Genomic DNA, 72,089 nt, shown 5'->3' on the forward strand with positions numbered 1-72,089 from the left:
CTGTATATTGCATGTAGTAGTTTGGAATAGAATTGAGAAAAGCTTTGGCAAGAGTGGTACGACCAGCTATGCTAATAAATCTCATCTTCCAAAAGGCAAGTCTAGACCTCATTTTGTCTATTATGAATTGGTAATCTGCCGGCCTTGGGTGTTTATTAAGAATTGGGAAACCTAAGTATATACCAAAGTGATTACTATTTTTGATCCCTAATGTGTGAGTTATTTCCTTGGTGATGGCAGGGTTGCAATTTTGGGAGAAGAGGATTTTTGACATAGAGAGGTTAATGCTTTGGCCAGATAGGGAGCAAAACATCTCTATAGTTGATTTAATAGCTAGGCATGACTTTGTATATGCCTTAGCCATAAGAGTGAGATCATCAGCAAAAAACAAATGAGAAAAGTTAGGGCTTTTTCTACCAATTGTGATAATATCCCATTTGCAAATGTCAATTTAATTTTCAATGTATCTAGATAGCAATTTTAGACAAAGAATGAAAATATAAGGGGATAGAGGGTCACCTTGCTGGATGCCCCTTGGTTCAAAAAAGGTAGTGGTGGATCCATTTACTAGAACTGCAATAGAGCTTGTTGTGATGCAATTCATAAGTAGGTTTGCAAACTTTGGAGGAAAATTAAAGAATCTAAGGGCACGATATACAAAAGACCATTCAATTTTATCAAAAGCTTTTTCCAAGTCAATTTTCAATAACATATGACCTTGTCTACCTTTTAACTTCCTTAGGTTAGAGATTAATTCTTGGATTATTAAAGCATTGTGTGAAGGTTTCCTATTTTGCATAAAGCAGGTTTGGAAAGGGCTAATGATTTTATCCAGGAATATCACGACCCGGATTTTCCACCCTCGGGAGTCGTGATGGCGCCTACTAGTGAAAGCTAGGCAAGCCAATCAACTAAACTATTTACCTTGTTTCCATTTTCTTAATTCGTAACAGTTAAGCGCTAACAATTAGATAACGATAGAACTGAATAAGCGGAAGGTTATATTGTAACGTTTTAATAATGCTACTAATATCAATCCATAACAAATCTACCCAAGACTAGTGTCACAACTTCACAGACTGTCTAGGAGTACTACAAATAAAGGTATGAAAGAAATAAATACAACATTGTCTTTGGAAATACATGAAAGAAACAATAATAGTAGATAGGAGGAGACGCCAACGCCTGCAGACGCATGCAGGACTACCTCGGGTTGCCTGATGAAAAAGAAACAACAATCTCACTGCGGCCTGAAGTCTACAGCACTGGGATCTGCACAAAAGAGTACAGAGTGTAGTATCAGCACAACCGACCCCATGTACTGGTAAGTACCTGGCCTAACCCCGGCGAAGTAGTGACGAGGCTAGGACCAGCCTACCAACTAAACCTATGCAGTTGCATTATATACAGTAGAAAATAAAACAAAAATAAACAATTAAATATGGGAGGGGGACATGTGTAGGGGAATATCATTTATCAAAAGTAATTTGAGAGAAAAACATAAAGACAATTTAGAATTCACAACAAAAGAATAAGGAAACCATAACCAAACAATAAACACTTCTATTATCTACTGTTGCAATGCGCAATCCGATCCAAATCATAAAAATACTGTTGTGGCATGCAACCCGATCCATATCATTTATCATTGTTGCAGCGTGCAACCCGATCCAATTATATTGTTGTTGCGGCGTGCAATCCGATCCAATCATATGTTAGTTTAAATTGTTAAAAAGGCTAAATAAAAGAGTTAGAGATTCTATATTATGTGGCTTGCCTAGCTTTATCTAGTAGGCGCCATCACGACTCCTAAGGGTGGAAAATTCGGGTCGTGACAAGTTATATTTGGTCTAACCTTAGCTTGAGGGATTAGGAGTTGTGTCCTATTTGCTATGTGTTATTTGTTGAGTATGAAGTATAGGCATGGTGACGAGTATCTATATGTTGGTGTCAAGCATGCCCGTGAGTCTTATACTATGATTAATGTGATTTCGTTTGTATTGTTCATGCCTTTTGTGATGATTTCTATTGTTGAGCAAGGCTTGTGGAAGTAATATTGGTATTTGAATATTGAAGAACGTTGGCTCAAGTTGTAAAATGAATTGTGGAAGTATAATTGGCAATTGAACCTTATAGATCATTGACTCAAGTTGTGAAGTGAGTTGTGAAGTAAATATGAAAAGGAAAAGAGAAGAGGATTTTTGATATTGTTCCCTCACCAAGATTTGATTGTTGTACTGTTGTTCCCTTGCCAGGATTTTATTGTGATTTTTATTTATTTCCTTGCCCTTATTTTTTATGATTATTATTTTGGTAAGAGAGTGTTAAAGCACGAAGGGTGATGTCATGCACTTGTCCTTGATTTTTCATGAATATTGTTGATAATTGAGTTATGTTGTCCTTTACGTTTTCTGTTTTTACTTGATTTTATTAGGATGTTATTGATTCCCTTATCGGGATATTGTTGTTCCCTTGTCGGGGCTCCTTTGTGATTGGTGTTGAATTGTGGCTATTATCGCCGGTTTGTGGAGGGGTTTTCGTCCATTGCAACCCCAATGACTAGGTTGACCCAGAAGGGTACCTAGTTCAGGTGGTCAGATGAGTGTGAGGCGAGCTTTTAGAAGCTCAAGACAGCTTTGACTACGGCACTGGTGTTGATTTTGCCCACAAGTTTAGGGCCATATATAGTTTATTGTGATGCATCTCGTAATTAACTTGGTGCGGTGTTGATGTAGGATGGCAAGTTCATTGCCTATGCTTTACGGTAGTTGAAGATTCATGAGAAGAACTATCTGGTTCATGATTTGGAGTTAGTAGCCATTGTTCATACGTTGAAGATATGGAGGCATTATCTGTATGGTATGGCATGCGAGGAGTTCACGGATCACAAGAGTCTGTAGTACTTGTTCGAGCAGAAGGATCTAAATTTGAGGCAGAAAAGGTGGTTGGAGCTATTAAAGGATTATGATATTACCATCTTATATCATCCGGGTCGTGACAAGTTGGTATCAGAGATGTAGGTTACATAGGTTTCACAATTCACGGACAAGCTTAGTAGAGTCTGAGGGATCGGTACAGAGACGTCTGTATTTATCCCCTAGAGGTTACAGAGTTAGGAAAAGTTTCACTTCTATTCTTCTCTGTCGTGCAATTTTATTCTCTCAATACTAAATTAAAACCTCTACTCTTGTCCTTTCGCTAATGGTGAGGTCACGTACCGCTTCTTCAGCCGAGCAGCAGCACAGGTCGGTGATGGAGCAGCTATGTTTGTCGATGCTTTGTGGATATTGGATAGGTTCACCAAGCTCTTCACTACTACCTTCAGCGGTGCATCTTCTGAGGATCCCCAGGATTATCTAGACGGCTATCATGAGGTTCTCAGGAACATGGGGATAGTGGAGACCAATGGGGTAAACTTTGCTACTTTTTGCTTGTCTGGATCTGCCAATACTTGTTGGAGAGATTATTGTTTTGCTAGACCAGTTGGGTCACCAGTTTTGACTTGGGATCAGTTTTCTCAGCTATTTCTGGAGAAGTTTCTTACTGTCACTCAGAGAGAGATCTATCCGAGGCAGTTTGAGCGCCTCCAATAGAGTTCTATGATTGTTACTCAGTACGAGACCAGGTTTATTGATTTGACCCATCATGCTCTTCTTATACTTCCCATTAAGAGACAGGTACTAGAGGTAACTAGTAGGTGGAGGTAGAGGTATTAGAGGTGGAGGTATAGGTACTGTTCTAGTTTGTAGTAGAGATGCTTCAGTTTTATTTGATCCAGGATCTACATAATCCTATGTGTCATCTTATTTTACACCGTATCTGGTCATGCCTAGTGATTCTTTGGATACTCCTAGTTATGTGTCTACACCGGTAGGTGAATTCTATTATGGTAGATTGTGTCTATCGTTCATGTATAGTTATGATTGGGGGTCTTGAGACTCGTGTAGATTTGTTCCTTCTGGACATGGTTGATTTTGATATCATATAGGGGATGGACTGGCTATCACCTTACCATGCTATCTTGGACTGTCATGCCAATACTGTGACCTTAGCCTTGCCAGGTTACCTCGTTCAAAGTGGAGAGGGACTCCTAGTCATTCTACCCGCAGTGTTATCTCATATATGAAGGCTCGACGTATGGTCGAGAAGGGGTGTTTGTCCTATTTGGCCTATGTCCGTGATTCTAGCGCTGAGGTTCCTTCTATTGATTTTGTGCCTTTTGTTCGTGAGTTTCCTGAGGTATTCCCTTCAGACCTGCCAGGTATGCCACCCGAAAGGGATATTGACTTCTGCATTGATTTGGCTCCGGGCACCCAGCCCATTTCTATTCTGCCGTATCGTATGGCCCCGCCTGATTTGAAAGAGTTAAAGGAGCAGTTGCAAAACATGCTTGAAAAGGGTTTCATTAGACCTAGTGCTTTGCCTTGTGGTGTGCCGGTATTGTTTGTTAAGAAGAAGGGCGGATCAATGAGAATGTGTACCGGTAGTTGAACAAGGTTACAATCAAGAATAAGTATCAATTGTCAAGGATTGATGATTTGTTTGATCAGCTTTAGGGTGTCAAGGTATTTTCGAAGAATTACGTGAGATCTGGCTATCATCAGTTGAGGATTAGGGCATCTGATGTCCCTAAGACAGCTTTCCGCACTCGGTACGGGCATTATGAGTTCTTGGTGATGCCATTCAGGTTGACAAATGCCCCAACAACTTTTATGGATTTGATGAACTGAGTGTTTAGGCCTTACTTGGATTCGTTTGTGATAGTCTTCATTGATGATATTTTGATCTATTCCCGCAGCCGGGAAGAGCACGAGCAGCATCTTAGAATGGTTCTTCAAACTTTGAGGGATAGTTAGTTGTATGCTAAGTTCTCGAAGTGTGAGTTCTGGTTGAGTTCAATTGCATTGCTGGGTCATGTTGTATTAGTAGAGGGTATTCAGGTTGATTTGAAGAAGATTGAGGCAGTCAAGAACTGGCCTAGACCAGCATCAGCTACAGAGATCTGGAGTTTCTTGGGATTGGTAGGCTATTATCGCCAGTTTGTGGAGGGGTTTTCATCCATTGCAGCCCCGATGACTAGGTTGACCGAGAAGGGTGCCCAGGTCAGGTGGTCAGACGAGTGTGAGGCGAGCTTTCAGAAGCTCAAGACAGCTTTGACTATGGCACTGGTGCTGGTTTTGCCCACAGGTTCAGGACCGTATATAGTTTATTGTGATGCATCTCGTATTGGACTTGGTGCGGTGTTGATGCAGGATGGAAAGGTCATTGCCTATGCTTCATGGTAGTTGAAGATTCATGAGAAGAACTATCTGGTTCATGATTTGGAGTTAGCAGCCATTGTTCATGCGTTGAAGATTTGGAGGCATTATCTGTATAGCGTGGCATGCAAGGTGTTCACGGATCACAAGAGTCTGCAGTACTTGTTCAAACAGAAGGAGCTAAATTTGAGGCAGAGAAGGTGGTTGGAGCTATTAAAGGATTATGATATCACCATCTTATATCATACAGGTCGTGAAAAGGAAAGGCTTTATACGATTTGCCATAATTTTAGTAATGACTTTATAGATAGTATTATAAAGTCCAATAGGACGGAAATTCCTAATGTTGTTAGCATTTGGGATTTTTGGTATCAAACAAAGGAAAGTTCTATTGATTTCTCTAGGAATTTTTTGAGTGTTGAAGATATCATGGCATATCTTAGTAATTGAATGCCCCAAGATGCTCCAATATTTCTGGTAAAAAAATGGGTAAAGTCCATCTGGGACCGGGGCTTTAAAAGGTTTAAAAGAAAATATTTTTTTGTTAATTTTTATGTCTAGAAGGGGTACATCAAGAGGAGTAAGGTCCGGTAAAGTATTACTATTACTAGTCATTTCTTTCCAATTTGAGCATTTGTGAGATGTGCTAAAAATATTTGTAAAATAATTTAAAACATGGGAGGCAATTGAAATATGGTCATTTATCCAATTTTCGGCTTCATCCTTGAAATAAATGATTTTATTCCTCTTTCGTCTATTAGTGGCTGATATATGGAAAAATTTTGTATTCGTGTCACCGTCATTTAACCACATGACTCTAGACCTGAGTTTCCAATAATCCTCCTCAATCTTCAGTAAATCATTATAATCTCTCTTAAGGGTAGTTTCAAGGTATTGGAGGAAAATACTACTAGTATAATTCCTAGAATTCTGAATGCCTTGGAGCCTTGCAAGGATTTTCCTCTTTTTCCCCATAATATCCCCAAAGGTCTTATGCTTCCAGGTTTTAACATTTTATACAAAAGAGTTACTGGGTTTTAGATAATTCGAATTTGTCCAGTTTTCTTTAACAACATTAATAAAATCCGGGTGCTTGCACCATAAGATTTCTAAGCGGAAGGGCTGAGTATGATGGCATCTGTTTTTTGGAATTAATTCAATTAACAAAGGAGTGTTATCCGAGTGAGTCTTGGGTAAATGAATTATAGAATGATTTGGAAAAAGATCACACCATAGTTCATTCCCTAGGGCTTTGTCTAATCTTTCCATAATTAAGCCTCTATTTCTATGTCTATTATTCGTCCAAGTATATTTACAACCTTTATACCCCAGATCCTTAAGGTTGCACTTATTTAGTTTTGAGAGAAGGAATTTTGCCCTATTGAAATTTATAGGCCTTCCCCCATATTTCTTGTTTTACTAACTATATCATTGAAGTCCCCTCCTATTAACCAAGGCCTATTATAGTTATTTGATATGCATTCTATATTATCCCATAAAATTTTTCTACACTAATAATTTGTACTAGCGTAAATTGAAGAAAAAATCCAAGGTTTGCGAATGGGTAATACCTCAGTAGTTGCATGGATTTCTTGATTCCTACGAGTGAAGTTCTGTACTGAAACCACCTCATGTTTCCACATGACAACCATCCCTCCTGACTGCCCCTCAGCTGGAACTTCAATGAGTTCAAAAAAGCCAAAATAATCTAGCCAATTCTCGTGGTTAACCAACCTAGTTTCCAAAAGAGCTATCATGCATGGACGATAGGTATCTAGCATTTCTTCTAAAATTATCGTTGTTCCCTCCCCTTATATTCCAAATAATAATATTAGTTGGGTGATTCATTGGATAAATTGGGTGTTGATTCAATGCCTCCCCATTCTCCCTCACTCCCCCTGGAAAAATAGGGTTCCTCCTTAGTGCAAGCACTAGAATCATAGCTATGTTCCCCATAGATGGATCCTGTGGTGGCCTTATGTCTATCGAGCACTTGTAGAGTGCTAGGGGACAGTTGAGAACGTGTCTCTTCTCCTGCATCTCCCTGAATAGAAACACCTTTACCCCTTCTAAGTTTGAGAATTCTAGGACTTGCTCTAAGGCTATATTGAGGGATTCCTCTACTTCTTCCTCCATTTCTGCCTCTACATGGCCCTGTTCTTGCATTGCATGAGGTGGGTGGGGGACTTCCTGAGGTATTTCCTGGTTGAGAGGTTGGTCCTGAGGTTGGGGATAGATTTCCCAAGGCATGAATATTGGATTTAGATGGGCTAGCATCTCTGAGGGAAAGAATGGGAGATCAGTATGTTTTGAGGTTGTATGAGGTTGAAGTGTGGAGGCATGTTCCACTATTGGATCATCGTTTGTACTAGATTGGGGTTCATCGAGGGAGCAAGGGGGTGTAGGATGTTGTTGAGCCAGATTTGGTTTAGGTAGTTGCTCCTTGCTAGATCCATCCTCTCCGATATCAATTGTGCAAGGTATTGTGTGTTGTGAAGGATCACTATCGCTTCCTGACCATTTACTTAGATGTTGAATGACACTGCATGACCCATTAACCCCATCTCCATCCATGAGAGTGGTTGATAATCCTGGGCTTGGGGAGGTTGGACACAAATTATTTGGGGTTGTACTGGCTGAGGGGGATTTTGTTGTTGATTTTCCATCGTTGGGTTATTTAGTTGTCTTATTATCTGAATTAGCCTTATTCTCCTTCGTAGAGGGGATGAGAGTCTTGGCATTGTTTGTGGAGGGTTTATTGTTTAAAAGTCCTTCAACCGGCATGGGGGTTTGGCTATCACTATGGCAAACGGGATTGGTGGTAGGGGTAATGATTGGTAGGTTTCCTGCATGGAGTCTGTTAGTTTGGCTTTTATATTTAAAGGAGGGATATGAGTAGATTTTATATCTTTTCCTTGGATATTGAGGTTATCCATTTGGCCGTTTGTTGGCTCTATTGAAGCCAAGTGAATGGCATGCTTAGGTTGATTTCTGTTTTCAAATCTTGTAGAGAGATTATTGCTTGTGTGATCAGCAAAGAAGGGAGGAGAAAATATTTTATTGGTGTGATTAAAGACATGCCGTGTAGGTTTAGTAGTGTCATTTGTATTAATAATAACATTTTATTTATCTATTTGCATGCCTTCATTTTGCTTAGTGGTAGGAGTTGGCACGTAGGAGTCTTGCATTGTCACATCATTATTGTGTATGGCCAAGTGGCTTAATGCATGAGAAAATTGAGGAGTTTTACTATTTTCTTTTAAGTTAATATTTTCCAATACCATGTGCTCCTCCTCTAATATGGTAAAGTGGTTTTGGGTCGGAATGGATTCTTTTTCCATGTTCTTGTTGTTTTTAGTAATCTTTCTTGAATCCTTAGTTTTATATTGAAGGATTTGAGTATCAATATACCTACATGTGCTTGCATTGTAAAGGTTTACAGAAATACCTAGACCTTGGACCTTTTCCTTTGGAATAATGCTGCTTACCGGATTGGTGTTCCCAAATTGTTTCTTAGTTTTATTTTTGTTGAACACTACAGTCTGCCATTCTCCTTTTTGGTCCTCCTCCGGTGAACTCTGCATTGTAGGCTTGGGTCCTGGAATCTGTTGCGAGGTCTGAGGTTGAAAGGTGCATAGGGGGTATGGGTGCCCCAACCTCCCACATTTTCTGCATAGAAGATTTTCTCCCTCATATTGGATAGCTTGCTTGTGACTGCCAATGTAAATAAAGGGTTCCACCGGGGTATTCAGTGGTATTTCCACACACAGTATTGCATAATGACCCCTAATTGTAGTTGATGTACATACATCTATTTTCAATAGACATCCATTTGAGTTTCCAATTTTTTGTAATATTTTTCCATCATAAAACTCTGTTGGTAATTGTGGAAGTCTCACCTATATGGCTGAGGTAGTTAATTTTTCCTTAGAAGCCACAAAATTTGGTTTCCATTTGATAACGGAGAGGTAGTGACCATTAACAAACCATGGACCTTGATGGAGTGCCTTCTCCATATTCTCTTTCTTTATGAACTTGATGATAAAAAAATCTTCCCCTAAATCAATTAGAGAGAAGGTTTCCGTTGGCCTCCAAAGTTCTTGGATTTTTCGTTTTAGATATTGATGCAACATGCATTTGCCAAAAAGTTTAATAATGATTGAATATTTCCATGGCTCATAAATTCTGATTTTGTCTGCCTCCATTAGAGTGATCCATTTAATGCCTTGGGCTGAAGACTATAGTGTATTCATTAATGAGATCCCTTCTTCTGGCAAGTTTTCGGACAAATTAATGTTGCATTGATTGTTATTTGGGGTGAAAATCATGTTGTTTGTAGTTGTGACCATGTCCCTACAAGACTGTTTAACTTCTTCCCCCTCATAGTGTGTTTGAGATCGGAGATTAATGTCGGGCAGTTTGGGTGGGATTGAGGATTGGGATTCATAGGGATGTGGTTCCATGACTAGAGAGAAAAAGCTCTTTCGATTATCCTACGCAATGTCTATTTTATCCTTTGACATTTTCAACTCCTCATATACATAATACCTTTTTTATATTATATAGATATTTTTTAATATAAGCACTTATTCATAACTTAAATAATATTATATCGTATTATATAGTTTAATCTAAGTTCACTAATATTATAAATAAAATAATCATATTATGAATTTATTAAAAAAATTGCTACATTATTATTATTATTATTATTATTATTTTATATTACGTATATTAAAATGCAAATAATGTATGTCGGCGTGTGTTTGTGTGTGATTTTAAGCTCAACTATTTTTATTATTCTCCATGTGCATAATTTTTGAGTTTTGATTGCTATTAGTACTTTTTTTAAATAATTAAAGGTCATGCAAAGTGTAATTAAATAATTTTTGCAAATTTATTATAAAATTTACCTCTATTTTTCATCTATTATTTTTTTTTACCTGCATTGCAAAATTTATAAAATGTCCACTCTCTTTTATTTTTAATTTTGTGAATAGATTGAGTTTTAATTGTTGTTAATAAAATTACTGACACGAGTAAATTATTTATCATAATATTTTTTAATTTTTTTCATTTATTTCACTATTGAACGTCATTAATTTAAATGCTTAACTACTACTTCTCACTTTTTCGGGATTTGAAAAAGTTTCTTTAGTCTATCTATAGGTAAGTCGATAACATAAATTAAAATAAAAACTATCATGATATTAAAGAAGAAGAAGAAAAAAGAGATAAAAATTGTAGAGGGAAAACGTCACGACCCAAAATCCGATCAGTCGTGATGGAACCTAACCCAACCCATTAGATAAGCCAATTAACTACAATTCACTTTAATTTGATTTATCGCGGAAAATCGTAACGACCAGGCCGGTCGTTTCATGATTTACCGCTTTGTTTCCCCTATTTCTGCTTCTTATTGTCTTGTTCAGCTGTATAATGTGTTATCGGATTGGTTGGCTGGGGTTTAGAGACGTTTTGGTAAAGTTTGAGACACTTAGTCTCTTTATGAGTAAGCTTAAGTTGGAAAAGTCAACCGGATATTGACCTATGTGAAAAAGGGATCGGATGTGAATTCTGATGGTTCGGATAGTTTTGGAAGGTGATTTGAGACTTAGGAGTGTGATCGGAATGTGTTTTGGAGGTCTGGAGTAGATTTAGGCTTGAATTGGCGAAATTGAAATTTTGGTTGTTTCTGGTTGATAGGTAAAATTTTGATATATGGGTCGAAATGAAATTCCAGAAGTTGGAGTAAGTCTGTTATGTCATTTGTGACGTGTGCGCAAAATTTTTAGGTCATTCAGACGAGGTTTGATATACTTTTTGATCGAAAGTGGAATTTGAAAGTTTTGGAAATTCTTAGGCTTCAATCTGATGTCAATTTGGTGTTTTGATATTGTTTTTAGCGTTCCAAGGGTTGGAACAAGTTTTAATGAGGTTATGAGATATGTTGGCATGTTTGGTTGAGGTCCCAAAGGCCTCGGGTGAGTTTTGGGTGGTTGAATGAATCATTTCATGTTGGAAAAAGTTACAGAAAAACTGTTGTTTGTGTTGCAGGCTTTTGGCCTTCGCGTTCACGATGGATGTCCCGCGTTCGAGAAGGGTTAGGATGTGAGGCAGTAGAGTTGGCCTTCGCATTCGCGAAGGTGGTCCCGTATTCGCGAAGGGCTAAGGTCAGTGTTTGCCGCATTCGCGAAGGTTTTTGCCGCGTTCGCGTAGAGGAAAGGTGAGCAGCTGGGGTCCTCCAGAGTTGTTCTTCGCATTCGCGAGCTAGTAGTCGCGTTCGCGATGCATTGATGAGCTAAAGCTTTGCGTTCGCATACAGGGTGTTGCATTCGCGATGAAGACTTAAGTGGTCAACGGGATTTTGTGCTTCGTGAACGCGAGGCATTGACTGCGTACACGAAGAAGGAATGTGAATAGTTGGGCAGAATGTTTAAAAGACCATTTTCGCGATTTTGGGTCTAAGTTTCACCATTGTTGAGCAATTTTACAGATTTTAGAAGAGGGATGAAGAGGGAATCAAGGGGAAACACTTGGGGTAAGATTTATGGACTTAATACTCGATCCTAATGTGATTTTTACCTAATTAAACATGGAGTTTGTGGAATCTAAAGCCTAAAATTGGAAGTTAGGGCTTGAAAATTGGAGACCTAAATCTAGGGATTTGAGGGGTCATTTCTGGTCGGATTTTGGTATTCTTGATATGTATGAACTCTCGATAGGGTAAGAATTTTAGTTTTGTGATTTTTGTCGGAATCCGAGACGTGGGCCCAGGGGTCGAGTTTGGCCAATTTCGGGATTTTTGATGTAAATTAGTTTATTTTCGAGTGGGCTTTGTTCCCTTAGCATATTTTGATGGTATAAATCTATTTTTGGATAGATTTGGAGTATCTAGAGGCCGATTCGAGAGGCAAAGGCATCGCGGGCTAGAGTTTGGACTGGACAGAGGTAAGTAATAATTGTAAATGTTGTCCTAAGGGTATGAAACCCTGGATTTCACATCGTTGTGCTACTTTGAGGTGGCACACACGTTATATGATGAGCGTGAGGTCGTGCACCGTTAGAAATTGTGACTTAGTCCGTCCCGTATGACTATTAAACCGCGTATTTGAATGAAAATTGTTTGCTATCATTGTGTTTTGGAAAGTATTATCATGTTTTGGGTTGAATGCCATATTTGGGTCTCGTGGCAACTGTTTTGGACCCTTAGGGGATTTTTACTACTATTCCTCACTATTTTGACTTCATATTTGTACTCAGTCATGCTGTATTCTACTTTTTTCATAACTCAACCATATTTACCCGGTTTTTTGACATTTTAAATGGTATTTTGGGTTGAGCATCATGTTTTACTATGCCCGAGTGGCTTGAGATATTTCTGACTAAGTGAGGCCGAAGGCCTGCGTTGTGAGGATATTATGGGATCGGGTTGCACGCCCCAGCGGTGTCGTACTAATTCATTGTTATGAGGCCGAGGGCCAGTTTGATTATGCCACGAGATGGCATGAATTAGCGCTTGGGCTATAGGATCCCCTCTGGAGTCTGCACACCCCCAGTGAGCGCGGGTACCCAGTATGAGATGTGATATAGCCCGAGAGGCTGATGTTGTTCCATGTTATTGCCCGAGGGGCTGATACGAGTGATTGTGAGATAGCCCGAGTGGCTAGTTCTGTTGGTATTTTGCCCGATGGGGTTGATTTATGTTTCTATCCTTATCTCCCTGTTTTCATAACTCGTTTGAACTACTAAAAGATGTTTTTAAAGAGGTTTTTACTAAACTAAGGTATTTTTACGAGCTTTTACTGTTTTATTGCATTGTTCTGATTTTATACTACTTTGTTGTAGCATTATGTTGTGTTTTACATGTTTTCTTATCGCTCAGCAGCCTTTAATTTTATTACTTACTGAGTTGGTGTACTCACATTACTCCCTGCACCTCATGTGTAGATCCAGGAGTCTCGGGTCATGCTAGCGAGTGCTGATTTGCTTTCCAGCATGCTTGTTCGAAGTTGACTACGTAGCTGCTCGGCGTTCGTAGCCTAGTGCTTCTCCCTACTATATTTATTTCACTTTGTACTAGCTTTCTATCATACTATGTCGTCTTTTCATACTCTTAGACAAATTTTTAGATGCTCATAACTGGTGACACCCCGATGTCAGGTTGCGTTTGTTTCTGCACTGTTCTGTTCTACTTTATATTTTGGGACTTAAAGGTTATTAATGACTTAAAATGAATTATTATAACTATTTAGTTGGTATGGGGGTTTGTTTCGGCTGACCTTGTTTCATGATAGGCGCCATCACGACCGGGTCCGGTTTAGGGTTGTGACAAGTTGGTATCAGAGCCTAGGTTACATAGGTCTCACGAATCATAAGAAGGTTTAGTAGAGTCTCGCAAATCGGTATGGAGACGGCTATATTTATCCTCGGGAGGCTATAGAACCTTTAGGAAAACTTCATATTCTTGAAATTCTTGTCGTGCGAATCTGTTGATCCGAGTACAAAACTTCTATTATTCTATTCTCTCACAGATGGTGAGGACACGTGCTACTGGTCAGGATGGACGACCACTAGTACCACCAGCTGGGGCCACTAGAGGCCGATGACGCGGTCGAGGCCATGGTAGGGGTAGGGGTATAGCCGGCACAATAGCTAGGGCAGCACTTGCAGATCCACCAGCCGCCCCAATTCATGATCAAGTCCCAGTTGTGGACGCTCCAGCAGCACCAGCTGTGCGCATAGTGATTCTAGGTCTTCAGGAGGACCTGGCCCAGATTCTATCAGTATGCACTGGCCTAGCTCGGGCGGTCTCAGTTACTACAGTCGTAGCTGCTTCTCATGCCAGGGGAGGTACTCAGACTCTCGCTGCTTGCACACCTGAGCAGGTCGTGCAGGGACTTCAGACACCGGCGGCTCCTCCAGCCTAGCCGGTTGCAGCTGTTCAGGACTATGTAGCTCATTTTATGCCAGTGGATGAGCAGCGCAGGTTGGAGAGTGATAACTAGGGATTATGATGCATTTTACACTCCTTCTTGCTTAACTTTTGATTAGAAAAGTGTACAAAATAATCCCAAAGGCTCATAAGTTGTGCTTGATTGCAGGTTTGATCAACAAGGTGACAAGGTGTCAAAAACCAGCTCAAAAAGGAGTGAAACTTGCACAAGTACCAAGACAAGACCAAGCTCAGTCAAACAGGGCCAGTGCAGCCGCACACCATTCTATGTCGTCTGCAAAGATGAAGTTCAGAGAGTATGTTTTTCAGGCCACCAGGCAATGCGGCTGCAAAGGGTTTTGTGCGGTCCGCATTGGGTTCATTGCGGCCGCACTCAATTTCATGCGGTCCGCATTGCCCAAGATCAAAGAGTTGCTAGATTGGAGGATGAAGCCCAATGCAGTCCGCAGTCCATTTTGTGCGGACCGTAATACAAGTCACTGCGGCCGCACTCGACTTTGTACGGTCCGCAAAGCCCAAGTTCATAGAGAAGATTAATCAAGCCAAGAGCCTTAATGCGGCCGCACTCGATTTTGTGCGGTCCGCACTAGCTCCGCAGGGGTATTTTTGTCCAAAATTTCCAGCCTAGTATAAATAGTTTCTTTTCCCATTTTTAGGTCATCTGATAGATTTTGGGACAGAGCTGCGCTCGTGACTTCTTTTATTTTACCATTTTGAGAAATTTTAGCTTAGTTTCAACATTGAATCTTCAAGTTTTATTTAGTAATTAATTATTATGGGCTTTTCTTCATCTATTTCTTTGTTTTTTTTATAATTATGAGTAGCTAGACCCATTACCTAGGGTTGTGGCTCAACCCTAGTGTGGGTAATTGATGGGTCTTGTGTTTTGATGCTTATTATCTATGGGTGTTTGATATTTGGACTAATTTAGGGTGTTAATATTGAATTAGTGGTTGCAAACACTAGTTTATGCCTAGTAGACTTTGGCTCTTCTTGAGAAAGAGAGCCTAAGTCCATGAAATTAGTCCAACAAGAAATTGGAGTATATTCAAGAGATTGATATCCCCAATTAAAGGGTTAAACCTAGAGATAGTAATAACCGACTTGAACCTTGATTGCTTGCACAAATTTGCATACCTAATTGGTCTTGAGAAAGTCAATTCGGGCAAAATCACTCGAACTACCGAGAGGTATAGAGTGAGTAGAATCGTGCAATAGTTATATCATATTCCCCAAATATGATAATCTAGCTTTAGACTTAAGAACTCGTCAATTGACCACCTAGGAGAAAGCCACTACCCTAGTGCCTTTTATCTATCTGATCAACTCTCAATAGTTTAATCTTAGCTTTACTTAGCCTAATTTAGCATTGTAGTATTATAAAATTAGAATTAATATCAAAACCAAAAATGTTCAGAAGTACAATTAGGAACAAATATACAACTCAACTTTAGATAGAAACTTAACTCCAATATCTAGCTCCTTGTGGAAATCGATCCTGACCTTCTCAGGTAAAAGCTGCTTCGACCTCTCTTGCTACTCAATAGTAGTACAGGGTTGGCCTCGATCACTTTTTGGCGTCGCTGCCGGGGAGCTAACGGTTTTGGTTATCTATCTAAATAGTTGTGTGTATTTTTCTTCTTTCCTTCTTCGTTACTAATTTGTGTGTGTCACAACTTCAGGTACAAAATGGAAGCAAACTTAAACAACGCACCTTTTGGAGATCTTCCGCCGTGGGAGGAAGTAGATGACAATGTAGAATATGAGGTCTCTATTGTGCCTCAAGGACAAAGGAGAGGCCGCCAGGCCAATGATAATATTCTAGACCCTCCCCCGCCACCTCCAAAAGTGGCTCCTCGAATGCTTCCAAACCAAGGCTATGCAAGTGCAATTGTCCCGCCTCGGATTCAGGCTGGCAATTTTCAAATTACGAATGTGATGCTGACATTGCTAGAGCATCATGGGTATTTTACGGGTGCTACCAATCAAAATGCTTACAAACATCTCAAGGGGTTCGTGGATACCTGTTGGGGGAGCAAGCTAACTAATATGTCCGAGGTTGCACTTCGGTTGAGACTCTTCATATTCTCACTTAGAGGGAAGGCATTGGATTGGCTTGAGCAACTTCCCGACCATTCCATCACTACTTGGGATGCGTTGGCGGACAAGTTCATTGCAAAACGTTTCTCACCGGGGCATATGGCAGCATTGAGAGATGAGATCTTAGATTTCAAGCAGGAGCCCACCGAACCTTTACATGAGATTTGGGAGCACTATAGAACAATGGTAAAGGAAAGCCCCAACAATGATATGACTGAGGCGATGATCCAACAGACTTTCTATCGAGGCATTAACACAACAAACCAATGCATAGTGAACCAACTTGCTGGGGGCAACTTCATGAAGCTGTCTTATGATGAGGCTTGTGACATTCTTGACGAAATGGCTGACACTTCTTCTGCTTGGCAAAGTAGAGCCAATGTGCCCCAAGGTGACCCCACGGTCACTCATTTGCATAAAGATTACATGATCATGGGCAGGCTATAGCTGAGTTGACAACTACTATGAACCAACTAGCAAAGACACAGTTGCAACAAGTTCAAAATCCTCGCCAAGTGAATGCTCTGGAGGGTGTCAACATGCTAGTCAACAAAAGAAGACAAAGATGTCAACAGAATCAAGGGAATTTGGAGCAATTTGACAATGATTATGGTGGATTCCAAGATGATGGTTATGATGGGCAGAATGAAGAGGTGCAATAGGTGAACAATTATCAAGGCCAAAGGGGCAATTCTTCCAACCAACAACAATGGAGGCCCCAATGCAATAGGGGTAATCAACAACAAGGCAATGGTAATTGGGGGAAAAACAACCAAAACTCCAACTAGAGCAATCAGACAACAATCAAAACAATCAAGGAAATTGGAATAGCAACAACAACAATTGGGTGGTAACAACAATCAATGTGGATGGAACAGTGAAAATCAAGGAAACCGAGGGCAAGGCTTTCAAAGGCCCCCAATGTACCAACAACCGAACAATCCGCCCTTATTTCCATCCCAAGGCCCTAGTTCTTCCAACAATGACATGGGGAGAATTGAAATGATGTTCGAACAGATGATGAAAAATAGTGCGGATTCCGATGCTCAGTTGTCTTCCCACAATACTTCAATTAGAAATTTGGAGGTTTAGTTAGGCCAAATCTCACTGTCCTTGAATACTCGCCCTAAGGGTACTCTAGAAAGTGATATGTTAGTAAACCCGAAGGGATGGAACAATCATGTTATGGCAGTAACTACAAGGAGTGGACAAGGTGGTGACGTGAATGTTGTCACACCTCCTTTTTCACCTACATCCGGGGAAGGGATCAACAGGAGTTTTTTCCAATTTAAGTGACAATCGAAGTGGGATTACTTATTTATTAAAAATTAGAGTCTCCACTTGGAATAGTTTATGGTGTCCCAAGTCACCGGTGGAATCCCGAATCGAGGAAAGGGTTGACTCTGTTTAACAGTTCGCGAACCAGAAATCCGAGTAAGGAATTCTGTTAACCCGGGAGAAGGTGTTAGGCAGTCCCAAGTTCCGTGGTTCTAGCACGATCGCTTAACTGTTATATTTGGCTTAATTATCTGATTTTAAACAATTATGAACCTATGTGCAAATTTTAACTTTAAACCATTTTTATTCATTTTTTTAAAGAAGATTGCAATGTTATTAAAACACGTCTCGAACCACGTCACATAAAGGCACCCGTGGTCTTGACATATTTTAACATCGTTGAGATTTGGATTTGGGTCACATAAATGCGCACCCAAACATAAGAAGATAACATTAATAAATTACGCGCCTAAAGCAACTACGCATTTTTAACTTTGCGAGGGCCATGGAAATTTACTAAATGGCACGCCTCGAATTCTAAATATTTTAAAGGCATAATTATAGAGGGCCATGCAATTTGTCATTTTACCTGGCGCGGCGTACCTCAATTCCATTTTTAAAAGGATATTTAGACTATAGCTTGAAGGGCCATGAGCTATGAGTTATCTAGTTATGATTCACCTCCAATCTACTTGATGGGCTTAATCAATTCAAAGGACAGCTATATCGAAGCTTCGGACCTAAACAAAATTTAACTAATCATTAAATTAGAGGAACCAATCGTAAAGAAAAAGAACGGATGCACAACGATTAAGAATGGAACCAAAATAACCTCAGGATTGAACCATTGGCCCTATACACAAAGAGACGCTGCTAATTTTCCAACTCAAGCCCAACCGTGAGCCCAAATCCTGGGCAAAATTGGGCATCAGCGGGAACCAGACTCCGGATCGAGCCTTCAGGCATGCGAACATTGGGTTATGGATGAACGGGCGTGAGCCCAATTTTATTGGCAAAGGGAATGTCACATAAGCGGACTTGAGCTGGTCTTAATTCCATCAATTGGGCCAATTTTAGGCCCAAGTCTAAAACTCTCCTTTGTGCATAATTAGCTACTTTATGAAACATGGAATGGATTTTCTACTTCTGAATCTCAACTGTTCGAGCATATGACAGTTCACTAACCATTACGCAATCGCAATTCCGTTTCCAGCTAAAGATGCCCAATGCACAATTAATTATTTGCAATTCAATTAAGAAACTATATGAAACATGAAATAAAACTAACCTTTGTTTCCGAATTTTAAACTATCAGACTAACACCTTGAGTTTTCAAACAACAAATCCCAAACAAAGTCACTCTAGAGCTTTTATCCAAACAAAATTCAATTTCAGCTTTTGAAACAGGCTGACAGCAGCTTCAATTTAAGATTCAGAGCAAAGGAATACCAAATATAACCAAACTTGACCAGATTTACTGTAAACCAAGCATCCATAATAGTCCAAAATCATGCTAGAGTTCAATTATACAATACTAAAGTCTAAATACTAACTCGAATGGCCAAAGTGTGACCCAAATTTCGTAATAACATTATACCAAACAGGCTAATAGCACTCACTTACTCAAATAGGATTCAATCTATTAATGAAAACAAATAGAATGCAGATGTAAGATCAAAGCAAGACCGTTAAATCAACAAAATATAAAAAAGCCATGTTTGGAATTCAGCTTTTATTCCAATCTTCAAGTTTTACTTCACCATATTGAAGCTCAAAAGTGGATACCTGGAATTGGCAAAAAAAAATGATGGATCAGCAGTAAACAGTAGCAAGGGTAGTGGTCAGCAACAGAGATAACCAAGAAAAACCAGCTTTAAACCAAGAAAAGAGGTGCAACAATTAACCAGAATCGACCAGAACTTCAAACCAAAACTTTAAACTACCCAAACTCAGACCATTTCAGCCCAGATAGATCAGGAATTATTTCAGGAATTAGAAATTGAAGAAATCTCAGAAAGAGCTCAATGAAACAGTAATTTTCACTCAGATTTAGCCGTCTTTGTTTTTCTTCACTTTTTATTTCTGAATCCCCCTCTCTCAGGCAAGAAATGGTGCCTTTATAGGCAAGCAAATAGGGCAGCCTAGACAATTTAGTATTTACCTCTTTAGTCCCTCTTTAAAATCTTCTTTTTGCTTAAAAGTCCCTCACTTATTGGCTTGTTACTCAAGTTATATTGTTAAAAGTCTGAAATTCACAGAGAAACCCTCACTAGAAACTTCCAAATCAGCTACACTAAAGATTCCTTATGTCCTATTTCCTAAACTACCCTCCCAGCACCCTATTTTTACCCTGAAGACCAACCTAGGTCAAACGGGTGTATGCTATGGACCCCAAATGGGCTCAATGTCTCAAAAGACATAGCCTCAAATTCAGGTCAAACAAGATTCTCTGAGAACGAGGTCTGTATTTTCCTCAGAGCCCAAATGGCAAAGTGAAACCAAAACAAATTCAAAAGAAAACAAACTTGCCAGAACCCAGCAGATTGACTAATTTGATGATCACAAATAAGTAGGAAGCTAATTAAGCTATTTAAACTAATTAACAAACTAAGCAATTTCAAACAAACAAAACAAAATAAAAACAAAACTCTGAAAACAACTCGATTTTAAAGGCACTTAAGAAACTAATCTTAAAATAGAGTTTCAACAATCAATTTTTCCCAAAATGCAGAGATCAAATTGGACTCAATATTTTGAAGAGGGTAAAAAGGAAGAAGACATGGACAAAAAGATAGAAAAGAACAAGGAAAGCCGTTGAGAAAAACTTACTTAAAAGGACGAACAAATATCAAGCCCCCTTAGATTTCAACTTTGCTTTGACCAACAGAAATAATTTCTTCCAGTAGACCCAACCTTGCATGGCTTCGGCTGAGTCTTTGTGTGAGAAAGGATTCCTGGGGGTCTCAACCTTGAAAGAGAAACTGAAACGGAGAGACCTGAGTGACCATATTGGGGAAGACCGGGTCTTTCGCGTTTTGGATCTGAAATTCCGACCAGTAAACGGAGGTTGTTAGAAAGCCGGTTGGGAATCTGGTATGAGGAGGGAATGGGAAGTTTGGGGTGCCAAGATGATGGAGTTTTATAGGAGATAGGGTTTTCAGCCGGACCTTCCTTCAAAGATTTGAATCGTTCTGGTTTGATTAGAGGCAAACGGAGTGGGGATTTGGAATGAGGGGCTCTTGATGGTCATGGGGTGTTATTTTGGGAGTGGTTGGAGGTGGCGCCGCCACCGGACGGTGGTGGTATTTTGGGGCGGCTACTAGGGTTTGAGGGCAGGTTTCTGAGGACGGGGTGTTGGAACGATGAAATGAGGGAGGAGGGGTAGGGTAGCATTTGGACATATATATATTAACCCCCCCCCCCTTCCAGTTCTGATCTGTTGGATTAGGCAATATCAACGGCCCAGATCAAGCTTAATGAAACGACGTCGTATGGTACTAGGGGGGTTTGGACCGGGTTGGACGGGTTTTGGGCTACGTTGGGCGGGTATGAGAAAATGGCTTTGGGCCTGGGGAGTTTAATTAATTTGGCCCAAAAATTTGATCCCTTTCCACTCTTTCCTTCTCCCTTCTTTTTTTCAATTCATTTTTCTTTAAAATTCTTTTCCTTTTTCCAAAATTAAAATTAAAACCTAAATTAAATCCTAAACCAAATTATCCTACCAAATTAAATTAATTAACCCTAATAATTGTTACTACAAATAATTAAAAACCAAATTAAAGGAAAAACTATTAAAATTAAAAGTGCAAAAATAAGCTATTTCGTGATTTTTTTCATTTTTAGTAAATAACTAATTTTTCAATTAATCCTATAATGTAAAATTAAACCTGAATGCAGATGCAACATATTTTTGTATTTTTTACTAATTAAAATGCACCAACAAAAATGCAAACAATTATCAAAAAATGCCACGAAAATCCTCAAAATTGCAAACACTGAAAGAAATTATTTCGTTTTGAATTTAAGGGAGTAGTTCATGTAGGGCAAAAATTATGTGCTCACAGTTACCCCTCTTTGCTCGGAAACACGAAAAATTTTCGTGCAAAGATAAAGTGAGCGGATACAAGCGATTTTTTCCCGTTTGAATATTCCGTGGGGAGCATTTTTGAAAAAGTTGACCGCACCCTGCTTCTGAGGTTGCCTACATATCCTTGGCTAAAAAGGAATCAGGTCAGTGTAGTTCAGGAATGTTTGGTAGCTGGGACTACCATGAAGTTAGGCTTCCACTGTTGCTGATGCTGCTGCTTACTGAACACCCTTATTACACCATGTCAAAATAAAACAAGAAGCTAGACTAGACTATGATCTATGGATTACAAAATTCCTATCTATATCTTCAAGCTTGCTCTTGTGTTTCTTGTTGCCTTGTTGTCCTCTATTCTCTCGGAAATATCCGTTTGTTGCCACTTTGAATTGTAAACTGAGATGTTTTCCCCTTCTTCAGGTGGGTGCCTAACTGCTGAACTTGATATGTATTCCCATGCTATCCAGGCGGGCTCCAGACTTCAAAACGTGAATGTATTCCCATGCTATCCGGGCGGGCTCCTGACTTCAGCAAAATAGACAAAAAACAAAGAGAATTTTCCTGCCCCAGTTTGGTGGTTGGGCCCATGTATGAGTGTAAAACGAATCACATTACCGAATATCAATGAGAATTTTGAAAAACCAAAACTGAATTGTACTCCCTTGTTCTCCAGGCGGGCTCCTGACTGCTAAACCTGAAAGTATTCCCTGCTTTCTAGGTGGGCTCCTGACTTCTACTTGAAAGTACTCCCTGCTCTCCAGGCGGGTTCCTGACTTCACAAAGAATTCGACAGCTAAAATTTAAATTGTACTCCCTTGTTCTCCAGGCGGGCTCCTGATTGCTACACTTGAAAGTATTCCCTGCTCTCCAGGCGGGCTCCTGACTTCTAATTTGAAAGTACTCCATGCTCTCCAGGCGGGCTCCTGACTTCAACTTGAAATATATTCCCTGCTCTCCAGGCGGGCTCCTGACTTCAGCAAAATAGACAAAAAACAAAGAGAACTTTCCTACCCCAGTTTGGTGGTTGGGCACAAATATGAGTGTTAAACTGAATCATATTACCAAATATTAGTAAGAATTTGAAAGCTAGGTCTCATTATGCAGGGGGTCCTAACAACTCTTAACTGAACGACAACTTTAAATCTAAGTTATATCTTCTACAGGTGTGACTTCTGCTAAATCTTGCTATCTAAGAGAATCTTTAAACTAATCCTCATTATCCAGGAGGGTCCTAAAAATCAAATGTCAATTTTCATCTTAGGGGTGACAACTTTCATGGCTGAATTATACTACCCTACATCAGAGTTTACGCTAAATTGTTGTTATCTAATCGAAATCTTAAAGCTAAGTCCCATTATTTATGAGGGTCCTAGAAACTCCTAATTGAATCCTACCTCGGATATGCAAACTTCTAAGCTAACTTATATCCTTTTGGGATACATTTATGCTAGATTATGCTATTTCTGAACTTTAAACTAGGTCCCATTTTCCAGGAGGGTCCTGAAAGTTTACGGTCAAACCTGTTTTGATGCTTGCTCTTTCCCCTGCGGAGAGTTTCTCTGAAGCAAACGAATTTTCTGCCCCTGTTTCAATCAAAGAAAGATTTGTCAGTTTAAAATGGTGGTTAGCTGATGGTATTCTTGTTGAAGATCTTTCCACTACATTGTTTTGTTCTTAATGGCTTTCCCGAACTGGCCCTGAACCGCTTTGACTTTCTGACTGACTTTCAAATCCCACGATCTTTGACGAACCGAGTGTTCTATACCCGTGTTGTTGTTTCACACCTCTGGCCCCTTTATCTGAACCTTTGCATCTCCCATGGCATTACCAATCCATTCCACCGATGAAACTTCCGGTGATTCCTTGTACCCCACCTTACATCTTGTTGTCTTTAGTATGCTCTGACCACATTGTGATACAATTTTGGGAGTTGGTAGTGAGCTTTGAAACTCTTTTCCACTTACTTTGGACAAGACTGACATTAAAACCTCTTAGACAAATAAACTCAAAAGAAAGTGAAATGCAATGACTTTGCGGGTTAAGGATAAGAAGAATCCAAAACCAGATAACTGCTACAAAGGGAAAAAGAAAAAGAACTTATCTGAGTGGAACAACTGGTACCAATGATCATGACATGCATTTCAGATTAATTGGCCCAATCTATCCAACCAATCAACTTTCAGTTGTCGTACTTTATCGCATCAGAATTTCCATGACCGGATTACTTTACCCAAACCTTGACCTTATTCATCCTGCGGTGCCTTGAAACAGTTTTCCACAAACAAGCCTTTCTCACTTGTTGACTTTTCAACTCACTTTTGTCTCAAGGTGCCCGTGAGGGTTTTCACCAATAAGACTCTCTCATTTTAATTCCTCTCAACTCTCGTCACCTTACGGTGCCTGTGAAGGTTTTCACCAATAAGACTCTCTCATTTTTATTTTCCTGCTTGAACCAGAATGTTTCCCCTGACATGAAATTACCTTTACCTGCTCGGCTTGACATTTCTCAAAGACTAATCAGAAGGTCTTTCTTTGGACCGTAATGTGGTCTTTTGGACTGGGTTAGAAAGAAAGGGTATAAAAGGCTTAAAACAATTCAAATGGGTTAAAGTTACAACTTTAGGAATCAGGTTTCTCACAACAACCACAACTTCTACCCCAGTTTCTTTCTTGGGGGCTTTTGGATTTTGTTTGATGAGACCGAACCATGAGGCTGCCTACGTATCCTTAAAAGGAATCAGGTCGAACGTAGTTCATGTCGTAGAAATTACTTTGTTGTTGTGATTTTATTTTCTCACTTTCTTTTCTTTCTCTTTTTTTCTTCTGTTGTTCTTTTTTTTTTCCTTCTTTCTTTTTCTTTTTGCTTTTCTCTTTTCTTTTCTTTTCTTTCTCTTTCTTCTCTCTTTTCATTTTTCTTTTCCCTTTTCCTTTCTTGTTCATTCTTTCTTTTTCTTTTCACTTACTTATCCTCCGCACTTGCATTTCTGAATTGTGCCATTGATCCCGAAAGAGGGGTATGAAAGAAAATAAATAACGCTCAAAAGGGGGTAACAAAGGATAAAGTGTTTAGATAGCAGAACAAAACGCCTTCGTCATTTCAATCTTCAAAATATGCCAAATACAAACAAGTACAATCAAAGGAAGAAATCATACATAGTATCTTTTGACTGCGTCGGAATTGATAGTCATTTCTACACATTTCCCTTCTACATCTGTCAATACAACACGACATTGGACAACACTCTAGTTACAACAAATGGCCCCTGCCAGTTTGGGGCGATCTTCCCTTTTGCTTCAACCTGATGAGGCAAGATACGTCTGAACACTAACTGACCCACTTCGAACTTCCGTGGATGTACCTTCTTGTTATATGCTCTCGCCATTCTCTGTTGGTACAATTGGCCGTGACACATTGCTGTTAATCTCTTTTCATCAATCAGACTTAATTAATCCAAACGGGTTTTGACCCATTCAATGTCATCAATTTCTGCCTCAGCGACAATCCGAAGGGATGGGATTTCAATTTCTGCGGGTATTACTACCTCCGTGCCATACACCAACAAATAAGGAGTGGCTCCTACTGAAGTACGGACAGTAGTGCGATAACCCAGTAATGCAAACAACAACTTTTTATGCCACTGCCTAGAACCTTCCACCATTTTTCGAAGTATCTTCTTTATATTCTTGTTGGCTTCCTCGATTGCTTCATTCGCCTTAGGGCGATATGGGGTGGAATTGCGATGTATAATCTTAAACTGCTGACATGTCTCTGTCATCAGATGACTATTGAGATTAGAGCCATTGTCCGTGATGATTACCTTTGGAATCCCAAACCGACAAATGATATTTGAATGTACAAAATCGACCACTGCTTTCTTGGTCACAGATTTGAAAGTTTTCGCTTCAACCCACTTGGTGAAATAATCAATGGCTACCAGAATAAATCTGTGTTCGTTTGATGTTGCTGGCTCGATTGGCCCAATGACATCCATGCCCCAAGCGACAAAGGGCCATGGTGCCGAAATTGTATGTAATTCAGATGGTGGGGGAATGAATCAAATCCCCTTGCACCTGACACTGATGACACTTGTGCACAAAACAGCTGCAATCTCGCTCCATAGTGAGCCAATAATAACCTGCTCGGAGAATCTTCTTTGCCAGAACGTACCCACTCATATGCGGTCCACAAACTCCGGAGTGTACCTCAGTCATGATAGGTGTGGCCTGTCTAGCATCTATGCATCTTAGCAATTCCAGAACTGGAGTTCTTTTGTACAATACCCCTCCACTGAAGAAAAATCCACTTGCCAATCGCCGAATTGTTCTTTTCTGATCACCTATGGCCTGTACCGGATACACCCCCATCCTGATGTATTCTTTGATATCATGGAACCATGGCTCCCCATCACATTCTTCTTCCACCATATTACAGTAAGCATACTGATCGCGGACCTGAATCTGCAGAGGGTCCACATAAGCCTTATCTGGATGATGTAACATTGACGCCAGATTATCCAAAGCATCAGCAACTTCATTATGGATCCTTGGGATATCCCTGAATTCTATCAACTAAAACCGTTGACAAAGATCATGCAAACATTGTCTATACGGTATGAGTTTCAAATCCCATGTTTCCCATTCTCCCTGAATCTGGTGCACCAGAAGGTCCAAGTCACCCAAGACCAAAACTTCCTGGACACCCATATCCATAGCTAACCTCAAACCCAGAATGCATGCTTCGTACTCATCCATGTTGTTGGTACAGTAAAAACGAAGCTGAGTCGTAACAGGGTAGTGTTGCCCTGTTTCAGAAATAAGTATCGCTCCTATCCCCACACCCTTCATGTTTGCAGTCCCATCAAAGAAAAGTTTCCATCCCGGCTTCTCAACTTGTTCCAACTCTTCAATGTGTATTACATCTTCATCAGGGAAATAGGTTTTCAAATGTTCGTAATCGTCATCAATCGGATTCTTGGCCAAATGGTCTGCCAAAGCCTGCGCTTTCATTGCAGTTCGAGTCACGTAGACAATGTCAAATTCTGTGAGCAGGATCTGCCACTTTGCAAGTCTTCATGTGGGCATAGGCTTCTGGAAGATACACTTCAATGGATCCAAGCGAGATATGATGTAAGTAGTATAAGATGACAAATAATGTTTCAACTTCTGTGCCACCCAAGTTAGGGCGCAACACGTTCTTTCAAAGTGAGTATACTTAATATTGTAGGACGTGAATTTCTTGCTGAGATAATAGATGGCCTGCTCTTTCTTGCTAGTGATATCATGTTGACCCAATACACAGCCGAATGAATTGTCCAATACCGTCAAATATAGAATCAAAGGTCGCCCTAGTTCTGGCGGGACCAACATAGGTGGATTTGACAAATACCCCTTTATCTTATCAAACGCCTCCTGACATTCATCTTTCCACTTGACCGCAACGTCTTTCTTTAATAGCTTGAAGATAGGCTCACAAGTTGTCGTGAGTTAAGCGATGAACCTACTGATATAATTCAATCTCCCCAACAAACTCATCACCTCGGTCTTGTTCTTCGGAGGTGGCAATTCCTGGATAGCCATGATTTTCGATGGGTCCAGTTCAATACCCCGGCGGCTGACTACGAACCCCAACAACTTTTCAGACGACACCCCAAAAGCGTACTTTGTCGGGTTGAGCTTAAGATTGTACCTGCGAAGCCTTTGGAAGAACTTCCTCAGATCCCTGATATGGTCAGACTGCTTTCTAGACTTTATGATCACATCATCCACGCACACCTCGATTTCCCGTTGTATCATATCATGGAATATTGTTGTCATTGCCCTCATGTAGGTCACCCCAGCATTTTTCAAACCAAATGGCATGATCCGATAGCAGTACGTTCCCAATGGCGTGATGAATTCCGTCTTTTCTGCATCTTCCTCGTCCATCAAGATCTGATGATAACCCGCGTAACAATCCACAAAAGAACCAATCTTATGTTTGGCACAATTGTCAATCAATATATGGATGTTTTGGTAGGGGAAAATTATCCTTCAGACTTGCTTTGTTGAGATCCCGATAATCAACGCACACCCTGGTCTTGCCATCCTTCTTTAGCACCGGCACGATGTTGGCTAACCAAGTAGGGTACCACGTGACCCGAATAACTTTCGCATCGAACTGCTTGGTGACCTCTTCTTGATCTTTACACTCATATCCGTCTTGAACTTTCTCAGCTTCTGTTTGACAGGAGGGAATGTCGGGTCAGTGGGCAACTTGTGAACCACTAAATTAGTGTTTAGACCCGCCATGTCATCATAGGACCATGCAAAATTATCTTTGAATTCGAATAGTTCTTTGATTATCTCCTCCCTGAGTTGTGGTTCCAGATGGACACTTACTTTAGTTTCACGGACATTATCTTGATCCCCTAGATTAACTGCTTCTGTATCATTCAAATTAGGTTTGGTCTTTTCCTCAAAATGACTTAATTCTTTACTAATTTCTTCATAGGCATCATCATCATCAAATTCCAACTCGTCATCACACTCAATTTCTTGTATTATTATTTCAGAGTTAGATTGGCTTTTAAAACTGGGCCGAAGATTCCTCATGCATGTCATGTCATTGATATCAGAATAAAAAGAACTGTACAAAAGAATAAACAAAATAGAATTAGAAGAAATGAAGGAAAAGGAACAATTACATTTCATTGAATTTAAAGATAACAGGGTTTCAACACATCCAACTTGACGGAACATAATATCTGAATTACAGACCCTGGAATAATCCAGACAACTAAAAGAAAATCAAAACCCACTACTAGGACTCCCTCCGGACATGAAGAGGAGTAGCTTCCCAGTTGTTGATTTTTGCACGTGGTCCCACGAATTGCACATCTGCCTTGCTTGACCCTTCCCCAGCCTCAACAATGTTAACCTCGGCGAATAACCTTTCGAACCCCTTCTCCAAGTCTCCATCAGCACCAATCAATGATCCAACCTTTGACAACAATTGATTTCTGATACCTGGCCTGACGAATGATCTGGACAGATGCAGGATTGGCTTTGGCAATGCCCATACTTTCTTTTTCATTTTCCTGGATCGTCTCACGTCGGAACTGTAGGCTTGAACCCCAGACCAAAAGTATCCAGATTCTTTGGAAGAGAAACTGGTTGCACAATACCTTACAAAGATGCACCCAAACCCTTGCCCGGTACAAAACCATTTTTCAACATTTCAACGGCTACCATGACTCATGCCGCAGCTATCTTTGGAGTTGGAACGCTCTTTCATTCCAGAATTTTCTGTACCGATACTATGTCGAAAACCTGATAAACCCAGGGTCCCTTGTCGTCATCGACCTCTATGAACGGAACAATGGCATCATTGGGCACACACAAATTATCTTCGCCGTGTACAACAATTTCATGTCGATCCCATTCAAACTTGACCATTTGATGCAGAGTAGACAGGACTGCCTTGGCATCATGAATCCAATGTCGTCGCAACAGTAGATTGTATGAAACAGCCACATCGAGCACTTGGAACTCTATAGTAAATTCAACTGGCCCTATGGTGAGCTCAAGCACTATGTCCCCAACTGAATCTTTCCCTCCACCATCGAATCCCCGAATGCAAATACTATTATTGTGAATTCTTTCATCTTCCACTTTCAGTTTGTTCAACGTGGAGAGAGGACAAATGTTCACACTAGACCCATTGCCAATCAGTACCAGAGTAACCACGAAATCTTCGTATTTCACCGTCAGATAGATGGCTCTATTGTGCTCAGTGCCCTCCGTGGGTAGCTCATCATCAGAAAACGTGACTCTGTTCACCTCAAATATCTTGTTAGCTATCTTTTCCAAGTGGTTTACTGAGATTTTGTCAGGGACGTGAGCCACATTCAAGATATTCATCAAAGCCCGACGGTGCTCGTCGGAATGGATCAATAATGATAATAATGAAATCTGAGCCGGTGTTTTCCTCAACTGCTCCATAATGGAATAATCCGACACTTTCATCTTTCTCAAGAACTCCTCTGCTTCTTCCTCGGTCATGGCTTTCTTCACCAACACTGGGTTATCTTTTGAAGTCTTAGCTTTCCTCAACTCTTCGGGGGCAAAGCATCTTCCCGATCGAGTTAAACCATGGGTCTCACACACTTCTTCTTTAACCTCTTTCCCCTGGTAAGTTACTATCACTCGTTCATAATTCCACGGGACTGCCTTGTTGTTGATCATTGGAAGCTGAGTTACTATTTTTATAATAATAGGCTCAGTGCGAGCACCCTTCACGACCACAACAGGTTTACTTGTAACCCCTGGTACCACCACATTAGCTTTCTCTGGTTTCACTGTGACAACGCTTGACAACCCTTTCCCGGCTACCACAGCTGGCTTATTGTCTACCCCTTTCAACTGGACCATTGATTTCCCACTGGTTACCTTTTCCTTTGAACTGGTTTCACTGGAGCGGATCATCATTACCGTCTGTGAGGGTTTCTTAGCCTCCCCTCCCTTGTGTATCAACTCAATCATATGGGTCTCATGGTGAGCTGGCAGCGGATTCTGGTTGATATTTGGTGCTTCTAGGGCCTGAACCTCGATCCGATAAGTATCAATGAGCTCTTGTACAACTGTATTCAGTTTCTAGCATTTCTCTGTGTCATGGTCCGGGGCCCCTGAACAATACTAACAACTCACCGAGCGATCAAGATTTCTGGGAAGGGGATTCGGTAGTTTGGCTTCGATCAGATTCAATATGCCCAACTGTCTCAGCCTGTGGAATAGACTTGTATAGGATTCTCCCAATGGAGTAAAAGTCTTCTGCTTCTGCAGCCTCTCATTCTTGAAGTCTTGATTGGGTCAAAAACCTGTTCCAGGAGGATTTCTGTAGGCTTTTGGGGGTGGATAGTTATTTTGTGGAGCTTGGTATGGATTTTGTGGAGCTAGCGCATGCCATTGTGCATGATCGGGAGGTTGGGTATAGGTTTGTGCGTGATGGACAAAAAAATGGGGATCTGGCGGTGGGTAGTAGTGTTGTGGTGGGCTATATAGAGTATGGGGGTAGGTTTGGGGATAGGGTCGAGGCTGGTTGTAGAACTGTGGAAGGTTCCTGGATCCACCCCAAGCTGTCCACTCGATCGTTGCAACATCCTCTTTATTCTTCTTTCCGAGTACACCCCAAGTACCGTTTTGAATGGCCTGGGTGGTTGCTTTGATTGCTAAATAACTCATGATCTTATTGGACTTGAGTCCCTCCTCAACCATGCCTCCCATTTTCACAACTTCATTAAAGGACTTGCCCACTGCTGACACCAAATGACCAAAATAAGTGGGCTCCAAAGCCTGCAAGAAATAATTAACTATCTCACTCTCTTTCATCGGGGGGTCAACACTCGCTTCTTGCTCTCTCCAACGGAACCCATATTCTCGGAAACTCTCACCGGGCTTCTTCTCGATCTTCGTCAATGACAGACGATCTGGGATGATTTCGAGATTATACTGAAAATGACAGACGAATGCTTGGGCCAAATCGTCCCATGTGTACCACCTGCTATGATCTTGTCTGGTGTACCATTCTAGCACCGACCCACTCAAACTTTGGCTGAAATACGCTATCAGCAATTTATCTCTTCCGCCTGCTCCTCTCATCTTGCTACAAAATCCCCTTAAATGTGCTACTGGGTTACCGTGCCCGTCGTACAGGTCAAACTTGGGAATCTTGAACCCAGCTGGTAACTGAACATCTGGGAACAGACATAAATCTTTATAGGCCACACTTACTTGGCCCCCTAACCCCCTCATGTCTCGGAATTATTGTTCTAAACTTTTCACCTTTCTGATCATCTCCTCATGCTCAGGATTTTTAGGTGGCTTCTCGGTTTCCTCCGTGAGATCAATATGAGGGGTGTAAGGATAGGGTTCTGCAACATTGAAGGTAGGTTCAGGGGGATAATACTGGTTGTCATGGGTCTGGAACAGAGGTTCACTGGAAGATCGGTGTAAGGTAGCAGGTGGAGGTGCCACAACAACAGGAGTGACTGGTGGAGGAAGGTATGGGACTTGTTTGGGTGGAGGAGCTTGTGATGTATGAGAAGTGGTGCCTTGGCATTGTTGGTATAGGGTAAAGGCTGGAGATAAGTTCACAGTGGGAGGTTCCTGAGATTGAGCTAATGGTGGGATATAAGCAGGGTTAGCGGGATAGACTGGCGGTGGATTCCCCTTCGCCCAGGCTTGATACATTTCAACCATCTTTTGCTTCAGCTTATACATTTCTTCCCTCATTGCATTAATGTCCATTTCTTCCACTTCTTTCGATGGGTCGACAATACCTGTTTCTGTTTCCTGATTGGCCATATTCAGCCTGTCTTTCGATCGGGTGTTGTATGAGTGAGTTGCTAGAATGCCAACCAACTAACCACCTGCCTGAACTCAATTCATCAACAACCTCATTGTTAGCGGTCCGGTTTTTAACAATTTGGTAATCGCACATTTGGGGAATGAATGCACCTAAGCAGTTAACCTTTTCTATCATGCATTTATTCGGCTGCTTGCGTCATCCCGGCTTGGCCATTTTGCAACTTTCTTTCTTTTTCTTTTATTTGCTTTTCTTTGTCTTTCTTTTTCCTCCCTTTATCCTCTCGTCACCATCATTTCTTTCTTCTTATTTCTTCTCTTTTCTTTTCTTTTTCTTTGTTTTTCCTCTATTTTTCTTTTTTTCCTTTTTCCTCTCTTCTGGTTATGGTCGAATCCTATGGAGATTGCCTACGTATCATGACCCCGCATGAATCAGACCGAGCGTAGTTCTGGGAGATAAGTGTGAAAGTAAATAAAATATTTTTTGGGATTTTCAATTTTTATAAAAACAGATGCTTCGATTACAAAGACTCAATACTAACAAATTCCAAAAGACTAACAGACTCTGATGCAAAGACGAAATACAGACTACGAAAATAGGCTATCATACTCCAAAGAAATACAGATTCAAAAACAGAAAGAAAATACAAACCCAATATGACTTTCAGACTCTAACAAAAAAGGAAATACAGACTCAAATGAAAAATCACGAGTACATCAATGCTTCTGGTGCCCGCGGGACATCATTCGGTCTCGCCGCAGGCCTATGCGCAAGATCCCTTTGAAGTCGGTCCAAGTCGTTCATTATTTGTTTAACAAAGGTCATCACTGCTGCAAAGAATGTAGCAAAAGTCATGTCCTCACAGATGTGGCACTTCATAACGATGTAGTTAGCGATGTTTCTAATTCTCTCTCTAATGACGCCCTTTTCTTGTAACAAACGCCCAATCTGCTGGGCCCTAGCCTCCAAAGTTTTCTCAGCTACGTGATTTTGCTCCTAAAGTTGTTGCAAATCTATTTCTAATTGCGCCAATGCCGTATGAAAATGTTCCCTTTCAACTTTGAAGTCTTTTGCCTGCTTGATCATTTTGTTTTCCGTGGCGATGACCCTTTTCTTTAACCCTGCGACCTCATCGTCATACCTTTCTCTCAACTGCTTAACTAGGCATACCCGTTCATCTGCGTTTTTAGCCAATTGTTTTTGAGCCTTGGCTAGTTCACTTTCTGCTTTGTTCAAATCAAAACTATAGTCACTCACTTTCTGCCTTAGGCTAGCTATGATTTTTTCATCCCTGTCGCTTCGGGCTGGATTTTCTGCCGCTACTTTCATCTTCTGAATTTGAGCTCGAAGGGCTTCATTTTCTTTGGATACCCTTTTCTTTTCCCCTTCATCCGCCGCAACCTGCAAGCTACTCTCGAATTGAAGCTCTCTGACTTGCTTTTCCAATTTTCCTATTGTGGCCCTGTAATCATTCTCCTTATCCACCCAAGCCCACTGTTCTTGTGACGTTTCAACGAATTCCTGCACATGAGGCTTTTTGGCTGGTCTTTCTAGTTCAGCCCTTGCAGTGTTCTTCTTTCTATACCAAACAAGATAGGTGTCACACCTCCTTTTTGCACGCCCGCCCCAAAGGGCGAAATGCGCGAAGGAGTTTTTCCAATTTAAGTGACAATATTCGAAATGGGATTATTGATTTATTTCAGAGTCACCACTTGGGAAAGGTTTAGCTTTTGGTGTCCCAAGTCACCGGTTTATCTTGAATCCCAAATTGAGGAAAATATTCGACTTTCCAAATGAAGTCTGCGAACCAGAAATTCTAAGTAAGGAATTCTGTTGACCCGAGGAAAGGTGTTAGGCACCCTCGAATCTCGTGGTTCTAGCACGGTCGCTTAAATTGTTATAATAGCTAAATATCTGATTTAATACATATTATTACTTATGTGCTTTTATTAAGTTTAAACCACTTTTATTATTAGTATTTTTTTATAGAATTGCAACGTTGTGAAAATGCATCTTGAACCACGTCACAATCAATGCACCCGTGGTCGTCAATACATTCCGACTCCGTCGAGATTTGAATTTGGGTCACATAAATGCGCACCCGAATTTAAGAATGTAATTTAGTTAAGTCGCGCATAAAGAGTCTAAACGCGTCATTATCTTTGGGAAAGGCAGTGACATTTGCTAAACAGTCCATCCCAAGTTCTAAGTATTTATTATGACCAATTATTGAGGGCCCCGCAATTTGCATTTTTTATTTGGCGAGGCTCGTCTCATTATTTTAAAAAGGGTAAACCTACAGCGACTACATTTTCTATTATGTTCGTCTCTAAAATGAATGAGAGAAAATCCTAACTCCTTACGAGCTTAAAAGAGGCGTACCATATTAAACGCAAGATTGAGATGAACATTAACTGAAAGGAACATTACTAGAAATTATAAACAAAATTGAGAACGATAAAATAATATATTCGAACGTGATTAACTATCCTATAGCTAAATTACACTCCTCCTAATTGTATAAACAAACGAATAATTGTTCACGACTATTAGCGCTGAAATTAACCTTAATTGTTAACGCTTATTCGGGAGTTTATTAGATCCAAGCGTCGCACCATCTTATTGAAACTCATGCCTATTAGATTAGTGTTCTTAAAATTGTTGTGTTGTTTCGTGCTTCAAAATATGTAAAACCTGCTGACCTTATTAATACCCACTTCGTTTAAATGATGGGCCGATGCCAATATTAATTATTAATCTGCCTCATTAAAACTATGTTGAAACGAGGAGTCCAACAAGAGGGTTGGCATACATGGCTAAATTGTTGGTACTAACATAACACAATATGAAAATTTATTTGGAATACATTTTCTGGAAATCAAATTAGACCGGATATAACGAGTTTGATAGTTCAAAGATCCCAACAGAAGTACACACAGACGCTTGCCATGATTCAATTATACTATCATCACCAAATCAGACTAAATTGTTATATATATGGATATACATCTGATTTATACAGCATACTATTTAACAGTCCATGTCAATTAGAGTACATTCCAATTCATACGGAATAAATGTAGTTGGAATGAGCTTAAACAAATACGGGTTAACTATCATTCAAACTATTTGCTATATTTTGAACACGAGTACTGTGAAGCAAACTACATTCATTTCTTCATTTTTACTTCAGCTTCAAGCTTTCAACAAACATAGTTTCAGAAATGTGTACCTGGAAATGCTTACAATTGAAGAAGAAGAAGAAAGGTCAGTAGAGCGAGCAGTAATTCGAAACAGCAACAACAAACACCACAGCAACAACCAGCCAATACAAGAATGATTCAAACCCAACCAAAACTCCAGGATTTCGACAAAGAACCAACGGCAATAGCAACTGAACCAAAATAACTCGGGTAACAACACAATAACTCGAAAATCACCCAAATGCCTTCAAAACTGAACTTAAATGCTTTGGAAAATTCACCAAGGTAAACTTAAACAGAAAATCAACTCAAACAGAACCCAACTCTATTCATTTTTTTTGTTTTCTAATGTTTTTTTTTTGTTTTGGATTTTGAATATCAAGCTTCAATCTGGAAATCAGAAAGAAAGAGCTTTTTAGAAGAAGTTTTGATGGCTGAAATTTCTTGTTGTCCCCCCCCCCCTTTTTCAGGGGTCTCCTCCTTTCTTTTATAGCCACCCACGGCCCCCTTTTCCCCCAGCTGTTAGTCCACTAAAAATACCGAACCCCTCCCATGTGAACCTTCTATCTTTCCACCCAAAACTTAAAAGAAAGGTATCCCCATGAGATTCCCCTGACAACCTCCTTTTCCTTATTATAAGGATTTATCTTTTATTTGTTTAAAGAGGTATGGGCAGCAGGAGTATGTCCTGACAGCACATGCTGTCCATTATACTACAATGCACATGCTGCCCAAGGTCCAAAATGAGTAAACATGCCATCAATTAAACTAAAATCTGAGATCTACCCTAGACTGCAGCTATAAATCAATCCTTAAATGTTTTCTGATTTAACTAACAGACTATAAGCAACTATACTCAATTGGATTCAAACAAGGCTTCAGCAGAAATCAAATAACACGAGTCAAATTACTACCATTCCAAACTGGAACTAATTGACGACATATATCGAATCGATTACGCGAATTACAATCACACAATTAATAGCCAATGGTTAGAATCCAACAGTATTAATCAGGTGATTCAAATCGCAATGCCCAAAACAAAGGTTGCCCTGGAAACTAATTGATCGACCAAATTCATTTCAATCAATTATATAGTTTAACACACATACACTCAATCAGTGAATAAAGAAAAACTCGACCAAATAAAAGGTCCGGGAAAGGTGGACAGAATAGTCGACATAAAAATAAAAACAAATAAACTAACATTTAAACACACGGACAAACATTAACAAAACAAACAAAAAAATACCTGAAAATCAGACGACCATGTTTTGGATTTTGAATCGAACCTCTTTTGGGGTTGAACGGACTTTAATCGAAGTGTTAAGGTTCATTAGACCCCAACCTTCTTGTTTAAACGGACAAAAAACTCGGATGCTGGATTTCTAGGGTTCTTAGGGCAGATTTGGGATTCAGGTTTTTCTGGTTAGATTCGGACCAAACCAGGCTTGGTTTGGTCATGAGGGAGGTCAGGGGGGTACCTGGTATGGATTTGGGGGGGGGGTGTTTGGCATGGTTTAGGGTCCAGCTCGAATCTTCAAACGAAGATTCGAGACGGTGGGGGAATATTCGAGACCCATGGCTTGCGGATCTGTGGTCAGGGGGTCGAGGTGCCCTAGGGGTGTTAGTCTGGGGGTCACCGGCGTTGTTGCCGCCGGGTTAACAGTGAGAGTGCACAGGGGCGGCTAGGGTTTGGGAGGTCTGGGTTTGGGGTTTGGGTTTGGGACGATGAAAGGGGGGTGTTCGGATGGGGGCGTGGGGTAAGGGTTTGGGCTTATATAGTTAGGGGGAAAATTAATCTAGGCCGTTAGATCATCAACAATCGATGGCATGGATTAAACAGGTTATATGGAAATGACGCCGTATGGGTTCAGGTGAGACCGATGGGTCTCTGGGTGAGACGGGTCGGGTTTAAACGTGGGTATGGAGATGTGATCTTGGTCGTTGATCATTCTGAGATCAACGGCCCAGATCAAGCATGATCAAGACGACGTCGTTTGGACGTCCCTGAGGCCAACTGATCTGGACTGGGCAAAACAGTGCTTTTGGGCCTGATTTTGGGTCCAATTTAAATGGCCCAATTCCGATTTCATCTAATTTAACTCATTTCTTTTCATACTTTTAATTTTTAATTTAAATAAAATTCCTAACTAAATTGTAAAATAAAAAATAAAACCATACAAATATTAATTAGTACTTAAACAACAATTATTACTCACATTAAACATTTAATTAAAATAAAATCACGCCATTAAAAAATAAAATGACAAAATTACCAAAAATAATATTTTTGTGATTTTCATTCATTTTTTAAAAAAACAAATACGATTTAATTAATTCCTAATAGTAGAATAAAATCCTAATTTTAACACGCGACATATATTTTGTATTTTTTAATTGATAAAACTAAACAATCACAGATAAAAACTACAAATAACTATCAAAATGCCACGCAAATTCACAAAATCATACACAAATACAATTTATTATTTTTTTCGATTTCTTTTGGAGTAATTGTCGTGTAAACAAAAATTACGTGCTCACAGCTGCCCCTCTTTGTTCGAAAACATGAAGGGTTTTCGTGCAAAGATAAAGTGAGCGGATATGAGCGATTTTTTGCCTGTTGGAATACTCCGTGTGAAACACATTTTTGAAAGATTTGACTGAATCTTTGCTTCAAAGATTTCCTACATATCCTGGGCTAAACAGGAATCAGGTCAATGTAGTTCGGGAAACTTTGGTAACTGGGACTACCATGGGATTGCGATGCTTGCTGTTACTGCTTTTGCTGTTGCCACTACTGCTTTTACCGACCTCCTTATTACAACCAAAGGAAATTGAAACTGAACTCACTAACTATGCCTGTCAACCACTAGTTACAAGATTCCTAACTATAATTCTTTTGCAACTTGATCTTGGGTCTTAGCTGATTCTGCTTGTAGACTTCGATCCGAATCTTGATGCTCGCAAGTTGTTGGCGCCTGTTTATTCCCGCAGTATTAAGTGAAACGGGATTGGCGGAGCTCGGGAATTTGATCAAATTTTGAGCGACCTTCCCTTTGTTTGTTCTAATATTTGGGAACATCTTCTTTTTGTTCTTTTCTTGTTTTCTTTATTCTGGATTGAGACTCATCCCGTAGGTCATCACGATCCATGCGCCTCGAGGTCAGACCTGCTGAGACAACAAAACAAACGAACGAAATTTTCTGCCCCAGTTTCAACTAGGCAAATTTCGTGAGTTAATTGTCATGAAAACTTACAGCACTGATGAGGGGATTGGAAAAAATTCTAGTCTACAAAGCGCAACTCAGGGATTGGAGCCCTAATATCGCAAAAGGTAAAAGTGCACAACTCAGGGATTGGAGCACTAATGTTGGCTAAAGGAAGGTTGCTCAACTCAGGGATTGGAGCCCTAATGCTGGCTAAAGGAAAATCGCTCAACTCAGGGATTGGGGCCCTGATGTTGGCTAAAAGAAAGTCGCTCAACTCAGGGATTGGAGCCCTAATGTTGGCTAAAAGAAAAATGCTCAACTCAGGGATTGGAGCCCTAATGTCGGCTAAAGAAAAGACGCGCAACTCAGGGATTGGAGCCCTAATGCTGGCTAAAGGAAAAAACGCTCAACTCAGGGATTGGAGCCCTAATGCTGGCTAAAGAAAAATGCTCAACTCAGGGATTGGAGCCCTAATGTCGGCTAAAAGCAAATTGCTCAACTCAGAGATTGGAGCCCTAAGTTGGCTAAAGGAAAAATGCCCTACTCAGGGATTGGGGCCCTAATGCTGGCTAACATGAAAAAACGCTCAACTCAGGGATTAGAGCCCTAATGCTGGCTAACAGAAAAAACGCTCAACTCAGGGATTGGAGCCCTAATACTGGCTAACAAAACGCTCAACTCAGGGATTGGAGCCCTAATGCTGGCTAAATGGAAAAACGCTCAACTTAGGGATTGGAGCCCTAATGTTGGCTAACAGGAAAAACGCTCAACTCAGGGATTGGAGCCCTAATGTTGGATAAAGGGAAAAACGCTCAACTCAGGGATTGGAGCCCTAATGCTGGCTAACAAAACGCTCAACTCAGGGATTGGAGCCCTAATGTTGGCTAACAGGAAAAACGCGCAACTCAGGGATTGGAGCCCTAATGTTGGATAAAGGGAAAAACACTCAACTCAGAGATTGGAGCCCAAATGCTGGCTAACAAAATGCTCAACTCAGGGATTGGATCCCTAATGCTGGCTAAAGGAAAAATGCTCAACTCAGGGATTGGAGCCCTAATGCTGGCGAACATGAAAAACGCTCAACTCAGGAATTGGAGCCCTAATGCTGGCTAAATGGAAAAACGCTCAACTCAGGGATTGGAGCCCTAATGCTGGCTAACAAAACGCTCAACTCCGGGATTGGAGCCCTAATGCTGGCTAACAGGAAAAATGCTCAACTCAGGGATTGGAGCCCTAATGCTGGCTAAATGGAAAAGCGCTCAACTCAGGGATTGGAGCCCTAATGTCGGCTAACAGGAAAAACGCTCAACTCAGGGATTGGAGCCCTAATGCTGGCTAACAAAAATGCTCAACTCAGGGATTGGAGCCCTAATGTTGGCTAAAGGGAAGAACGCTCAATTCAGGGATTGGAGCCCTAATGCTGGCTAAATGCAAAAGCGCTCAACTCAGGGATTGGAGCCCTAATGTCGGCTAACAGGAAAAACGCTCAACTCAGGGATTGGAGCCCTAATGCTGGCTAATCAAAAATGTTCAACTCAGGGATTGGAGCCATAATGTTGGCTAAAGAGAAAAACGCTCAACTCAGGGATTGGAGCCCTAATACTGGCTAACAAAATGCTCAACTCAGGGATTGGAGCCCTAATGCTGGCTAAATGGAAAAACGCTCAACTTAGGGATTGGAGCCCTAATGTTGGCTAACAGGAAAAACGCTCAACTCAGGGATTAGAGCCCTAATGCTGGCTAACAGGAAAAATGCTCAACTCAGGGATTGGAGCCCTAATGCTGGCTAAATGGAAAAGCGCTCAACTCAGGGATTGGAGCCCTAATGTCGGCTAACAGGAAAAACGCTCAACTCAGGGATTGGAGCCCTAATGCTGGCTAACAAAAATGCTCAACTCAGGGATTGGAGCCCTAATGCTGGCTAAAGGAAAAAACGCTCAACTCAGGGATTGGAGCCCTAATGCTGGCTAACAAAAATGCTCAACTCAGGGATTGGAGCCCTAATGTTGGCTAAAGGGAAGAACGCTCAATTCAGGGATTGGAGCCCTAATGCTGGCTAAATGCAAAAGCGCTCAACTCAGGGATTGGAGCCCTAATGTCGGCTAACAGGAAAAACGCTCAACTCAGGGATTGGAGCCCTAATGCTGGCTAATCAAAAATGTTCAACTCAGGGATTGGAGCCATAATGTTGGCTAAAGAGAAAAACGCTCAACTCAGGGATTGGAGCCCTAATACTGGCTAACAAAATGCTCAACTCAGGGATTGGAGCCCTAATGCTGGCTAAATGGAAAAACGCTCAACTTAGGGATTGGAGCCCTAATGTTGGCTAACAGGAAAAACGCTCAACTCAGGGATTAGAGCCCTAATGTTGGCTAAAGGGAAAAACGCTCAACTCAGGGATTGGAGCCCTAATGCTGGCTAACAAAACGCTCAACTCAGGGATTGCAGCCCTAATGCTGGCTAAAGGAAAAATGCTCAACTCAGGGATTGGAGCCCTAATGCTGGCTAACATGAAAAACGCTCAACTCAGGGAATGGAGCCCTAATGCTGGCTAAATGGAAAAACGCTCAACTCAGGGATTGGAGCCCTAATGCTGGCTAACAAAATGCTCAACTCCGGGATTGGAGCCCTAATGCTGGCTAACAGGAAAAACGCTCAACTCAGGGATTGGAGCCCTAATGCTGGCTAAATGGAAAAGCGCTCAACTCAGGGATTGTAGCCCTAATGTCGGCTAACAGGAAAAACGCTCAACTCAGGGATTGGAGCCCTAATGCTGGCTAACAAAAATTCTCAACTCAGGGATTGGAGCCCTAATGTTGGCTAAAGGGAAGAACGCTCAACTCAGGGATTGGAGCCCTAATGCTGGCTAAATGGAAAAGCGCTCAACTCAGGGATTGGAGCCCTAATGTCGACTAACAGAAAAAACGCTCAACTCAGGGATTGGAGCGCTAATGCTGGCTAATCAAAAATGCTCAACTCAGGGATTGGAGCCCTAATGTTGGCTAAAGGGAAAAACGCTCAACTCAGGGATTGGAGCCCTAATGTTGGCTAAAGGGAAGAACGCTCAATTCAGGGATTGGAGCCCTAATGCTGGCTAAATGGAAAAGCGCTCAACTCAGGGATTGGAGCCCTAATGTCGGCTAACAGGAAAAACGCTCAACTCAGGGATTGGAGCGCTAATGCTGGCTAATCAAAAATGCTCAACTCATGGATTTGAGCCCTAATGTTGGCTAAAGGGAAAAACGCTCAACTCAGGGATTGGAGCCCTAATACTGGCTAACAAAATGCTCAACACAGTGATTGGAGCCCTAATGCTGGCTAAATGGAAAAACGCTCAACTTAGGGATTGAAGCCCTAATGTTGGCTAACAGGAAAAACGCTCAACTCAGGGATTGGAGCCCTAATGTTGGCTAAAGGGAAAAACGCTCAACTCAGGGATTGGAGCCCTAATGCTGGCTAACAAAACGCTCAACTCAGGGATTGGAGCCCTAATGCTGGCTAAAGGAAAAATGCTCAACTCAGGGATTGGAGCCCTAATGCTGGCTAACATGAAAAACGCTCAACTCAGGGAATGGAGCCCTAATGCTGGCTAAATGGAAAAACGCTCAACTCAGGGATTGGAGCCCTAATGCTGGCTAACAAAATGCTCAACTCCGAGATTGGAGCCCTAATGCTGGCTAACAGGAAAAACGCTCAACTCAGGGATTGGAGCCCTAATGCTGGCTATATGGAAAAGCACTCAACTCAGGGATTGGAGCCCTAATGTCGGCTAACAGGAAAAACGCTCAACTCAGGGATTGGAGCCCTAATGCTGGCTAACAAAAATTCTCAACTCAGGGATTGGAGCCCTAATGTTGGCTAAAGGGAAGAACGCTCAACTCAGGGATTGGAGCCCTAATGCTGGCTAAATGGAAAAGCGCTCAACTCAGGGATTTGAGCCCTAATGTTGGCTAACAGGAAAAACGCTCAACTCAGGGATTGGAGCGCTAATGCTGGCTAATCAAAAATGCTCAACTCAGGGATTGGAGCCCTAATGTTGGCTAAAGGGAAAAACGCTCAACTCAGGGATTGGAGCCCTAATTTTGGCTAACAAAACGCTCAACTCAGGGATTGGAGCCCTAATGCTGGCTAAATGGAAAAACGCTCAACTCAGGGATTGGAGCCCTAATGTTGGCTAACAGGAAAAACTCTCAACTCATGGATTGGAGCCCTAATGTTGGCTAAAGGGAAAAACGCTCAACTCAGGGATTGGAGCCCTAATGCTGGCTAAAGGAAAAATGCTCAACTCAGGGATTGGAGCCCTAATGCTGGCTAACAGGAAAAACGCTCAACTCAGGGATTGGAGCCCTAATGTCGGCTAACAGGAAAATTGGGGATTCTAACTACCCCCCCCCCTTTTTTGAGTTTTCTTCTTACTTCTTTATATATATATTATTTAGTAAAATGCAGGAGAGAATTTTGGGGAAACTTCCCTTTTGGGTAGATTCCTTATCGCAAAGCTGTTTCTTACATTCACATATTTCTTTTCTTTTTGGGCGACACCTGCTTCTTGCATGGTTGCTTTGGATCACACCTGTTTCAATTTTCCAAACAAAGAACAATTGTCAGTTTGAAAATGGTGGTTGGTTCGATGGTCTTGATTGTTCCAATTACTTTGTCCCATCCTTATTCGTGTTGAGAAACTCTGTCGTTGATTGGTTTCACAGGCGAAACCCTTTTAAACTGCTCAAACTCGCATTCCCGGATTTTGTGATGATTTGTCCGCGTAAGGCTTCGGTTCTTCCATCCCATTCTGCTTGGGGATTTTTACCGAGGCAGACTTAGTGGAGATTTTTATTGGGGAGACTCTGTGGGGATTTGTACAAGGCAGACTCGTTGGGGGTTAGCTGGGGCAGACTCTTTGGGGGATTTTTACAAGGGGAGACTGGGATTTTTACAAAGGAAGACCCTGTTGGGATTTGTACAAAGGGAGAACCTGTGGGGATTCGTCGGTTTTTTTTTTGTGTGTGGGTGTGTGCGGCCTTACTTCGAAGGCAACCAACATCGTGCTCAATCGGGACTGGACAGACGTACCACTGAAGCGGGGTATTTACTTTTTACTAAACGGAGCTCCGTGAAACCGGTCCTGCCACCTATTCTTTCTAGTGTATTTGGAACTTGGGGTTAAAAATAAAAAATATTCAAAGAAAAGTAAAACAAAGAGCGGAGAAAACAAATTTAAAAGAGAAGTGTCCATTTCGGGACAAGAAAGACTTATCTGAGGAAAACACTGCTGACTTTAAATTGACATGACATGCTTTTTGGACTGGACGCCTGACCTTCAACGAACTTGCATTTCCTCATGAACCAAAACGGATCTATGTTTCCAAACCGGTGGAACCTTTCCAAGACTTTCTGAGGTGGAATCACCTTATCGGCCGACAGCGCCCTTTGCGGGTTTTCGCTAGTCGACCTCTCTCATTTCTCTTCTTGTCGTTGCTTGATAGCACTGTTTGTGAGTTTTTACTAAACAAGCTCTCTCATTTTCGATTTCTCTGCTCCCGTCGCCTCACGATGCCCGAAAGTTTTCACCGATAAGACTCTCTCATTTTATTTCTCTCAATTTGAATGTGTCGGCCTCCAATCATGATGTCTCTCGGATTCCCCTGCCTTTGGCAATTGATCCGAAGGACTTGTGGTTGGTAAAGGAATGGTAGATGAAACTACAACTTCTAAGCCATTTGGTGTGCCCTGGTTTCAATTTCAGGGTAAATTGGATTTTATTTTTGGTGTGACTGAACCCCAGAGAGAGGCTGCCTACGTATCCTTTCGGAATCAAGTCAGACATAGTTCAGGCTCAATCAATGTTTGTTTTTTTTTTTTTGATTTTTTCCGGTAGGGTAGCCAAAGAAATGTAACCGGCTCAAAGGGCTTGTGGAGCGAGTTGATAGTGTTTGGGCAGTGGGGATAAATCCTTCATCATCTCAAATGTGCCAAAATATCACCGAAGTAAACTCAAACATAGTACCTTTTGACTGCATCCGCATTCACTGCTGTTTCAGGATCATTTCCTTCAATATCGCCCAGATACAATGCTCCTCTCGGCAATATCTTCCTGATGATGTATGGGCATTTCCAATTAGGAGAAAATTTTCCTTTCACTTCCTGGTGATGTGGCAGAATGCGCCTCAATACCAGTTGACCCACTTCAAAATTCCTGGGTCGGACTTTCTTGTTGTAAGCACGGGCCATTCTTCGTTGGTACAACTGCCCGTGACAAACCGCAGCCATTCGTTTCTCGTCAATCAAAGTCAACTGCTCTAATCGAGTCTTAACCCACTCGCTATCTTCAATTTCTGCTTCGACAATGGTTCGGAGCGAAAGAATTTCCACCTCTGCTGGTATCACAGCCTCGGTCCCATAAACCAACAAGTAAGGGGTTGCCCCTACTGATGTGCGTACTGTAGTGCGATATCCCAACAATGCAAAGGGTAACTGTTCATGCCATTGTCGGGAACTCTGAATCGTCTTCCTCAAAATCTTCTTGATGTTCTTGTTTGCTGCTTCAACAGCACCATTGGCCTTGGGCCGATAAGGAGTAGAGTTCCTATGCGTTATTTTGAACTGTTCGCATACATCCCCCATCAAGTGACTATTCAGGTTTGCCACGTTATCTGTGATGATAGTTGCCGGAATACCGAAACGACAGATAAGATTTGAATGTACAAAATCCACTACAGCCTTCTTAGTGACTGACTTGAGAGTGACAGCTTCTACCCATTTCATGAAGTAGTTGATAGCAACCAATATGAATCTGTGTCTATTTGAGGCCTTTGGCTTGATAGGACCAATGACGTCCATGCCCCACGCAACAAATGGCCAAGGTGCAGACATGGGATGCAGTTTTGTGGGAGGCGCATGAATCAAATCACCGTGCAACTGACACTGATGACACTTTAGAACGAAGCTAAAATAGTCCTTTTCCATGGTCATCCAGTAATAACCTGCTCGAAGGATTTTCTTTTCCAAAACATACCCGTTCATGTGGGGCCCGCACACTCCTGCGTGTACTTCATGCATGATTCTTCCTGCCTCCTCGGCGTCAACACATCTTAACAAATTGAGGTCCGGGGTCCTTTTATACAATACCTCATCGCTCAAAAAAAACCTCCCGCATGCCGCCTGATAGTCCTCTTTTGATCTCCAGTAGCATGTTCGGGGTATTCTTGTGTCTTCAAAACCTCTTGATATCATGGTACCATGGTTGTGTACGCGATCCTGCCTCGATTACATTACAGTAACCGTGTCTTTCCCTGATTTGGATTTCCAAGGGATCGAGGTGGGGGTTGCCTGGGTAGGGTAACATTGAAGCTAAGGTAGCAAGTACATCCGCTAGTTCATTGTGATACCGTAGGATATACCTGAACTCTATTGATTTGAAACGCTTGCCGAGGTCCTCCACATGCTGTTGGTAAGGAATAAGCTTGACATCCCGAGTTTCCCATTCACCTTGGGATTGCCGAATAATCAGGTCAGAATCCCCCATAATCAATAATTCTTCAACATCCTGATCGATCGCCATATGCATGCCCATGATGCAGGCTTCATATTCAGCTGTATTGTTCTTGCAAAAGAAGCGCAGTCTAGCTGTAGCAGGATAATGCTAACCAGAGGGTGAGATCAAAATTGCCCCAATTCCTACACCTTTGGCGTTTACGGCCCCATCAAAGAACATCTTCCAAACATGAGCGTTTTCCAAGACTACTTCTATGGTGTTTATTTCTTCATCCGGAAAATAAGTACTCAATGGTTGGTATTCCTCATCAACCGGGTTTTCGGCCAAATGATCTGCTAACGCCTTGGCTTTCATTGTCGTGCGGGTGACATAGACTATGTCAAATTCGGTAAGCAAGATTTGCCACTTGGCCAGTCTTCCAGTAGGCATTGACTTCTAAAATATGTACTTCAAAGGATCCAACCTGCTTATGAGGTAAGTAGTGTGAGCTTGGAGATAATGTCTCAATTTTTGAGCAACCAATGTCAAAGCACAACACGTTCTTTCCAACAAAGTGTACTTGGCCTCGTAGCCGGCGAATTTCTTGCTCAAATAATAGATCGCATGCTCCTTCTTTCCGGTTATGTCATGTTACCCGAGGACGCAACCGAAAGAATTTTCCAAGACTGTCAGATACAAGAACAGGGGTCTCTCTGGCTCTGGCGGGACCAAAACTGGGGGATTTGAAAGATATTCTTTGATCTTGTCAAAAGCTTCTTGACACTCAGCCGTCCATTTGATCGCTGCATCCTTCCTCAATAGCTTAAATATGGGCTCACATGTGCTAGTCAGTTGGGCAATGAATTGACTGATATAGTTTAACCTGCCCAATAGACTCATCACGTCTTTCTTCGTTCTTGGGGGAGGTAGATCTCTGATAGATTTTATCTTTGTTGTATCTAACTCGATACCTCTCCTGCTTACTATGAAACCCAAAAGCTTGCCTGATGGGACTCCGAAGGTGCATTTGGTCGGGTTCAGCTTCAAGTCGTACTTTCTCAGTCTCTCAAAGAATTTCCTCAAGTCTTGGATATGATTTTCCCGAGTCCTGGACTTGACTATCACGTCATCCATATACACCTCTATCTCTTGATGCATCATGTCATGAAAAATGGCAGTCATGGCTCTCATGTAAGTTGCCCCAGCATTCTTCAGACCGAATGGCATAACTTGATAACAGTAAGTGCCCCAAGGTGTAGTGAAGGCTGTCTTCTCGGTGTCTTCTTCATCCATCAACACCTGATGATACCCAGCGCAACAATCTACGAAAGATTGTATCTCATGTTTGGCGCAATTATCAACAAGGATGTGGATGTTGGGAAATGGGAAATTGTCTTTGGGACTCGCCCTGTTCAAATCTCGATAATCCATACATACCCGAGTCTTCCTATCTTTTTTCAGCACTGGAACTACATTCGCCAACCACGTGGTGTATTGGACTACCCGAATTACTCCCGTTTTCAACTGCTTGGTGATTTCTTCTTTAATCTTGTCACTGACATCAGTTTTGAACTTTCTCTGCTTTTGTTGAACTGGAGGACAATCAGGGTGAATTGGCAATTTATGCACCACTAGATCAACACCTAATCCTGGCATGTCATCGTATGACCAAGTAAACACATCTATAAATTCAAAAAGGAGTTGAATTATCGCATCTCCCATTTTCTCGTCTGTGTGAATGCTTATCTTGGTCTATCGGATTTCTTCAGGAGTTCCCAAATTAACCGGTTCAGTGTCATTCAGATTCGGCTTAGGTTTATTCTCAAAGTGTTCCAATTCTCGATTTATTTCCCTAAAAGCCTCTTCTTCGTCATATTTTGATTCTTGGTTCATTATTTCACAATTAAACAGCTCGTTGTGATCTAGGCATGAAGTCCGCAAGCATGTCATATTATTTAAAGCCGCATTATTATAACTGAAAGAAAAGATAAAAGAAAAATAACAAAAAATAAGAATAAAGGAAAAATGAGAAAATACTGATTTTTATTTCTTGGAATTTAGAAGATAACAAGGTTTATATTTCAGGAATTCAAAACAAGAAACTGAAGGAAAAACATCTGAGTTACATCCTGGGGATAACTCGTGATGCAGGAAAGGTGGCAGGACAGGTCTACCCGGACTCCTGCCTAGTTGGGAACGACGTGGCCTCCCAGTTTCAAAGCTTGGCGTTTGGCCCCACATATAGCATCTTAGCGGTGCTTGTGCCTTCTCCTGGTTGAACCATGTGAGCTTCGTAGAGCATTCCTCTCATTGCCCCACATATATCCTCGATCGCTTCGGCCGTGAAAACCTCATCGTCTTCTTCCTCGATGTATCTCGGTTCGACGAAAGTCTCGTATAAATCTGGCAATGGCCGAGGCAGTTTCCAACCCTTATTTTTCCTCTTCCTTGCCCACTCTTCATCTTTTGGAGTGGGTTGAAAACCTATCCCAAAAAGTTTCTTAGTGGAAGGCAAGGTGATGGGTTCCGTTATTCCTTGCAGCGTTCGTCCAAGCCCTTTCCCTGGCCTGAATCCATGTCGGATCATTTCTTTAGCCACCATGATTGAGGCGTTGGACAAGAAAGGTTGGGGGCAAGGTCTTCCTTCTTCATACTGCTCCGCTAGCACAACTTCGAAAGCCTGATAAACCGTGTGCTCGCTCCCTTCCCTTGATTCAAGATATGGGATGGATGGGTCCCGATAAATAGACTGTTCGTCTTCTCCGTGGAACACAATTTCCCGATCTTCGTATTCAAACTTCACCATTTGGTGAAGAGTGGAAGGCACAGCCCCTGCCGCATGAATCCAAGGTCTGCCGAGGAGAAAATTGTAAGACGTATCCATGTCAAGCACCTGGAAAGTTATTTCAAACTCCACTGGTCCTATAGTTAATACCAAGTCTATTTCCCCGAGGGTGTCCCTCTTGAAGCCATCAAAAGCCCTTATGCAGACATTATTGGGGCGGATTCTTCCAGTCCCAATTTCCATTCTCTACAGCGTGGAGAGAGGACAAATGTCAACACCTGAACCTCCATCCAACATTACCTGCTTGACGTAGTAGTCTTCGCATTTAACTATCAGATGTAAGGCTTTGTTGTGAGCTTCTCCCTCTGGAGGTAAGTCTTTCTTGCTGAAAGAAACCTGGTTAACTGCAAAGAACCTCCCCGTCATTCGTTCCAGTTGTTCGACTAAAGTTTCAACTAGTATGTACGCTTTGTTCAGGGTCTTGAGCAAGATCTTTTGGTGTTCGTCCGACCTCATCAGCAGAGATAGCATGGACACTTGCTCGAGGCACTTGCGTAGCTGATCCACCACTTCGTAGTCTGGCATTTTCATCTTTTGGAAGAAAGCTTCCGCTTCCTCAACGCTTACAGGCTCCTTGGGTGGGATGCGTTTCCGTGGGGCGTTGTTTAATTCTTGAGTGTTCGAATACCTTCCAATGAAAGTATTCTCCGGAAATTCTCCCGTGACTTCTCGGCCTTTGTACGTAACCAATGTTCTTTGATAGTTCCACGGTACTATGGACGGGTCTATCATTGGCTTTTGTGGTACGCGTCTGATAACCACTGGCTCATTCAGCCGAGGTGGTTGAATCGTCCCCCGGACCACATAGGCCCCTTTTGGTGCGTACATTGGTTTTGCCCTTTTGACTTCGAATCTCTGTGGCTTCGCTGCTTGACCTCGTGGAACGTAAAGAACTTCATTCCTCACAGGCACTATCGTTACTGTCTTTGTCTCGACCTTCTCTTCGGGCTCAACCTTGACAGTACTAGCCTTCTTTTCCCCTTTCTCTAGTTTCGGGGTGGTTTTAGGATTTTTCCCTGCATCGACGATGGCGATTATAGCTTTTAAGGTAGGATCAAAATCTTTGTCCTCACAAATCATTCCAATCAATGGCCAGTTATTGTGAGCGGGCAACGGATTGTTGGTCACATTTGGGACCTCCTCGTCCCTCAATACTATCTTCCCCTGCTCTATTAAATTCTCAACCACCCTTCTCAAAGTCCAGCAATCATTTGTATCGTGCCCTTATGCTCCCGAATGATAAGCGCACCTAATGTCGGCTTTGTAGGCAGGTGATGCCGGATTGTGCCTTGTTTGAGGGACTGGCTGCAGAAAACCCATCTGGACTAGCTTTGGGAACAAGGTAGAATATGGTTCACCAATGGGTGTGAAAGTCCGTCTTCTGGGTGGTGCTTGAGGGCGGAAGCTATTTTGAGGTGGCTGTGGATTATAGTGGTTTCGGTAAGGAGGCTGATTTCTAGGAGGTGGAGCTTGGCCTCGATTGGCTTGCTGTGGTGGATGGACATAGGGCTGGTTATTCATGACCATGTAGGGTTGAGGAGCATAAGTCACATTTTGGTGGGGGTAGTAATGCTGTGGGGTTCTTTCTGGGAAACGGGGCCTAGGATTAAGATATTCCCTCGCTTCTGATGCTGCCATGGATGTTTCTTCTATTTTCTTTCCTCTTGTCATTCCTCCGGACCCGCTTTGGACAGCTTGGGAGGTTTCCCTTATGGCTGCCTGACTTAAGATTCTACCCGTTTTCAAACCATTCTCTACCATCTCTCCGATCTTGATTGCTTCTGCGAAAGGCTTTCCCATGGCTGACATCATATTCTGGAAATAGTCTGATTCTTGAGCCTGGAGGAAAGTAGTGACCATTTCTATCTCGTCCATGGGAGGTTTTACCCTTAATGCCTGCTCGCGCCATTTAATAGCATATTCTCTGAAACTTTCCAAGGGTTTTTTCTTCAAGTTTGACAGAGAATTTCTGTCTGGTGCAATGTCAATATTATACAGAAATTGTCTCACAAAATCTCTGGCGAGATCATCCCATATATGCCATCGAGATATGTCTTGGTCCATATACCACTCTGAGGCTATTCCTATCAGACTTTCTCCGAAGTATGCCATCAACAATTCTTCTTTGCCGCCGGCTCCCCGCAATTGGTTGCAATACTTCTTGAGATGAGCAATGGGGTCGCCGTGCCCATCATACTTTTCAAACTTTGGTGTTTTGAAACCTATGGGTAGGTGCACGTGAGGGAACATGCATAGATCGGTATAGGAAACACTCTTTTTCCCACTTAAACCCTGCATGTTTTTCAAACTCTGCTCGAGGCTCCTCATTCTTTTTGCCATCTCATCTTGTTCAGCAGCTTTGGGGTTTTGATCCTGCCCAGGTGCAAGCTCGTATTGAGGTTGTTGAGGATGAGTGCTGGTGGTGAACCGAGTTGGTTCTAGTGAGAAGGATGGTGCTTGAAATGTGAATGAGGATGAGTCAAAATTCGGCCTGTGTGTAGCGGGTTGTGCCACGATTGGACATGGAGGTGCAGTGAATATGTTCGTAGCTACATCTGTTGTTGACATCCATGGATAAAAATTAGAGGGTGATCCAGTAGAGTGGGCTGAAATGGCTGGGTACCCGAATGGGGTAGTTGGATAGCTTATGGGGACGTTGGAAGTCCCACTTGTCCTGGAGAATAACTCAGGGAACCCGGGGATTACACTCGGTGGCTCTTTTCCGTTATTCCAGTCATCCAACATTTCCAACATGCGGAGCCGCAGGATTCTGTTTTCCTCAGCAGTTGCTGACTCGGGCGTCAAGACGGCCGAGATCGAACTTTCCTCGGAGATAGGAATTGTCGGCAAAGGAATTTCTGAAGACATCTCTATGCTTCCCTTTGATCTTGTGAAGTAAGTGTGAATACTCCCTCTCGACTTAACAACAGGTAACTGAACACTTCCTTTCGACCTCGTGAAGTATGAATGTGAGGCCAGACCTCCACCGAACCAAACCACCTTTTCTAAAAACCTGGAGCACTCAGCAGCAAGCAACCGGTTAGTGTGAAACAAATAATAGATAGGTAATCGCACGTTGGGGCGTGATGCACCTATACAGTTAAGTGAATTTCTACATGTTTGCAACGAAGACATGCGTCATTCCGGCTTCTCTTTAGGCTTTCCTTTTATTTATCATCATTTTTTGTTTTTTTAAATTTTTTATTTTATTATTTCCTATTGTTATTGTTTTCATGATTTGCAGTTAAAAAATGTGACCAGATCCGATGAGGATTGCCTACGTATCACAATGCCGCGTGAATCAGATCATTACGTAGTTCACAACAGATGAGTGTAAAAGAAGCACACATTTTATTACTGAAACAATCTATTACAACTAATATTTTTGAAAAGGGGAGAATAACAAGCCTTGAAATAAGTACAGACTCAAACGAACTAATACACCCTGATGCGAAAAGACGGACAGAAGATGCTAAGATACAGACTCGACCTATGAATACATTAAGGTTTCGAGAATTGGTGCTCGCGGGGCATCGTTCGGCCTCGTCGTGGTCTTAGTGTGAGGTCCATTTCAAGTTGTTCCAGCTCATACATGGTCTGCTTGACATAAATCATCACTGCCGAGAGAACGGTAATGCTGGTCATGTTTTCACACCGTAGACACCTTCTGATAATGGCATGGGCAATGGTCCTAATCTTACCCCTGGTTTGCCTTTTTTCTTTGAGTAGGTGCTCTATTTGAACATTACGGGCTGTCATAACCCGAGAATCCTGGAGGCATTGATTTTGCCACTGCTGAATTTCTACTTCCATCTGGGCTAAGAGCTTGTGGCAATGTCTATTTTCAGCTCCAAGGGTTCGGGTTTGCTCAGACGCTCTTTCCACCTTTTCCTTCAGATTGGCAATGGTTCGCTCCTGATCCCTTTCCAACTGCCGCAGGTGCCGGTTACACTTTTCTGTCCTTCTTGCCCAGTGTGCTTCGAGCCCTGCTATGATATTTTCTGACTCACTCCGGCACTCCCCAATTTCCATCCTTAAAGCTTTCATCAATCGTTCATCCGACCGGCTCATTTGCTGGTTATCAGCATCTATCCTCATTTGTTTGATCTGGGCCCTGAGCATCTTGTTTTCCTGGGTCAACCTGTTCTTTTCTCCCAGATCGGTAGCAACTTGCACGTCGTGCTCATATTTCAGACCTTCAACTTGTTGCTTCAGTTTGCCGATTTCGGCACGATAGCCTCTTTCTTTTGCCAACCAATCCCACTGCTTTTGCGACGACTCGGCGAAATTCAGGATGTGGGGTCTTTTAGCCGGCCTTTCATGTTCAAGTTCTCTTCTGTACCACGCAAGGTAACCTGGAGCCATTTCACTTTTTGCCCGATCCTGCACACAAGTATCCGCCTTCAAATGTTGACATTCATTCCAAATCTGGCGGATTTTTGCTTCAGGAAATTGTCCGTCAGGGCTAATCTCAATTGTTTGAGCACTAAGATCTTCCTCGTGTGGCACTATTTGGCATCTCCCGAGTTGTCTCAAGACTCAATAGGGCGCGTAAGGTTGAATGATTTTAAGTCCCATCAGTAGAAAGTGAGTTCTAGCTGCTGGCATATACATGACCTCATCAACAGGCAACCATCCCAGTGTCCACTGTATTTGGCCGGCAGTGAGAGTCTAAAGAAATGAAGTCCATGCCATAACTCCTTTGGGCAGACTGATCTTTTTGGTTCTTGTTTAAAACTCTTCTATGCAAGTTTTCTTCGAGGAACCATGGCTCAAAAGCTCGGAACGATGGCAGAGATGTTCAGTCATCCATATTTGTAGCAGCAAGTTACACCCTTTGAAGAAATTCCCCCCGGCTTTGCAGGCTGTGAGAGCTCGAAAGATATCAGTTACCACCATAGGCGCGAGAGTACTGTCATTCTGTGTGAGCAAAGTACTGACGACCCCGGATATTTTCAGATCAATATTTCCGTCTTTCTTTGGAAATACCAGAAGGCCCAAAAATGTTATCATGAAAGCCACCCGTCTGTGCTCATCCCACTTCTGACGACTACCTTTGCTGCATAGCTTGTTAATCGGATTATTGAATCCTCCCACATGACCATACCTGTCGTATATGAAGCATGGATTACAAAAACCTGCGACCAAATCTGGGTTATGGACCGTTCTGGGTATTTTTAGCGAGTCTAGAAATCGATGCACCGTGACAGCTCTTGGGGCAACCAGGTATTTTTGCCTTAATGGAAGTTCAGCATTTTCGATGTACCCAGCCATTTCCTCCAGAGTCGGGGTGAGTTCAAAATCGGAGAAGTGGAAAACATTGTGCGCTGGGTCCCAGTAGGTGACCAAAGCTCTTATGATATCTCCCCGAGGCTGGATTTCCAATAAACCCGTGAGACCTTTCAGATATTTCTTGACCTCATCTTGCCCTTCAATACCTAGATCATTCCACCATAGCCGTAACTTGACAGGGATTTTAGTCATTATTGAAAAGTGTTCATTTCGCATTGTGCTCATCCTGCACATTTATTAAGGTGACTTTAAGTAAAAATGATTTGACTCAAAAAAAATATTTTGATGACATTTCTTTTTTTTAAAAAAAAAAGAGAAGATCCGATTTTCGAACACGGCCTTTCAACACTTCGGGGATGAAGATTTTAAGGCTGTGAGGGTCAACCGATCAAAAAACTCTAAAAGATGACCAAAAGTGGCCGTTTATGTAAAATCAGCCTTCCGCCGTCCCTTTCGAGAACATATTTGACAAAAACAAACACTTAATTTATTTACGACTTCCCCTTTTTTAGTAATGAACCAACATGGGAAAACACGGCCTCACAGAGCCTCGGGGACGAGGATCCTAAGGCCGTTGGGCAATTTGGTCAGAAAAAATAAAATGACCAATAATGGCCGTTTGTGCAAAGTCAGCCTTCCGGCGTCCTTTTCGGGAACATTCGGCTATCCTTGTCAAAACGGCATTACCCGACTCATTCATGACGAAATTAAAATTCTAACATTTTGGCTATTTTGAAAAGGGGAGGTTGGACCCGATGAGGGTTGCCTACGTATCTCGCACCCTGTGAGAATCAAACCGGCGTAGTTCGGGCGATTGTGAATAGAGGGAAACAAACTAAATCCCTTTTTTCGAATAAAATCTTTTAAAGAAAAGGAGAAAAATATTTTCTGGATTTTTATTTTTATTTTTTTGAAAAGAGACGAAGACTAAGGAAATATTTTCTTCGAATTTAAAACTCTTTTTTCGCTTTTTTTTGAAATTTCGAAAATCTTTTAAAGAGATACTACAAATGAAACAATATTTTTTTTTGAATTTTCCCCCTTTTTTTAAAACAAATACCCTCTTTTTTTTTGGATTTTGAAAATGATTAAAAGGAATTTTATATATATATATATATAAATCAAACTAAAGACAAATTTTGTTTTTATTTCTTTTTCTTTTTTTTTTTTAGAAAATTCCGGCGAGGTTTTGACACTACTTGGACATTGGTTTTATTTTCCAAAAATAAGTATTTATCTCCCTACGCTGCTATTTTTTTTTTTTTAGAAACCGGTCGGCATGCAGAACTGAAGCAATTAAATGTGCAAAACAAACGGGATGCAGCATGATGGTCTTTTCATTTCAGGTTACCTGTCCTAGACGGACCCAACCCCTGTGTTGAGTCCCCTATGTCAAATGCAACATGATGCAAATAAGCGTTCCTACTAGGGATCCGGCATGAGGTTTTGTTATACTAGGTTTATAACCTGGGTATATGTTCTAGACTGTGTACCCGAGCGGACAACTCGAGTCGAGGAGGGGGCTACGTACCGGGGACCCGCGAGATCGTCCGGCTTTGTAACTTGTCCGGCCTCTTTCTTATTTCAGGTATTGACACTAACAGAATAGGGAGTCTCGACCAGCGAGCTTCTCCCCGGAGGTAAGAAGAGAAGGGTTTCGGCACAGTTTATATACAGTTCAGATAATATCAAAGCGGTAAAAGACAACATTTAGCACGTTATGCAAAAACATGTAATAAAGATCAGATAATAAAGCCAAATATAACAATTATTCTAAGCTCGAATTCTTGAACCCTGAAACAGAGGTTCTGGGCGATTCCCCAACAGAGTCGCCAGAGCTGTCACACCTCCTTTTTGCGCGCCCGCCCCGAAGGGCGAAATGCGCGAGGGAGTTTTTCCAATTTAAGTGACAATATTCGAAATGGGATTATTTATTTATTTCAGAGTCGCCACTTGGGAAAGGTTTGGCTTTTGGTGTCCCAAGTCACCGGTTTATCTTGAATCCCAAATCGAGGAAAATATTCGACTTTCCAAATGAAGTCTGCGAACCAGAAATTCTAAGTAAGGAATTCTGTTGACCCGAGGGAAGGTGTTAGGCACCCTCGAATCCCGTGGTTCTAGCACGGTCGCTTAAATTGTTATAATGGATAAATATCTGATTTAATACATATTATTACTTATGTGCTTTTATTAAGTTTAAACCACTTTTATTATTAGTATTTTTTTTATAGAATTGCAACGTTGTGAAAATGCATCTTGAACCACGTCACAATCAATGCACCCGTGGTCGTCAATACATTCCGCCTCCGTCGAGATTTGAATTTGGGTCACATAAATGCGCACCCGAATTTAAGAATGTAATTTAGTTAAGTCGCGCCTAAAGAGTCTAAACGCGTCATTATCTTTGGCGAAGGCAGTGACATTTGCTAAACAGTCCATCCCAAGTTCTAAGTATTTATTATGACTAATTATTGAGGGCTCCGCAATTTGCATTTTTATTTGGCGAGGCTCATCTCATTATTTTAAAAAGGGTAAACCTACAGTGACTACATTTTCTATTATGTTCGTCTCTAAAATGAATGACAGAAAATCCTAACTCGTTACGAGCTTAAAAGAGGCGTACCATATTAAACGCTAGATTGAGACGAACATTAACTGAAAGGAACATTACTAGAAATTATAAACAAAATTGAGAACGATAAAATAATATATTCGAACGTGATTAACTATCCTATAGCTAAATTACACTCCTCCTAATTGTATAAACAAACGAATAATTGTTCACGACTATTAGCGCTGAAATTAACCTTAATTGTTAACGCTTATTCGGGAGTTTATTAGATCCAAGCGTCGCACCATATTATTGAAACTCATGCCTATAAGATTAGTGTTCTTAATATTGTTGTGTTGTTTCGTGCTTCAAAATATGTAAAACCTGCCGACCTTATTAATACCCACTTCGTTTAAATGATGGGCCGATGCCAATATTAATTATTAATCTGCCTCATTAAAACTATGTTGAAACGAGGAGTCCAACAAGAGGGTTGGCATACATGGCTAAATTGTTGGTACTAACATAACACAATATGAAAATTTGTTTGGAATACATTTTCTGGAAATCAAATTAGACCGGATATAACAAGTTTGATAGTTCAAAGATCCCAACAGAAGTACACACAGACGCTTGCCATGATTCAGTTATACTATCATCACCAAATCTGACTAAATTGTTATATATATATGGAGATACATCTGATTTTAACAGCATACTATTTAACAGTCCATGTCAATTAGAGTACATTCCAATTCATACGGAATAAATGTAGTTGGAATGAGCTTAAACAAATACGGGTTAACTATCATTCAAACTATTTGCTATATTTTGAACACGAGTACTGTGAAGCAAACTACATTCATTTCTTCATTTTTACTTCAGCTTCAAGCTTTCAACAAACATAGTTTCAGAAATGTGTACCTGGAAATGCTTACAATTGAAGAAGAAGAAGAAAGGTAAGTAGAGCGAGCAGTAATTCGAAACAGCAACAGCAAAAACCACAACAACAACCAGCCAATACAAGAATGATTCAAACCCAACCAAAACTCCAAGATTTCGACAAAGAACCAACAGCAATAGCAAATGAACCAAATAACTCGGGTAACAGCACAATAATTCGAAAATCACCCAAGTGCCTTCAAAACTGAACTTAAATGCTTTGGAAAATTCACCAAGGTAAACTTAAACAGAAAATCAACTCAAACAGAACCCAACTCTATTCATTTTTTTTGTTTTCTAATGTTTTTTTTTTGTTTTGGATTTTGAATATCAAACTTCAATCTGGAAATCAGAAAGAAAGAGCTGTTTAGAAGAAGTTTTGATGGCTAAAATTTCTTGTTGTCCCCCCCCCCTCTTTTTCAGGGGTCTCCTCCTTTATTTTATAGCCACCCACAGCCCCCTTTTCCCCCAGCTGTTACTCCACTAAAAATACTGAACCCCTCCCATGTGAACCTTCTATCTTTCCACCCAAAACTTAAAAGAAAGGTATCCCCATGAGATTCCCCTGATAACCTCCTTTTCCTTATTATAAGGATTTATCTTTTATTAGTTTAAAGAGGTATGGCCAGCAGGAGTATGTCCTGACAGCACATGCTGTCCATTATACTACAATGCATATGCTGCCCAAGGTCCAAAATGAGTAAACATGCCATCAATTAAACTAAAATCTGAGATCTATCCTAGACTGCAGCTATAAATCAATCCTTAAATGTTTTCTGATTTAACTAACAGACTATAAGCAACTACACTCAATTGGATTCAAACAAGGCTTCAGCAGAAATCAAACAACACGAGTCAAATTACTACCATTCCAAACTGGAACTAATTGACGACATATATCGAATCGACTACGCGAATTACAACCACACAATTAATAGCCAATGGTTAGAATCCAACAGTATTAATCAGGTGATTCAAATCGCAATGCCCAAAACAAAGGTTGCCCTAGAAACTAATTGATCGACCAAATTCATTTCAATCGATTATATAGTTTAACACACATACACTCAATCAGTGAATAAAAAAAACTCGACCAAATAAAAGGTACGGGCAAGGTGGACAGAATAGTTGACACAAAAATAAAAAAAAAATCAACTAACATTTAAACACACGGACAAACATTAACAAAACAAACAACATGAACTGGCAAGGAAAAGAAAAAAAGAAAAATACCTAAAAATCAGACGACCATGTTTCGAATTTTGAATCGAACCTTTTTTGGGTTGAACGGACTTTAATCGAAGTGTTCTCAACTGAGAACACTTCGATTAAGGTCCATTAGACCCCAACCTTTTCGTTTAAACGGACAAAAAACTCGGATGCTGGATTTCAAGGGTTCTTAGGGCAGATTTGGGATTTAGGTTTTTCTAGTTAGATTCGGACCAAACCAGGCTTTGTTTGGTCACGAGGGAGGTCAAGAAGGGTACCTGGTATGGATTTGGGGGGGGGGTTGGCATGGTTTGGGGTCCAGCTCGAATCTTCAAACGAAGATTCGAGATGGTGGGGGAAGATTCGAGACCCATGGCTTGTGGATCTGTGTTCAGGGGGTCGAGGTTCCCTAGGGGTGTTAGTCTGGGCGTCACCGGCATCATTGCCGCCGGGTTCACGGTGAGAGTGCACAGGGGCGGCTAGGGTTTGGGAGGTCTGGGTTTGGGGTTTGGGTTTGGGACGATGAAAGGGGGGTGTTCGGATGGGGGCGTGGGGTAAGGGTTTGGGCTTATATAGTTAGGGGGAAATTAATCTAGGCCGTTTGATCATCAACAATCGATGGCCTGGATTAAACAGCTTAAATGGAAACGACGTCGTATGGGTTTAGGCGAGACCGGTGGGTCTCTGGGTGAGACGGGTCGGGTTTAAACGTGGATATGGAGATGTGATCTTGGTCGTTGATCATTCTGAGATCAACGGCCCAGATCAAGCATGATCAAGACGACGTCGTTTGGACGTCCCTGAGGCCAACTGATCTGGACCGGGCAAAGTAGTGCTTTTGGGCCTGATTTTGGGTCCAATTTAAATGGCCCAATTCTGATTTCATCTAATTTAACTCATTTCTTTTTCTTCTTTTAATTTTTAATTTAAATAAAATTCCTAACTAAATTGTAAAATCAAAAATAAAACCATACAAATATTAATTAATACTTAAACAACAATTATTACTCACATTAAACATTTAATTAAAATAAAATCCTGTACGATTTAATTAATTCCTAATAGTAGAATAAAATCCTAATTTTAATACGCGACATATATTTTGTATTTTTTAATTGATAAAACTAAACAATCACAGATAAAAACTACAAATAACTATCAAAATGCCACGCAAATTCACAAAATCATACACAAATACAATTTATTATTTTTTTCGATTTCTTTTGGAGTAATTGTCGTGTAAACAAAAATCACGTGCTCACAATAGGCGGGTGAGACTTTGCCTCTAGATAAATCATGCACTCGAGTGTTTACTGTCAAATACTGGCATTCATTCCAAATAGAACGAACTGTCTCTTTATGAAATTCACCGTCAGAACTAACCTCGACCGCATGCACACTAAGATCCTCATCTGGGTGCATCACCTGACACCTTCCCAACTGTCTCATTGCCCGGTAAGAAGCGTAAGGTTGAATACCTCGCAGACCCATCAGGAGGAAATAAGGACCAGTGGTGGGCATATACACAATTTCTTCAACAGGAAGCCAACCCAAGGTCCATTCTATTTGTCCCGCGCTAATGGAGCGAAGGCAGGATACCCAATTTTTAAACCCCTGTGGCAGCTTAAACCCTACAATTCTTATGTCAAACTCTTCAATACAACTTTTTTCTGTGGATTCATAACTCATATACTGAGGGCGATGGCACAGGTGCTCGATCATCCACATCTATAATAGCAAATTGCACCCCGCGAAGAAATCTGCCCCAGCTTTATAGGCTGTGAGAGCTCGGTATATCTCAGACACTATCATAGGGCAAGAATGCTCTTGGCATTGGTAATCAGGACCTTGACGACTCTGGCCACCCGCAAATCAATATTCCCGTCTTTTCGGGGAAATACCACAAGGCCTAAAAAAGCTACCATGAAGACGAAACACCTATGCTCATCCCATTTTGTTCGGTTTCCTTTGCTACAAACCCCGCTTGCCGGATCATTGAACCCCCCTACATGCCCATACCTCTGGTATATAAAACGTAGAGTAGCAAAACCATACTCCAACTCGGAATACAGGACTCCCTTACTTATCTTTAGCAAATCCATGAACTTGTGAGAGTTAACGGCTCTTGGAACGATCAGATACTTATGCCTCAGCCCTTCAGTACTTCCCATATAACATGCTATCTCTTCCAAGGTTGGGGTGAGTTCAAAATCCGAAAAGTGAAATACGTTATGGGCCAGGTCCCAAAACGTAACCAAAGACTTTATGACATCTCCTCTGGGCCTGATTTTTAACAACCCGGTGAGACTTCCCAAATGTATATTGACCTTATCTTGCTCCGATTTTCCCAGATCTTCCCACCACATATGCAACTCCAAAGGAATTTTGTTCATGACTGCTATCGACAAACTTGGACTCGTGCTTATTCTACACATTTATTAGGGTGATTAAGCAAAATCAAGACTCATTTGACTCAAAGACAAAACTGACACTTTTTCATTCATTTTTTCAAAAATACAACCCGATTTTGCAAATACGACCTTTCAGCACCTCGAAGACGAAGATTTTAAATCTGTGTTGGCTAACCAGTGAAAACCTTGAAAAATGACCACAGGCGGTTGTTCTTGCAAAAGTAGCCTTCCGGCGCCCTTTTAGGGACATTCGGCTACTTCTGACAAGAATGACATCACCCTAATTATTTTCAAATAAAAGTAAAATTTTGCTTTTGGCTACTTTCGCAAAAAGAAGTTGGACCCGATGGGGTTGCCTACGTATCTCACACCCTGTGAGAATCAAACTGGCGTAGTTCGGGCAGATAAAATAAACTGTTTTTTTTTTTGAAAATAAGACTCTTTTTTTTCATTTCAGTGGCAAACAAAACAAACTATATTTTTTTTTATTTTGAAAACAAAAACTCTTTCTCTCTTTTTTTCATTTCATAAATAAAACAAACTATTTTTCCTCCTTTTTTTCTAATTATTTTCTCAAAAATTCGGCAGAGTTTCGACACTATTTGGACATTGTTATTTTTTTCAAAACAGGCGATTAACTCTCTTTAGCCCTCATACTGCCATATCTTTTCCAACTTCTCTCCGTTTATTCAAAAGCCGATCAGCATGCAAATCTGAAGCAAATAAATGCACAAGTAGCAAGTAAGATACATCATGATAGTCTTTTTGTTTCGGGTACACCTGTCCTAGACAGACCCAACCCCTGTGTTGAGTCTCCAAAGTCAAATATGCACATGATGCAAACAAACGCTCCTACTAGGTACCCGGCATGAGGTATTGTTATACTAGGTTCAAAACCCTGGGTTTATTTGTTCTAGACCTAGCTTACCCGAGCGGACAACTCGAGCCAAAGAGGGGGCTGCGTACCGGTAACCAAAAAAACCTCGTTCTATTTGGGATTTGACACTAACAGAAATAAGTCACGACCAGCGTGCACTCCTCAGGAGAGAGAAGAGAGGGGTTCTGTGGCAGTTTATATATACAGTTCAGATAATATCAAAGCGGTAAAAAGCAACATTTAGCATGTTAGGCCCAATCATGTAATAAAATCAGATAATAAATAAAGCCAAACACAACAATTATTCTAAGCTCGAATTCTTGAACCCTGAACCAGAGATTCTGGGTTCGATCCCCAGCAGAGTCGCTAGAGCTGTCACACCTCCTTTTTCACCTACATCCGAGGAAGGGATGTATAGGAGTTTTTTCCAATTTAAGTGACAATCGAAGCGGGATTATTTATTTATTAAAAATCAAAGTCGCCACTTGGAATAGTTTATGGTGTCCCAAGTCACCGGTTGAATCCCGAATCGAGGAAAGGGTTGACTCTGTTTAACAGTCCGCGAACCAGAAATCCGAGTAAGGAATTCTATTAACCCGGGAGAAGGTGTTAGGCAGTCCCGAGTTCTGTGGTTCTAGCACGGCCGCTTAACTGTTATATTCAGCTTAATTATCTGATTTTAAACAATTATGAACCTATGTGCAAATTTTAACTTTAAACCACTTTTATTCATTTTTTTAAAGAAGATTGCAACGTTATTAAAACACGTCTTGAACCACATCACATAAATGCACCCGTAGTCTTGACATATTTTAACATTGTTGAGATTTGGATTCGAGTCACATAAATGTGCACCCGAACTTAAGAAGGTAACGTTATTAAAATACGCGCCTAAAGCAATTACGCGTTTTTAACTTTGCGAGGGCCATGGAAATTTACCAAATGTCATGCCTCGAATTCTAAATATTTTTAAAGTCATAATTAAAGAGGGCCATGCAATTTGTCATTTTACCTGGCACGGCGCACCTCAATTCCATTTTTAAAAGGATATTTAGACTATAGCTTGAAGGGCCATGAGCTATGAGTTATCTAGTTATGATTCACCTCCAATCTACTTGATGGGCTTAATTAATTAAAAGGACAGCTATATCGAAGCTTCGGACCTAAAAAAAATTGAACTAATTGTTAAATTAGCGGAACCAGTCGTAAAGAAAAAGAACAGATGCACAACGATTAAGAATGGAACCAAAAGAACCTCAGGCTTGAACCACTGGCCCTATACACAAAGAGACGCCGTTGATTTTCCAACTCAGGCCCAATCGTGAGCCCAAATCCTGGGCGAAATTAGTCATCAGCAGGAACTAGACTCCGGATCGAGTCTTCAGGCATGCGAACATCGGGTTATGGATGAACGGGCGTGAGCCCAATTTTATTGGCAAAGGGAATGTCACATAAGCGGACTTGAGCTGGTCTTAATTCCATCAATTGGGCCAATTTTAGGCCCAAGTCTAAAACCCTCCTTTGTGCATAATTAGCTACTTTATGAAACATGGAATGGAATTAATTTTTCTACTTCTGAATCTCAACTATTCGAGAACATGACAGTTAACTAACCATTACGCAATCGCAATTCCGTTTCCAGCTAAAGATGCCCAATGCACAATTAATTACTTGTAATTCAATTAAGCAACTATATGAAACATGAAATAAAACTAACCTTTGTTTCCGAATTTTAAACTATCAGACTAACACCTTGAGATTGCAAACAACAAATCCCAAACAAAGTCACTCTAGAGCTTTTATCCAAACAAAATTCAATTTCAACCTTTGAAACAGGCTGACAGCAGCTTCAATTTAAGATTCAGAGCAAAGGAATACCAAATATAACCAAACGTGACCAGATTTACTATTAACCAAGCATCCATAATAGTCCAAAATCATGCTAGAGTTCAATTATACAATACCAAAGTCTAAATACTAACTCGAATGGCCAAAGTGTGATCCAAATTTCGTAATAACATTATACCAAACAGGCTAATAGTACTCACTTAATCAAATAGGATTCAATCTATTAATGAAAACAAACCGAATGCAGATGTAAGATCAAAGCAAGACCGTTAAATCAACAAAATATAAAAAAGACATGTTTCGAATTCAGCTTTTATTCAAATCTTCAAGTTTCACTTCACCATATTGAAGCTCAAAAGTGGATACCTGGAATTGGCAAAAACAAAATGATGGATCAGCAGTAAACAGTAGCAAGGGCAGTGGTCAGCTGTAGAGATAACCAAGAAAAACCAACTTTATGCCAAGAAAAGAGGTGCAACAATTGACCAGAATCGACCAGAACTTCAAACCAAAACTTTAAACCACCCAAACTCAGACCATTTCAGCCCAGATAGATCAGGAATTATTTCAGGATTTAGAAATTGAAGAAATCTCAGAAAGAGCTCAATGAAACAGTAATTTTCACTCAGACTTAGCCGTCTTTGTTTTTCTTCACTTTTTATTTCTGAATCCCCCTCTCTCAGGAAAGAAATGGTGCCTTTATAGGCAAGCAAATAGGGCAGCCTAGACAATTTAGTATTTACCTTTTTAGTCCCTTTTTAAAATCTTCTTTTAGCTTAAAAGTCCCTCACTTATTAGCTTGTTACTCAAGTTATATTGTTAAAAGTCTGAAATTCACAGAGAAACCCTCACTAGAAACTTCCAAATCAGTTACACTAAAGATTCCTTATGTCCTATTTCCTAAACTACCCTCCCAGCACCTTATTTTTACCCTGAGGACCAACCTGGGTCAAACGGGTGTATGCTATGGACCCCAAATGGGCTCAATATCTCAAAATACATAGCCTCAAATTCAGGCCAAACAAGACTTTCTGAGAACGAGGTCTGTATTGTCCTCAGAGCCCAAATGGCAAAGTGAAACCAAAACAAATTCAAAAGAAAACAAACTTGCCAGAACCCAACAGATTGACTAATTTGATGATCACAAATAAGTAGAAAGATAATTAAGCTATTTAAACTAATTAACAAACTAAGCAATTTCAAACAAACAAAACAAAATATAACAAAATAAAAACAAAACTCTGAAAACAACTCGATGTTAAAGGCATTTAAGAAACTAATCTTAAAACAGAGTTTCAACAATCAATTTTTCCCAAAACGCAGAGATCAAATTGGACTCAATCTTTTGAAGAGGGTAAAAAGGAAGAAGACATGGACAAAAAGAAAGAAAAGAACAAGGAAAGTCGTTGAGAAAAACTTACTTAAAAGGACGAACGGATATCAAGCCCCCTTAGATTTCAACTTTGCTTTGACCAACAGAAATAATTTTTTCCAGTAGACCCAACCTTGCATGGCTTCGGCTGAGTCTTTGTGAGAGAAAGGATTCCTGGGGGTCTCAACCTTGAAAGAGAAACTAAAATGGAGAGACCTGAGTGACCATATTAGGGAAGACCGGGTCTTTCGAGTTTTGGATCTGAAATTCTGACCAGTAAACAGAGATTGTTAGGAAGCCGGTTCGGAATCTGGTATGAGGAGGGAATGGGAAGTTTGGGGTGCCAAGATGATGGAGTTTTAGAGGAGATAGGGTTTTTAGCTGGACCTTCCTTCAAAGATTCGAATCGTTCTGGTTTGATTCGAGGCAAACAGAGTGGGGATTTGGAATGAGGGGCTCTTGATGGTCATGGGGTGTTATTTTGGGAGTGGTTGGAGGTGGCGCCGCCACCGGACGGTGATGGGATTTTGGGGCGGCTACTAGGGTTTGAGGGCAGGTATCCGAGGACGGGGTGTTGGAACGATGAAATGAGGGTGGGTAGGGTAGCATTTGGACATATATATATTAACCCCCCCCCCCAGTTCTGATCTGTTGGATTAGGCAATATCAACGGCCCAGATCAAGCTCAATGAAACGACGTCGTATGGTACTGGGGGGTTTGGACCGGGTTGGACGGGTTTTGGGCTACGTTGGGCGGGTATGAGGAAATGGCTTTGGGCCTGGGGAGTTTAATTAACTTGGCCCAAAAATTTGATCCCTTTCCATTCTTTCCTTCTCCCTTCTTTTTTTCAATTCATTTTTCTTTAAAATTCTTTTCCTTTTTCCAAAAATAAAATTAAAACCTAAATTAAATCCTAAACCAAATTATCCTACCAAATTAAATTAATTAACCCTAATAATTGTTACTAGAAATAATTAAAAACCAAATTGAAGGAAAAACTATTAAAATTAAAGTGCGAAAATAAGCTATTTTCGTGATTTTTTTCACTTTTATAAAATAACTAATTTGTCAATTAATCCTATAATGTAAAATTAAACCTGAATGCAGATGCAACATATTTTTGTATTTTTCACTAATTAAAATGCAAACAATTATCAGAAAATGCCACGAAAATCCTCAAAATTGCAAACACTGAAAGAAATTATTTCGTTTTAAATTTATGGGAGTAGTTCATGTAGGAAAAAAATCACGTGCTCACAAATGCCACCAGACAAAAGTAAATTTTGAGATATGAAGTTGAGTTACAAGAAGATGAAGTTCCTTTGGTGGTTGAAAATGTGATTGATGAGAATGTGAATGAAGAAGTGAGGATTGATATTCAAGATGCTGAGGTGGAAACTCAAAATTACGTGAACCCGTCTAGGGAACACGTAATAGACATGCCGGAGCCGATTGTACCTAAATCCAAGGCTCCTTTGCCAAGGCCACCTCACCTTATCCTCAAAGGATCGCGAAGCAGAAAAATGAGAATCAGTTTAAAAAGTTTATTGATATGATGAAGAGCTTATCCATTAGTGTGCCTTTCGTGGAGGCTCTTGAACAAATTCTGGGCTATACTAAATTTATGAAGGAATTGGTGATAAAGAAATGATCCATGGATTGTGAAACTATAAAAATGACCCACTAAGTTAGTGCAATAGTACATTCAATGGCCCGAATCTTGAAGATCCCGGTGCTTTCACCATTCCTTGCACCATTGGGAGTGCAGACTTTGCTAAGGCTCTATGTGATTTGGGGGCAAGTATCAACTTGATTCCCTACTCAGTTTTCAAGACTTTGGGTATTGGTCAACCGAGGCCGACTTCCATGAGATTGCAAATGGCAGATAGAACGATGAAGAGACCATTGGGTATTATTGATGATGTGCTTATCCGGGTGGACAAATTAATCGTGCCAGCTGATTTTGTGATCTTGGATTGTGAGGTGGATTATGAAGTTCCAATCATATTGGGGAGACCTTTCCTTGCTACTAGGAAGGCGTTAGTTGATATGGAAGCAGGGGAACTCACCTTCCGTGTGGGTAATGAAAAAATGGTCTTTCATGTGTGCAAGTCAATGAAGCAGCCCAACAGCTCCAAGGTCTGCTCTTTTGTGGACATTGTCACGGTAGTGATAGTTGATGATACCAGTGCAATAATCAATGTGGAGGACCCTCTAGAGGTCGTATTGTTGAATTTTGATGTCAATGATGATGAGGGACGAGTGGAGTGTGTTAATGCTTTACATGGGATGGGCTCTTACTCTTATGATCCTAGAAAACTATCTTTGGACCTTGAGAATCGGAAGACTCCACCAACAAAACCTTCAATTGAGGAGCCTCCGGTGTTGGAGTTGAAGCTGTTGCATCCACACCTCAGGTATGAGTTCTTAAGCCCTAGTTTTACTTTGCCAGTTATTATTTCCTATTGTCTTACTAACATGCAGGTTGATTCCACATTGGTGGTGCTTCAAAAGCGGAAACGGTAATTGGATAGACTCTAGCTGATATCCGGGGGATAAGCTCCGCATTCTGTATGCACAAGATTATTCTGGAAGATGATGCAAAGCCCTCCTTAGAACATCAAAGGAGGTTGAATGAGGCAATGTAAGAAGTTTTAAAAAAAGGAGGTGATCAAGTGGTTGGATGTCAGGGTTGTGTACCCAATCTCTGATTGTTCTTGGACTTCATCGGCAATGTGTACCGAAGAAGGGTGGCGTGACCGTGGTTGCAGATTGACAAAATGAGCTGATTCCTACCAGAACCGTCACCGGTTAGAGGGTATGCATGGACTACCGCAAGTTGAATAAAGTGACCCGCAAGGATCACTTTCCATTGCCTTTTCTTGACCAGATGTTAGACCGACTTGCTGGGCATGCCTTCTACTATTTCTTGGATAGGTATTCTAGGTACAACCAAATCTTGATTACTCCGAAAAATTAGGAGAAGACCACATTCACTTGTCCATATGGCACCTTTGCCTTATCTCGGATGCCTTTTGGGTTGTGTAATGCACCAGCTACATTTCAGCGGTGTATGATGGCCATTTTCACCAATATGGTGGAAGATATTTTGGAGGTGTTCATGGACGACTTTAGTGTTATGGGAGATTCCTTTGATGAGTGTTTGAAAAATCTTGATAGAGTTTTGGCCCGTTGTGAAGAAACCAATCTTGTCCTTAATTGGGAGAAATGCCACTTCATGATGGAAGAGGGCATAGTTCTTGGGCATAAAATTTCAAAGCACGGTATTGAAGTAGATAAAGCAAAAATTGATGTGATTTTAGGGCTCCCTCCCCTTACGAGGTCAAGGGAGTTAGAAGTTTTCTTGGGCATGCGGGGTTCTACCAGAGATTTATCAAAGACTTTTCGAAGGTACTAAACCCCTTCTGCAAGCTATTGGAAAAGGGTGCCAAGTTTGTGTTCGATGAGAGATGTATGCAAGCCTTTGAACTTCTCAAGCATAAGTTGACCACCACTCCTATCATTATCACACCTAATTGGAGCTTACCCTTTGAGCTCATGTATGGTGCGAGCAATATTGCGGTTGGGGAGGTTTTGGGTCAAAGAGTGAACAAAATATTTCATCCAGTGTACTATGCGAGCAAGACAATGAATGACGCTCAAGTGAACTACACGGTGATCGAGAAAGAACTTTTGGCTATTGTGTTCGCAATGGAGAAATTTCGGCTGTATCATATGGGTGCCAAGGTCATTGTCCATACCGATCATGCCGCACTCCGGTACTTCATGACAAAGAAGGATTCCAAAGCTAGACTGATACGATGGGTCTTATTACTTCAAGAGTTTGATTTGGAGATTGTGGACCAAAAGGGTAGTGAAAACCAAGTGGCGGACCACTTGTCCCGCTTGGAGGAGGAGGGGAGGCCTCGTGATGGCCTAGAGATCAATGACTCATTTCCCGACGAATAACTCCTTTCGGTGTCGGTGAATGGTATGTCATGGTTAGCGGACGTTGCTAATTTCCTTGTGACTGGTATAATCCCGTGTGAGCTCTCTTCTAACCAAAGGAAGAAGCTCAAATGGGATAGTTTGGATTTTTATTGGGATTAGCCGTATTTGTTCAAGATTTACACGGATGGTGTGATCCGAAGGTGTGTCTCGGAGGAAGAGCAATTGAGTATCTTGGAGGCTTGTCATTCCTCTCCCTATGGTGACCATCATGGCAGGGCAAGGATGGCTTACAAAGTTCTTATTTGTGGGTTTTATTGGCCAACTTTGTACAAAGATGCAAGTGAACTTGTGAAGAGGTGTGACGAATGTCAAAGAGCGGGTGGAATTTCGAAGAAAGATGAGATGCCTCTCAATACAATTATTGAGGTTGATATTTTTTATGTATGGGGCATTGATTTTATGGGCCCGTTTGTTAGCTCTTGTGGGAACACATATATTCTTACGGCAGTGGACTATGTTTCAAAGTGGGTTGAATCCGTGGCTTTACCCAACAATAAGGCCTGGAGTGTTGTTGCATTTCTCAAGAAGAGCATTTTATAAGGTTTGGCACTCCTCATACAATCATAAGTGATGGGGGGTCTCATTTTTGCAATAGAGATTTTGACACTTTGCTTGCAAAGTATGGTGTCAACCACAAAGTTTCTACTCCTTATCATCCTCAAGTGAGTGGCCAAGTTGAAGTCTCAAATAGGGAAATCAATAGTATATTGTCAAAGACGGTCAATGCAAATAGGACCGATTGGTCAAAGAAGTTGGATGATGCTCTATGGGCTTATAGGACTGCTTACAAGACTCTGATTGGTATGTCTCCGTATTGGTTGGTGCTTGGGAAAGCTTTCCATCTACTGGTTGAGTTAGAGCACAAGGCCATGTGGGCTTTGAGGAAGTTAAATCTTGAATGGGATGTGGCAACAAATCTTCGTGTGGAGCAGCTTAATGAACTTGATGAATTCCGATTCCAGGCCTACTCCAGTTCGTCCTTGTACAAGGACAAGATGAAGTACCTTCATGATAAATATGCTTGTGGCAAGGAGTTCAAAGTGGGTGACTTGGTTCTCTTGTTCAACTCTCGGTTACGTCTGTTTTCGGGAAAGCTTAAGTCAAAATGGAGTGGACCTTTTGAAGTGGTATTTGTGACCCCGTTTGGTGCACTTAATTTGAAGAATAAAAATGGGGAAGTTTTCAGAGTAAATGGGCATAGGGTCAAGCACTACTTGGGAAAAATTGATGACAGCCACGTGGTGGCACTTATTTATCTCAATTGATTTGATGGCAACCTGCATCGTTCCGCGACGTTAAATCAGGCGCTTCTTGGGAGGCAACCCATGTGTTTTTCTTCTTGTTTTTCTTTGATTTTCATTGTAGTATAGGATTTATTTTTGGACTAACTGGTTGTGAGATGCTGTAGGATTGTGTTGATGCAGTGCAGAAAAAAAAAGTTGGAAAAATGACCACTCTCTGAAGTTGTCAATGCGGACCGCACTGCCATTTTGTGCGGCCGCAAAGACCTCAGTGCGGGCGCAAGAAATCAATGCGGACTGCACTAGTGATTTGAAAAGGTTGGGGTTCTCTGAAGTTTACCACCGCTGCCGCATTGCATTTTGTGCGGTTCGCGGTGGTCCACTGCGGCTGCATTGCACTTTATGCAGACCGTAGTGGTTGACTTGTTTGAGCCCTATGGTTTTGAGAAATACGGACCGCGGTGCCATTTTGTGCGGTCCGCAGTGGGTAGGTAAGCTGGGCCCCAGGACCTTTTCTATAAATAGGACCTGAGGTCCTCCATTTTGAACTTTTCGAACTTTTCACTCTCAAAAAACAAAGATACAATGTTCATCTCTTTAATCTGCACGAAATTAATTATTCAAGTTCATTACTCAGCATTTCATCTCATCTCTGGTAACATTAACTTCTTCTTAGTTGTTTAATTTATGTATTTTCTTTGAATTTTTATTTTTTCTTAGTTCTTCTTCTTCCCTTCCCATTTTCCCTTCTACTTTGTAGCTTAGGGCAGTAAACATACTGTGTTAATTAGGATTAGGTAGTTAAATGACTGAACCAACACTTAGGGACTCTTCAATAGGTAAAAAAGTGGACTAAAATTGAACAAATCATGAACCCTAGGTTGGTGCTGCTACTGGGTACTCAGTGCAGACCGCGGTAGAATTTGTGCGGCCCGCGGTGCCCCTTTGCAGTCTGCAATGCCATTTAGTGTGGACCGCGGTGAACTATATTCTGCATTCTGATAAGTGAGGAGCACGGCCACATTGCATTTTGTGCGGTCCGCGTGCCTCAATGCGGACCGCATTGGCATTTTGTGTGGTCCGCGGTGTATAGTTTCAGAGAGTGGGTAGTTTGAACCCCACCTATGTGCGGACTGCAATGGATTTTGTGCAGTCTGCAATGGCCTCTTTGCGGTCGAACTACATTTTATGCGGTCCGCACTCTGCAAGTTTAAAACTGTCTGCAACATTTTTTTTTGCAACTGTGAATTGCATTGTTTTTCTGGATACTAACAAAGTCTGAATGAATGTTGTTTGCAGACAATGGTGAGATCAAGATGAAAAAGTGGTAAACAAATAGGAAGAGGAGAGTCCTCCCGGGGTGGGAAACAAAAGATGATAAGATTAACCCCACAAGCATTTCAAAATATAAAAAACACAAGGAAGATTATAAAAGCTGCAAACAGGGCCATTGACCAGTCAGGGAGTGAGTATGAGCCCTCCCGGGATATATCATCAGACTCCGTGCCAGAGTACATTCCTGACTAGCCGGAGAGAGACAGGTTGAGAGATACACCCCTACCTTCTCCTACTGCCCGAG

The 72,089-nt window shown here is 41.2% G+C and overlaps 2 protein-coding genes across 2 annotated transcripts; both read right to left on the minus strand.

The window, feature by feature from the left end:
- Positions 1 to 28,945: 28,945 nt before the first annotated feature.
- Positions 28,946 to 32,017, minus strand: LOC138879904 (uncharacterized). Its single transcript, XM_070159549.1, has 4 exons — positions 31,808 to 32,017; positions 31,496 to 31,633; positions 29,971 to 30,076; positions 28,946 to 29,733 (listed from the first exon to the last, which is right to left on the minus strand). The coding sequence occupies exons 1-4, from the start codon at positions 32,015 to 32,017 to the stop codon at positions 28,946 to 28,948; spliced, it is 1,242 nt and encodes a 413-aa protein (XP_070015650.1).
- Positions 32,018 to 32,723: 706 nt separating this feature from the next.
- Positions 32,724 to 52,853, minus strand: LOC138879905 (uncharacterized). Its single transcript, XM_070159550.1, has 4 exons — positions 52,457 to 52,853; positions 49,111 to 49,771; positions 33,276 to 33,597; positions 32,724 to 33,014 (listed from the first exon to the last, which is right to left on the minus strand). The coding sequence occupies exons 1-4, from the start codon at positions 52,851 to 52,853 to the stop codon at positions 32,724 to 32,726; spliced, it is 1,671 nt and encodes a 556-aa protein (XP_070015651.1).
- Between the last annotated feature and the right edge of the window lie 19,236 nt (positions 52,854 to 72,089).

Source organism: Nicotiana sylvestris, chromosome 10 (assembly GCF_000393655.2).
Source record: "Nicotiana sylvestris chromosome 10, ASM39365v2, whole genome shotgun sequence".
NCBI classification, from domain to species: Eukaryota; Viridiplantae; Streptophyta; class Magnoliopsida; order Solanales; family Solanaceae; genus Nicotiana; species Nicotiana sylvestris.

Excerpts from the sequence above, each read along its gene's own strand:
- LOC138879904 (XM_070159549.1), bottom strand. The coding sequence starts at position 32,017 with ATGGCCAATCAGGAAACAGAAACAGGTATTGTCGACCCATCGAAAGAA. Across the intron at positions 31,634-31,807 it reads AATCTCAGGAACCTCCCACT|ACCCATGACAACCAGTATTA; the intron begins GTGAACTTATCT and ends CCTCTGTTCCAG. Across the intron at positions 29,734-29,970 it reads GGTGGTACCAGGGGTTACAA|TGTTGGTGAAGAAAGCCATG; the intron begins GTAAACCTGTTG and ends AAGATAACCCAG.
- LOC138879905 (XM_070159550.1), bottom strand. The coding sequence starts at position 52,853 with ATGAGGATAGATGCTGATAACCAGCAAATGAGCCGGTCGGATGAACGA. Across the intron at positions 33,598-49,110 it reads CTGGAACGAATGACGGGGAG|AAAGAAGAACACTGCAAGGG; the intron begins GTTCTTTGCAGT and ends TGTTTGGTATAG. Across the intron at positions 33,015-33,275 it reads TAGCTAGCCTAAGGCAGAAA|GAGCAAAATCACGTAGCTGA; the intron begins GTGAGTGACTAT and ends CAACAACTTTAG.